The sequence below is a fragment of the Mercenaria mercenaria genome, unplaced genomic scaffold (assembly GCF_021730395.1).
Source record: "Mercenaria mercenaria strain notata unplaced genomic scaffold, MADL_Memer_1 contig_4490, whole genome shotgun sequence".
Classification (NCBI taxonomy): Eukaryota; Metazoa; Mollusca; class Bivalvia; order Venerida; family Veneridae; genus Mercenaria; species Mercenaria mercenaria.
Window position 1 is genome coordinate 1 of NW_026462722.1, and position 61,566 is coordinate 61,566.

Sequence of the window (61,566 nt, forward strand, 5' to 3'; positions counted from 1 at the left end):
CAACCCAATGTAAAATTATTGCATACTAAAAGCACAGAAGGGGAATTCATCAACTGAGCACAATGTGGAAATCTGTAACAAGTTTATCTTTTTACTATTGTTTACTAATGTTGAATAATAAAAGGGCAATAATTCAGTGAATAATCATTAGACATGAGCAAGTAGTTGTTGAGAAAACCCATACACACAAGACATGTGCATTTCCTCTTGGGTGTGAAGCTTCCTATGAAGTTTTGCTGAGTTCCAGCAGCTGGTTGCTGAAGTATAATCGGAACAAGAAATGGTGCTATAGAATACTAATGCTGAATAATCAAAGGGCAACAGCTCTGTGAAAGATCATCCAGCAATATGGGCATTTCCCACTAAATGTCTCCAAAGTCTCTGACACCAAAAGCTTAATAATGCTTAATGTGACATCATCTAATTTCAAGGCATGAAATTTCATTGTTAACTCTAACAATAACTGCGGGTACAATAACTTGTGTAAAACAAGGCAGTCTGAAAGACAGCTAAATCCCGCGCCACTGCTATGGATAGTGAAAGGGTAAACCCGTGACCTTTAGCTGTGACCTGGACCTTGAACTGACATGGCTGACTCATGAATTCTGTGCAACGTCTTGATGAGGTGATCATTTGACCCAAGTTTCATGAAAATTCTTCAAGGGGTTTAGGAGATACAGAGCTCAAACCTTTGACCTTGAGTTGTGACCTTGACCTTGAGTTGACATGGCTGAGTTCTTGATGAGGTGATCACCTGACCCAAGTTTGATGAAAATCCTTCAAGGGGTTTAGGAGATAGAGAGCAGACACGAAATGGAAGGCTAAAACCTTTGACCTTCAGTTGTGACCTTGACCTTGAGCCGGCATGGCCGACTCATGAGTTCTGCACATCGCTTGATGAGGTGATCATTTTACCCAAGTTTCATATGAATCCTTCAAGGGAATTAGGAGATACAGAGCAGAAACAAAATGGAAGGCTCAAACCTTTGACCTTCAGTTGTGACCTTGACCTTGAGCTGGCATGGCTGACTCATAAGTTCAGCACATCGCCTTGATGAGGTGATCATTTGAACCAAGTTTGATGAAAATCCTTCAAGGGGTTTAGGAGATATAGAGCGGACACAAATTAGAAGGCTCAAACCTTTCACCCTCAGCTGTGACCTTGACCTTGAGCCAGCATGGCTGACTCATGGGTTCTGCACATCGCCTTGATGAGGTGATCATTTGACCCAAGTTTTATAAAATTCCTTCAAGAGGTTTAGGAGATATAGAGCGGACACAAAATGGAAGGCTCAAACCTTTGACCTCGAGTTGTGACCTTGACCTTGAGCCTACAAGGCTGGCTCATGGGTTCTGCACATCGTCTTGATGAGGTGATCATTTGACCAAAGTTTCATGAAAATCCTTCAAGGGGTTTAGGAAATATGGAGCGGACACGAAAGTGTTACGAACAGACGGATGGAAGGACAGACGGAAGAACGGACGGAAGGATGGACGGAGACCATTCCTATAACCCCCCACCACTTGTGGTGGGGGATTAATAAAAGGAAGTTTCATTTGTTCATTCGGATTGAATTTTGCGGATTTGATACAACTACATAATCCATGTAAATCAACCCTCCCTCGAATATCTATGATTTTACAGTCACCTAGATCCATGTATTTGTAGTCTAAATGTACTGTCTCAAAGTATGGTTCAGGCTTTCTGTTAAAAAACTGATTTTTCACAAAATTACTATAGAAATTATATCTTGTTACCATTTCCTGAGTCTTGTGTGAGGTCAGGGTCACTTGAATCATACACTTTGTTCAGGCTCTCCCTCTGAGGAAAAGTCCAGAATATCACTGCCCTTTACTTTTACTGAAAAGAAAATTGTGACCACTTACAACCACGTTTAATGATTTACTGTGTCTTAAACAACAAGAAGACCATGATGGTCCTGAATTGCTCACCTGCCCCCACATGAACTGAGTATGACGTCGTTTTTTTCTATTATTTGACATGGTGACCTAGTTTTTGAGCTCATGTGACCTACTTCTGAACTTGACCTAGATATCATCAAGATAAGAATTCTGACCAATTTTCATGAAAATCCATTGAAAAATATGGCCTCTAGAGAGGTCAAAAGGTCTTTCTATGTCGAGACCTAGTGACCTAGTTTTTGACTGCAGTTGACCCAGTTTCAAACCTGACCTAGATATCATCAAGATGAACATTCAGACCAACTTTCATGCAGATCCCATGAAAACTATGGCCTCTATAGTGATCACAAGGTTTTTCTATTATTTGACCTACTGACCTAGTTTTTGACCGCATGCGACCCAGTTTAAAATCTGACCTAGATATTATCAAGATGAACATTCTGACCAATTTTCATGCAGATCCCGTGAAAAATATGGCCTCTACAGAGGCCACAAGGTTTTTCTATTATTTGACTTACTGACCTAGTTTTTGACCGCACGTGACCCAGTTTCAAACCTGACCCAGATATCATCAAGATGAACATTCTGACCAATTTTCATACAGATCCCATGAAAAATATGACCTCCAGGGAGGTCACAAGAATTTTCTATTTTTAGACCTACTGACCTAGTTTTGGACCGCAGTTGACCCAGTTTCGAACCTCACCTAGATATCATCAAGATGAACATTCAGGCCAACCTTCATGCAAATCCCATGAAAACTATGGCCTCTAGAGTGGTCACAAGGTTTTTCTATTATTTGACCTACTGACCTAGTTTTGGATCAGACGTGATCCAGTTTTAAACTTGTCCTAAATATCATCAAGATGAACATTCTGACCAATTTTCATGCAGATCCCATGAAAAATATGACCTCTAGAGAGGTCACAAGGATTTTCTATTATTTGACCTACTGACCTAGTTTTTGACCGCAGTTGACCCGGTTTCAAACTTGACCTAGATATCATCAAGATGAACATTCTGATCAATTTTCATGCAGATCCAATGAAAAATACGGCCTCTACAGAGGTCACAACGTTTTTCTATTATTTGACCTACTGACCTAGTTTTGGACCGGACGTGATCCAGTTTAGAACTTGATCTAGATATCAAGATGAACATTCTGACCAATTTTCATGCATATCCCATGAAAAATATGACCTCCAGAGAGGTCACAAGGATTTTCTATTATTTGACCTACTGACCTAGTTTTAGATGGCACGTGACCCAGTTTCGAACTTAGACCTAGATATCATCAAACTGAACATTCAGACCAACTTTCATGAAGATCTTGTGAAAAATATGGCCTCTAGAGAGGTCACAAGGTTTTTCTATTTTTAGACCTACTGACCTAGTTTTTGACCGCACGTGACCCAGATTCGAACTTATCCTAGATATCATCAAGGTGAACATTCTGACCAATTTTCATAAAGATCCCATGAAAAATGTGTCCTCTAGAGTGGTCACAAGCAAAAGTTTACGCACGCACAGACGACGGACACTGCGCGATCACAAAAGCTCACCTTGTCACTTTGTGACTTGTGAGCTAAAAACATACATATACTATTAAAACTTGAAGAGTGATTAATTGGTTGACAGATTCTCAAACATTCAACACACAGAAAATGTAAAAACAAAAGGGCCATGACGGCCCTACATCGCTCACCCTGAGTTACACAGCTTGCTTGAACAGTTTAGGTAGATGGTTATGCAAACAAAATGTCTGTGAATCATTCTGACAATAGTGCCAGTATTCTCACTGTTTGTTAGTTTTGGGGTTTAACACCATTTTCCTGTATTTCAGTTATGTGACATTGGGCAGTAAATCTAACCAGTGTTCTTGTTCTCTGTACCAGTACAAACCTATTCTCTGCAAGTAATGCCAACTTCCCAACATGAATCAGAGGTGAAGGCCAATGATTTAAGAAACAGTGTCTTTTATATAATGGTCATTGAGAACATACGCTCCACCAAAAGTTCAAATTCAAATTGAGCTAAGTTGATGGGCACACCAGTGTTTTCTAACCATAACACTGTAATATGTTTGTAGGAAATACAGTTGGGTAATGTGTGTGTGTTGGAGGTGGAGTGGGGGGTGATAAAGAAGTTGGGAAATGAAGACATTAATTTATACTCGGAGACAATATCAAGCAAGTAAATTACATATGAGCCGCGCCATGAGATCCAGACCAGCCTGCGCATCCATGCTGGTCGCTTTCAAAGCCTATTGCAACTAGAGATGCTTTTGAGAAAAGCGCATGTCTCCCACAACTGCCCCTTAGATGATGAAAAATGTTAGTTTCTCTAGATGTTTTAGACGAGTGGATCCAATTAGATGGTCTGGATGAGTGGATCCAATCAGTAATTCAAGGGCCATAAATGAAAAGTGCCTGGGCGGATATGGCTACTTATCGAACTTGGGTAAGGTCTTATGGCCAAACACATTTTGTTCAAGTTTGGTGAAGATCGGATGAGAAATGTTCGACTTAGAGAGCGGACAAGAGTAAACAGACGGATTTTTTCAGTAATTCAAGGGCAGTAACTCTAAAATGCCTGGACTGATTTAACTAGTTATCGAACTTGGCCGAGGTCTCATGGTCAAACACATTTTGTTCAAGTTTGGTGAAGATCGGATGAGAAATGTTCGACTTAGAGTGCGGACAAGAGTAAAAAGGCCGATTTTTCGATAATTCAAGGGCCGTAACTCCAAAATGCCTAAACCGATTTGCCTAGTTATCGAACTTGGCCGAGGTCTCATGGTCAAACACATTTTGTTCAAGTTTGGTGAAGATCGGATGAGAAATGTTCGATTCAGAGTGCGGACATGAGTAAAAAGGCCAATTTTTCGATAATTCAAGGGCCGTAACTCCAAAATGCCTGGACCGATTTGGCTAGTTATCGAACTTGGCCGAGGTCTCATGGTCAAACACGTTTTGTTTAAGTTTGGTGAAGATTGGATGAGAAATATTCAAATTAGAGTGCGGACAAGAGTAAAAAGACCGATTTTTGGTAATTCAAGGGCCATAACTCCAAGACGCCTGGACCGATTTGGCTAGTTATCGAACTTGGCCGAGGTCTTATGGTCAAACACATTTTGTTCAAGTTTGGTGAAAATCGGATGAGAAATGTTCGACTGCGGACAAGCTTTGTGACACACAGACAGACAGACTGGAGTAAATCAATATGTCTCCCACACCACTGTGTGGTGGGAGACATAATTAGAGAAACCGTTAGCAAACAGCATGGATCCTGACCAGACTGCAAGGATGCGCAGGCTGGTCTGGATCCATGCTGGTCACAAACGCACTATGTTGGTTTTCTGATGGCTCAGATATATATATATACACATTAGTGATGAAACGATGATCGAGTTAAATCGAATAATCGTCGCCGGCAGCCGCCGACTATCGATGTTGGAGTTCTGAAATCGATGTCGCTAGCGCTTTTCTCGCAATTGATCCCTTTCCGTTCATTCCATATATCCGTTATTTTCATACATTTCGTTAATTAAACCGCAAGGGACGTCACTCTCACAAGTTAAAATGGCAGAAAAAAGTGTCAATGCGGACGCCGAAATATTTCCCTTTCCAGGAAAAGTCCGGTTGACTGTGTGGGCTTATTTTGGCTTCGAAAAAACAAAACAAGGACCACCTATTAAAGAAAACCTCAACATGCAATCTGTTATTTGCAAACTCTGCCGAAAATCATATGTGAACAAAGGTATGTTTTCGTACCCAAACTATTCGAACCCTTCGTAATTTGTATGGACTTTGTGAATTATTAAACAATGATCCCGATGTACCTCTCTGTGTCTGTCAATTTGTCAACCTTATTTTGAAATAGTCTTGAACTGTCTTGTTTTATATTTATCTTATCAGGCCAACGAGATTGAGATTAAATAAATCAATTTTATACTTATAGAAATTTATAGTAAAAAGTAAAAATGCATTCCCTAAATACATTAAATGTATTCACCATGATCACTTGACACTTGTTATTGGTTTAATTTACTTATCAAGAAAAGTATTTACGAGTACAATTTTAATAAACATCCTTAGTCCCAAGTAATGATAAAAGCACAGTATATTTTTGTTTTATAGGAAACACTACAAATCTGCAACAACATCTTGACAAACATCACAGGCTCCAAAGAAGACTACTGTATTGTTACATAGAAGTGTTAACTGTTAATGTGCAAGTTTACTGAACTAATTTTTTCTTTGCTAGATGTTAAGATAATAGATGTACTTTGTACTTAAAAAGAACTAAGAATCTACCAATTAAAATTATTTTTTGGATTCTGTTGTAAACCTTCTTTCTTTAAAGGACTAACAAAACATGCATGAAATTATCTGAAATGTATTGCCTAAGTGGAATCTATAATAAGAGTATAATTATACGTAAGTCTGAATGCTTTTACTTCCGATTATATAATCGACTGTGAATCGAAATAGCTGTTCAGATTCGATTCGATTATCGATTTTGTTTTGAAACCGATTTTACAACACTAATATACATACATATTATATATATATATAGGTTCGCATATTCTGAAAATAGTTTTTAAATTTTCCATTAAATACATACAGGAACATAGGGTCACTGACCCTAAAGCGCTCACCTGTGACCAAGGCTTCAAGTGTGTTCTGTAAGTACAGAGTTACAGTTTTCTTCTATGTTTGCCTACATTATTACAAGTCACACACACTTCTGAACCTAGAACAATAACTTAGACAATTATGGCAGACATTACAAATCTGGTATCACACGCCAAATATCAAGGCTCTAGCTATTATTGATTCAGAGAAGAAAAGTGACCACGCCCTACTGGAACAATCTTGGTAGAGGGTCAAGCAGTTTCACACAAGAAGATTTTTAAAGTTTCCACTATATACATATAGGGAAAAGTGACCACGCCCTCTGGCAGACATGTTTTTTGACGAATCAAAATAATCTGAACAACCTTGGTAGGGGGTCACACAAGCACCATTTGTGTAGAATTATTCTAAAATTGGGCCAGCAGTATCACCCAAGAAGATTTTTAAAGTTTCCACTATATACATAGAGAGAAAAGCGACCACGCCCTCCAGCAGCCATGTTTTTAGACAAATCAGTATAATCTGAACAATCTTTGTAGAGGGTGACATAAGGACCATTTGTGTGAATTTATATCAAAATCAGACCATCAGTTTAGGAGATGTTGTTTGAACTTTTTTTCTATTTTTAGAGCTCTGGCAGCCCCTATGTGCAACCAAGCAGAACAGTTCGAACAAATTTGGTAGAGGACCACCCAAAGAACATCATGGCCAAGTTTCATCAAAATCCATTCATTGGTTCTGGAGGAGATGTCGTTTAAACACAAATGTTGACGACGGACAGAAGACTTGACGGTCCAATACCTTCGATTAGTGGGCCAAAAGCCAAGGACCCATTTTTTAAGGGGCCAACCCACTTTTTAAGGGGCCATCAATGTCCCCCCAATAACCTGCTGAGGCTCTCTGACTCATTTACAGCAAAGAAGAGGGCCATGATGGCCCTATATCGCTCACCTGTTATCATTGCACTTGAGGACAAGAAGGTCCTCAGAAAAAATAGTCCAAAGGACAGGAACAACAAAGCGAAGAAATTTAACCAAAAAGAAAAAAAAATTCTTACAAGGTATAGATATGTCAAAATACACCTAAAAATTGGAGGTACCATCCATGTTGTACCACAGAAAAGTGGTCTCGGTTTTTCACTACGGCCAATAATAATAATAATTTTACTAAAAATAAGCTAAAAATATATTGTAAGTGAACAAAAAATGGATCTGCCAAATAAATCTGTTGACATAAATGAAATTTCAGATCAGTATCTTCATTAGTTATGGAGATATACCAATTTTAATTTGAAATAAAGGGAGGTAATTTGACATAAAATCAGTCCATAGTTATCTACCCTGATTGTCTCAGTCCAACTAATAGCAATAATGAAATTTCAAGTAAGTCCTATAAGTACTTACTGATATAAATCCATTTTGATTACAATCAGGGGAGGTAATCAGATATAAAACAAGAGCGCCGCCAAGCGGGGCAATATACGCCCGAAGGCTTACGTCATAGGATGGGAGCAAAATTTTAAGAACTTGACTGTTGTAGCCCAAAGGACTGGAACAACAAAAGGAAAACTTCAATAAACAAATCTACATTTAAGTCCACAAAAAAATATTCAAAGTCTACAAAAAAATCCTTATCAGGTACAGGTATGTAAAAATAGACCTAAAAGTTGGAAGTACCATCCATATTGTACCACAGAAAAGTGGTCTCGGTTTTCCCCTACGGCCAATAATAAAAAAGTTTCAAAATAAGCTATTTATAGTAACATAAAAGGGAAGTAATTCAAAAAAAAAAATATTGTAAGTACAAAAAAGATATCTGCCAAATAAAAACAAGAGCACTGCAACGCAGAGCAATATACACAAAGCAAAGTCATATATGACCTCTGACCCTTAAGTGTGACCCTGACCTTGAAGGGAGTCATCTGGAACATGCGCTCTGCACATCGTCTCAGTGTGGTGAACATTTCTGCCAAGTTTCTTTGAAATCCTTCAAGCAGTTCATGAGTTACAGAGCGGACACAAAACAAACTGATAGGACTTTTGACCCCTAAGTGTGACCTTGACCTTGAAGCGAGTCGCCGGAACATGCGCTCTGCATGTCGTCTCGGTGCGGTGAACATTTGTGTCAAGTTTCTTTGAAATCCTTCAAGGGGTTCAAGAGTTACAGAGCGGACACGAAACAAACTGATGTGACCTTTGACTCCTAAGTATGACCTTGACATTGAAGCGAGACATCCAAAACATGTGCTCTGCACATCGTCTCGGTGTGGTGAACATTTGTGTCAAGTTTCCTTGAAATTCTTCAAGGGATTCAAGAGTTACAGAGCGGACACGAAATTGCTAACGGACAGACGGACACCAGCGTCATAACATAATACGTCCCTTCAGGCGTATAATAACTCTGGAACCTATGACTGGATCTGATTTGTCATGGAATCAAAGATTTATTGTTGTTGAAGATATTTTGGAAGTTTGTATCAAACAAGTGAATGAAGTATTGCCATGCAATACAAAGTCCCCTACTGGAAGGCACCTAATTTTCTCTACTGCAGTATAACATCATGAACTGATATCTGTCAATGATCTATAAACAATATTGTACTATTATATACAATATGTTATAACAACACACCTGGATTAAAATGTGCAAATATAAAAACCCAGTTGTTTTCATATTGAAATGTTTTTGCCAATTATAAAAAAGTTATCATATAAGTTATTTATAGTACCAACAAAGGGAAATTAATCTTAAAAAAAAAAAAAAAAAAAAAAAAAAAATCTATATAATATAAGTCCACAAGAAACTCTTTACCAGGTAGAGATAGGTCAAAATACACCTAAACAAGAGCTGTCTGATGACAGCGCGCTCGACTACTCGAGGAATTGATTGAAGAATGGAGTCAAAATATTTCCACGGATATTCAGACAAAAGAAATAAATAGATTAGACAAACAATGTTCCTGTGTTACTTTGATTTCGATAAGTCTTGCACTAAATGACAATATATGAGCAAATTTCAAAGTCCAAAAAGGGCCATAATTCAGTCAAAATAGTTATGTACTCTTGCCTACAGATGGAAATCATAATGATAAACAAGTGTTCAAAGTTTAAAAGCCATATGTCAAATAGTTTTGACAAAACATGGACTTGTATGAAAACAGAACCAATTTCAAAGTCCAAAAAGGGCCATAATTCAGCCAAAATAGATGACAGAGTTATGTTCTCTTTCCTACAGATAGAGACTATTATACTAAACAAGTGATAAAAGTTTCAAAGCCATATGTCAAACACTTTACAAAAAATATGAACTGGTACGAAAAACTTAACCAAGATTTCTAAGTCAAAAAAGGGCTATAATTCAGCCAAAATCCTTGATGGAGTTACATACTCTTGCCTATAACTGGACATGGTGATGTTAAACAGGTGTTAAAAGTTTCAAAGCTTTATCTCAAAAGACTTTGTCAAAATATGAACTGGTACGAAATATTAACCCAGATTTCTAAGTCAAAAAGGGCCATAATTCAGCCAAATTCCTTGATGGAGTTATGTACTCTTGCATATAACTGGACATGGTGATGGTCAACAAGTGTTGAAAGTTTCAAAGCTTTATCTCAAAAGACTCTGTCAAAATATGAACTGGTACGAAATATTAACCCAGATTTCTAAATCAAAAAGGGCCATAATTCAGCCAAATTCCTTGATGGAGTTATGTACTCTTGCATATAACTGGACATGGTGATGGTCAACAAGTGTTGAAAGTTTCAAAGCTTTATCTCAAAAGACTTTGTCTAAATATGAACTGGTTCGAAAAACTTAACCAAGATTTCTAAGTCGAAAGGGGCCATAATTCAGCCAAAATCCCTAATGGAGTAATGTACTCTTGCCTATAACTGGCCATGATGATGGTAAACAAGTGTTGAAAGTTTCAAAGCTTTATTTTAAAAGACTTTGTCAAAATATGAACTGGTACGAAAAATTTAACCATGATTTCTAAGTCAAAAGGGGCCATAATTCAGCCAAAATCCTTGATGAGTTATGTGCTCTTGCCTATAACTGGCCATGATGATGGTAAACAAGTGTTGAAAGTTTCAAAGCTTTATCTCAAAAGACTTTGTCAAAATGTGGACTGGTACGAAAAACTTAACCAAGGTGTGACGCCGACACCGACACCGACGCCAACGCCATGGTGAGTAGGATAGCTCTACTTATTCTTCGAATAGTCGAGCTAAAAATGGATGTAACATGCATGTTGTACCACAGAAAAGTGGTCTCGATTTTTCTCTACGGCCAATAATAAAAAAGTTACAATAAAATCTATTTATAGTAATAACAAAGGGACGTAATTCTAAAAACAAGGGTGCCTCATGGTGGTGAACATTTGGTCCAAGTTACATCAAAATCCCTCAATGCATGAAGAAGAAATGCTCCGGACAAAGTCATTCTTGAATTTGACCTTTGACCTCTAAATATGACCTTGACCTTAGACCTAGGGACCTGGTTTTTGCGCATGACAATCAGTCTTATGTTGGTGAACATTTGTGCCAAGTTACATCAAAATCCCTCCATGCATGAAGAAGAAATGCTCCAGACAAAGTCATTCTTGTGTCTGACCATTGGTCTCTAAGTGTGACCTTGACATTAGACCCTGGGCTTGGGTTTTGCGCATAACATGTTGTCTCATCCAGGGGAATATTTGTGCCAACTGATATCTAAATCCTGTTTTGCATGACAAAGTTTTAGACTGGACATGAAAAAAATCCTACTGACCTTTGATCTCAAAGTGTGACCTTGACCTTTAAGCTAGGGTACTGGGTGTTGCGCATGACATGTCATCTCATCATGGGGAACAATTATGCCAAGTGATATTGTAATCCCTTGATGGATGACAGAGTTCTGGATCGGACAGGAAAAAAAAAATTATTGACCTTTGACCTCCAATTGTGACCTTGACCTTTGAGCCAAGGGTCCGGGATTTGCGCACGACACGTCGTCTCATCATGGGGAAAATTTGTGCCAAATAATATTAAAATCCCTTAATGAATGTCAGAGTTATGGACCGGACATGAAACAGACCCTGTTCATCCTATGTTAACATTTGACTGCTAAGTGTGACCTTGACCTTTGAGCTAGGGGTCTGAAAGTTGTGCAAGACACATCGTCTTATTATGAGGTACATTTGTGCCAAGTAATATTGAAATTCCTTCATGGACGGCAGAGTTATGGACCGGACAGGAAAAAAGCCCTGTTGACCTTTGACCTCAAATTGTGACCTTGACCTTTAAGCTAGGTGTCTAGGTTTTGCGCATGACACGTCGTCTCATCATGGGGAACATTTGTGCCAAGTAATATTAAAATCCCTTCATGGATGGGAGAGTTATGGACCGGACAGGAAAAAAGCCCTGTTGACATTTGACCTCCAACTGTGACCTTGACCTTTGAGCTAGGGGTCCGGGTTTTGCGCATGACACGTCGTCTCATCATGGGGAACATTTGTGCCAATTAAAATCCCTTCATGGATGGGAGAGTTATGGACCGGACAGGAAAAAAGCCCCGTGGACCTTTGACTTCCAATTGTGACCTTGACCTTTGAGCTAGGGGTCCGGGTTTTGTGCATGACACGTTGTCTCATCATGGGGAACATTTGTGCCAAGTAATATTAAAATCCCTTCATGGATGACAGAGTTATGGACCGGACACGAAATTGCGGACGGACGGACAGACGGACGGACAGACAGACCGAATGACGGAAAAGCGCATTCCTATAGTCCCCGAAACTGGTTTTCAACCAGTAGGAGACTAATAAAACCATAAATGAAGTCTCTATATGGCTGCAAAAGCCAAAATAGCCAATTTTGGACCTTTAAGGGGCAATAACTCTGGAACCCATGATGGAATCTGGCCAGTTGAAGAAAGGAAGCAAGATCTTGTGGTGATACAAGTTGTGTGCAAGTCTGGTTAAAATCAAATCATAAATGAAGCTGCTATTGTGCAGACAAGGTCAAAATAGCTAATTTTGGCCCTTTCAGGGGCCATAACTCTGGAACCCATTATGGGATCTGGCCGGTTCAGAAAAGGAACCGAGATCTTATGGTGACACAAGTTTTGTGCAAGTTTGATTAAATTCAAATCATAAAACAAGCTGCTATTGTGCAGACAAGGTCAAAATAGCTAATTATGGCCCTTTCAGGGGCCATCACTCTAGAACCTATAATGGAATCTGGCCAGTTCAAGAAAGGAACCAAGATCTTATGGTGATTCAAGTTGTGTGCAAGTTTGGTTAAAATAAAATCATAAATGAAGCTGCTATTATGCAGACAAGGTCAAAATAGCTAATTCTGGCCCTTTCAGGGGCCATAACCCTGGAACCCACAATGGAATCTGGCCAGTTCAAGAAAGGAACCAAGATCTTATGGTGATACAAGTTGTGTGCCAGTTTGGTAAAAATCAAATCATAAATAAAGCTGATATTGTGCAGACAAGGTCAAAATAGCTAATTTTGGCCCTTTCAGGGGCCATAACTCTGGAACCCATAATGGGATCTGGCCAGTTCAAGAAAGGAACCGTGATCTTATGGTGATACAAGTTGTGTGCAAGTTTGGTTAAAATAAAATCATAAATGAAACCACTATCGTGCAGACATGAAATTGTTGACGCACGGACGGACGGACTGACGACGAAGGGTGATCACAAAAGCTCACCTTGTCACTATGTGACAGGTGAGCTAAAAACAAAGGGCCATGACCCCTTGTTTATGAACGGCCCCCTATCCACCTCTGGGCTTCTAAAATGGCCTGTAAACCTAGTTTTGCGGCACGTCAAGACAGACGCACAACGGACGCCGGACACAGTGTGATCACAATACCTCACCATGAGCACTTCATGCCCAGGTGAGCTGAAAAGTGGCCACTCCCTCTGGCAGCCAATTTTTTTTTTTTTGATGAGCCAATTTTTTATTTTTTTTGATGAATCAGAGTAATTTGAACAATCTTGGTAGAGGGTCACACAAGGACCATTTGTGTGAAATTATTCTTAAAATGGGGCTAGCAGTTTCATACAAGATCACTTTTAAGTTTCCACTATATACATATAAGACAGTAACCACATCCCATGGCAGCAGTGTTATTAGATGAATAGGAAAAATATGAACAATCTTGGCAGAGTGTCACACAAGGAATATTTGTGTGAATTTATACTAAAATCAGGCCAGCAGTTGTCCATTATACACATACAGGAAAAGTAACCATGCCCACTGGCAACTAGTTTTTTTCATGAATCGGAACAATCTGAACTTACACAGAAGAAAGCTACAATATTAAAGGACGATTTGACAATGTGTGAAGTTATTTTAAAATTGGACTTGCAGTTAATGAGATGTCGTTTGAAGATTTTTGCAACCAACCAAGCAGAACAGCTTGAACAATTTAGGAGGAAGACCATCAAGGGAACATCTAAGCCAAATTTCATCAACTTCTACCACACGGTTTCAGAGGAGATGTTATTTAAAGTAATCACTATAGCTCACCCTCAGTACTTTGTATTCAGGTGAGCTAAAAAAAACTGCAGTTACAAAATATGTAAGATACTCACATCAGGCTGCTGTTGTTGTTCCTCAGTATCACTGTATACAACCAACAGTTCCATCATTAATTAGTTCTTGGCATCACTTTCTTTATTGCAAGATCCTTCTCCTTTAACTATATATTCTGAAATACATATTGTAGCACTTACTATTAATAACCAAAAACATAAATCTTCATACTAGATGCCCATGGGCAACATGTCGAGCCCGCTAGCTGTCAAAAGGACTAGGAGTTGCATATGACACCCTGTCTCATTGAGGCAAACATTTACGCCAAATGAAAAATGACTGCAAAAAAATACAATATAGGTTATTTATAGTAACAACAAAGGAAAGTAAATCTTTAAACAAGAGGGCCATAATGGCCCTGTATCGCTCACCTGAGTACCACTGCTCAAAATGATATGATCAAGTTTTGACATACAGCACATAGGCATACACATTAAATATAATCAGGATAAACATTTTTTGTAACAGTCCCTTCTGACCTAGTCAGGGTCAATTTCCATACCATGTTTGAGGGTCCTAGGCTCAAATGCTGTATTTTTGTACTAATATGACTATTCCTTACCCTGGAAGGCTTAAATAACATTTAAAACCAATCTCATTAGATACTGCTGAGATATATTCGTTTACATAAAATAAAGGGAGGTAATTTTTCATAAATTCAGTCAAAAGTTATCTACCCTGATTGTACGTGTCCATCTCATGGCATAAATGACATTTCAAATCAGTATCTTCATTGGTTACTGAGATACACCCATTTTAATTTGAAATAAAGGGAGGTAATTTGACATAAAATCAGTCCATAGCTTTCTACCCTACTACTGCCTCAGTCCAACTAAAGACAATAATTAAATTTCAAATGAGTTCTATAAATATTTACCAAGATAAATCCATTTTTATTCAAATCAGGGGAGGTAATTATGCACTGGTATATGCATGTAGAAGATACAGAGTACAAGCCTATACAACAATATATTAGTAAAGTATTCATATCGATAAAAGATCAATCAAGAGTTATCTAATATGACTATTTCTTACCATGGAAGACATAAATAACGTTTCAAACCAATCTCATTAGAAGCTGCTTAGGTGTATTCATTTAGATAAAAAATATGGGGAGGTAATTTGTCATAAATTCAGTCAATATGACTTGTATCTTCCCTGATTGTCCAAGTCCATCTGTTGACATAAATGAAATTTCAGATCAGTATCTTCATTAGTTACGGAGATATACCTATTTTAATTTGAAATAAATGGAGGTAATCTGACATAAAATCAGTCCATAGTTATCTACCCTGATTGTCCCAGTCCAACTAATGAAAATAATGAAATTTCAAATAAGTCCTATAAGGACTTACTGACATAAATCCATTTTGATTACAATCAGGGGAGGTAATCAGATATATAAAAACTCTGGAACCTATGACTGGATCTGACAGATTCGTCTTGGAATCCAAGATTTATTGTTGTTGAAGATATTTTGGAAATTTGTATCAAATCAAAACATAAATGAAGTCTCTATATGGCTGCAAAAGCCAAAATAGCTAATTCTGGCCCTACTAGGGGTCATAACTCTGGAACCCATTAAGGAATCTGGCCAGTTCAAAAAAAGAACCAAGATCTTGTGGTGAAACAAGTTGTGTGCTAGTTTGGTTAAAATCAAATCATAAATGAAGCTGCTATTGTGCAGACAAGGTCAAAATAGCTAATTTTGGCCCTTTCAGGGGCCATAACTCGGGAACCCATTATGGAATCTGGCCAGTTCAGGAAAGAAACCAAGATCTTATGGTGATACAACTTGTGTGGAAGATTGCTTAAAATAAAGTTATAAATGAAGCTGCTATTGTGCAGACAAGGTCAAATTAGCTAATTTTGGCCCTTTCAGGGGCCATAACTCTGGAACCCATTAAGGAATCTAGCCAGTTCAAAAAAGTAACCAAGATCTTGTGGCAATACATGTTGTGTGCAAGTTTGGTAAAAATCAAATCATAAATAAAGCTGCTATTGTGTAGACAAGGTCAAATTAACTAATTCTGGCCCTTTCAGGGGCCGTAACTCTGGAATCTATAATGGGATCTGGCCAGTTCAACAAAGGAACCGAGATCTTATGGTGATACAAGTTGTGTGCAAGTTTGGTTATAATAAAATCATCAATGAAATCACTATCGTGCAGACAAGAAATTGTTGACAGACGCACGCACACACAGACGACGGACAAAGGGTGATCACAAAAGCTCACCTTGTCACTATGTGACAGGTGAGCTAAAAAAAAATCAAAGTCCACACAAAAATCCTTACTAGTAGAGTTGGTCAAAATACGTTTCATGATGGTGAACAATTGTGCCAAGTTATATCAAAATCCCTCCATGCATGAAAAAGAAATGCTCCGGACAAAGTCATTCTTGTATCTGACCTTTGACCTCTAAGTGTGACTTTGACCTTAGACCTAGGGTCCTGGTTCTTGCACACGACACTCGTCGCATGGTGGTGAACATTTGTGCTAAGTTACATCAAAATCCCTCCATGTATGAAGAAAATGCTCCAGACAGTCATTACTGAATTTAACCTTTGACCTCCAGGTGTGACCTTGACCTCTGAGATAGGAACCTGCAGTTTGCGCATAACACTCCTTCTCACTGGAAAATTCGTTGGGGGCGTCATAAAATGACCGCTGAACAGAGGTAACCACTGATCGGAGGTGACCGTTAGTACAGGTTAGACTGTATACCAAGTATCAAAAGCCTAGGCCTTGACCTTTCAGTCAAGAAGATTATTAAAAACTTTGTCCTATATGTCTATGTAAAACTTGGGACCCCCTGGGCAGGGCCTCTTTTTACCCCAGGGGCATAATTTGAATAATCTTTGTAGAGGACCACTAGGCAATGCAACATACAAAATATCAAAAGTCTAGACCTTGCAGTTTCAGACAAGAAGATTTTAAAAATATTCCTATGTAAGTCTAGTAAAACTTGGGACCCCTGGGGCAGGACCTCTTTTCACCCCATGGGCATAATTTGAACAATCATGTTAGAAGACCACAAGGCAATGCTACATACCAAACATTAAAGGCCTAGGTCTTGTGGTTTCAGACAAGAAGATTTTTAGAAGTTTTTTCCTATAGAAGTCTATGTAAAATTTGGGACCCCTAGGGCGTGGCACCGACCACAGAGCTATTTTTTAATGTTTCAAATTTCAAGACTAGCTCTCAAGATCAAAGTCAAGGTCAAATTTCATTTCGGTACAAAACACTGTGCATGTGGTCCAAATTTGAAAGTTGTGGCTTGAGAAATGTGAAAGTAGGTCACTAGATCAATTTCAAGGTCAAAGTTCATTTCGGTAGACAGAACTATGCATGTGCTTCAAATTCGGAGGCTGTAGCTTGAGAAATGTGAAAGTAGATACTAGATAAAAATCAATGTCAAATTTCAATTCAGAACACAAAAATATGCATGTAGTCCAAATTTAAAGCCTGTAGCTTCAGAAATGTCAAAGTAGGTCATTAGGTCAATCTCAAGATCAAAGTTCATTTCGGTACCCAAAGCTATGCATGTGGTCCAAATTTGAAGGCTGTAGCTTGAGAAATGTGAAAGTAGGTCACTAGGTCAAAATGAAGGTCAAGTTTTATTTCGGAACACAAAACTATGCATGTGGTACAAATTTGAAGCCTGTACCTTCAAAAATGTGAAAGTAGGTCACTAGGTCAATAACTAGGTCAAAGTTTGTTTCGGTACACAAACCTCTGCATGTGGTCACAATTTGAAGGCTGTAGCTACAGAAATGTGAAAGTAGGTCACTTGGTCAAGATCAAGGTCAACTCATGTCAAGGTTCATCTTGCCACTCTAAACTATACATGTGGTCCAAATCTGAATGATGTAGGTTATAGACATGAAGATTCTAAGTTTTTCCCTACATAAGTCTATACTGACTATGTGACCCCCGGGAAGGGGCTATATTTGACCCTAGAGGGATAATTTGAACAAACTTGTTAGAGAACCACAGGATGATGCTACATTACAAATATCAAAGCCCTAGTCTTTGTGGTTTGGACAAGAAGATTTTCAAAGTTTTTTCCTATATAAGTCTATATAAACCATGTGACCCCCGGGGTGAGGCCATTTTTCACCCCAGGGAAATAATCTGAACAATCTTGGTAGAGGACCACTAGATTTTGCTAAATACCAAATATCAAAGCCCTAGGCCCTGTGGTTTTGGACAAAAAGATCAGAAACTGTTTAACTGTTCCTGGCAAATGTGACCTTGACCTTTGACCTATGACCTCAACATCATTGAGGGTTATCTACTGGTCATGACCAACCTCACTATCAATTTTCTTGACAACAGGCCTAAGCGTTCTAGAGTTATTGCCCGGAAACCGTTTTACTGTCCAGGGTCACTGTGACCTTGACCTTTGACATACTGGCCTCAAAATCAATAGGGGTCATCTGCTGTGATGATCAACCTTCCTATCAACTTTCATGATCCTAGGCCCAAGCATTCTTGAGTTATCATCCGGAAACCGTTTTACTAATCAGGGTCACTGTGACCTTGACCTTTGACATACAAATATCAAAATCAATAGGGGTCATCTGCTGGTGATGATCAACCTCCCTATCAACTTTCATGATTCTAGGCCCAAGCGTTCTTGAGTTATCATCTGGAAACGGATTGGTCTACATACAGACCGACCGACAGACCGACCGACCAACCAACATCTGCAAAACAATATATCCCTCCTTCTTCGAAGGGGGGCATAATAACCCAGACAGAGTGAAGTGCATCAAAACTTTAACCTGAAATTCTAAGTAACAAGAGCTGTCTCCATAGGATGACACATGCCCCCGATGGCACTTTGAATGAATAGTTATGGCCGAAGTTAGAGTTTAGGACCTTTGACCTACGGACCTGGGTCTTGCGCGTGACACGTTGTCTAACTGTGGTACACATTCATCCCCAATAATTTTAAAATCCATGCATGAATGACAAAGATATGGACCGGACACGCCCATCAATGCACTATCATGAAATATGACCTTTAACGTCTAAGTGTGACCCTGACCTTTGAGCTACAGACCTGGGTCTTGCGCATGACACGTCGTCTTACTGTGCCACACATTTATGCGTAGTTACTTGAAAATCCATCCATGGATGACAAAGATATGGACCAGACATGCCCATCAATGCACTATCATGAAAAATGACCTTTAACGTCTAAGTGTGACCCTGACCTTTGAGTTAGGACCTGGGTCTTGCGCGCGACACGTCGTCTTACTGTGGTAAACATTCATGCCAAGCTATTTGAAAATCCATCCATGGATGACAAAGATATGGACCAGACACGAAAAAAGTCCCTTCGGGGGCATAAAAGGGGGGATAATTCATGACATACTGGTTCAAGAGTTAATATCTTCGTGCCACATGATGTTGGTGATGAGGAATAACTATTTTTAAGTTTGTAGTAAATCCAACCAGTAATTACAGAGATACAGAGAATGTACATCTAAACTTTAACCAGCAAGGTGCGGACAATGAAGGATGCGAATGCATGGAGTAGGATTATGAGCTCTTCATATACCTTATACAGCCAAGCTAAAAAGTGCCTTCCGTCCCGTCATACAATTAATTCTGGCACTACCCTAAGATAATCATATTTAGCAGATCAAACTTTAATTCAATTTTTAGCAATGATTATTCCGTTTGAAAAATTCACTTCCCTTTCCAAGCTTATAATGTACAGCTAAATCCCCTGCCAATGCTATGGATAGTGAAAGGGTAAACCTTTGACCTTTAGCTGTGACCTTGACCTTGAACTGACATGGCTGACTCATGAATTCTGCACAACATTTTGATGAGGTGATCATTTGACCCAAGTTTCAGGAAAATCCTTCAAGGGGTTTAGGAGATAAAGAGCTCAAACCTTTGACATTGAGTTGTGACCTTGACCTTGAGTTGACAAGGCTGACTCATGAGTTCTTGATGCGGTGATCATTTGACCCAAGTCTGATGAAAATCCTTCAAGGGGTTTAGAAGATAGAGTGGACACAAAATGGAAGGCTCAAACCTTTGACCTTCAGTTGTGACCTTGACCTTGAGCCAGCATGGCTGACCCATAAGTTTTGCATATTGCCTTCATGAGGTGATCATTTGACTCAAGTTTGATGAAAATCCTTCAAGCGGTTTAGGAGATACAGAGCGGACACAAATGGAAGGCTCAAATCTTTCACCCTAAGTTGTGACCTTGACCTTGAGCCGGCATGGCTGACTCATGGATTCTGCACATCGTCTTGATGAGGTGATCATTTGACCCAAGTTTTATAAAATTCCTTCAAGGGGTTTAGGAGATATAGAGCAGACACAAAATGGAAGGCTCAAACCTTTCACCCCAAGTTGTGACCTTGTCCTTGAGCTGACATGGCTGACTCATAGGTTTTGCATATCACATTGATGAGGTGATCATTTGACCCAAGTTTTATAAAATTCCTTCAAGGGGTTTAGGAGATATAGAGCAGACACAAAATGGAAGGATCAAACCTTTGATCTTGAGTTGTGACCTTGACCTTGAGCTGACAAGGCTGACTCATGGGTTCTGCACATCGTCTTGATGAGGTGATCATTTGACCCAAGTTTCATAAAAATCCTTCAACGGGTTTAGGAGATATGGAGCGGACACGAAAGTGTTATGGACAGACAGACGGAAGGACGGAATGATGGACGTTCCTACATCTGGATACTTATGTGGCTACTCTTTTGTTCTCTCTATTGTTCTTTTAGCCACGTAAGAGAAAAATAGTCACATAAAAGCCTTACGAAATGAATGACATCAAAGAACAAGAGGACCATGATGGTCCTGAATCGCTCACCTCTTCCCACATGACCCAGTTTTGAGTATGACGTCGTTTTTTTCTATTATTTGACATAGTGACCTAGTTTTTGAGCTCATGTGACCCAGTTTTGAACTTGACCTAGATATTATCAAGATAAAAGTTCTGATCAATTTTCATGAAGATCCATTGAAAAATATCGTCTCTAGAGAGGTCACAAGGTTTTTCTATTATTTGACCTATTGACCTAGTATTCGAAGGTACGTGACCCTGCTTTGAAATTTACCTAGATATCATCAAGCTGAACATTCTCACTAATTTTCATGAAGATCTCATGAAAAATATGGCCTCTAGAGAGGTCATAAGGTTTTTCTATTTTTATACCTACTGGCCTAGTTTTTGACTGTACGTGACCCAGTTTTCATGAAGATCCATAGAAAAATATGGCCTCTAGAGAGGTCAAAAGTTTTTTTCTAATTTTAGACCTACTGACCTAGTTTTTGACCGCAGTTGACCCAGTTTCAAACTTGACCTAGACATCATCAAGGTGAACATTCTGACCAATTTTCATGAAGATCCATTCAAGGGTATGGCTTCTAGAGAGGTCACAAGGTTTTTCTATTTCAAGACCTACTGACCTAGTTTTTGATTGCAGTTGACCCAGTTTCAAACTTGACCTATATATCATCAAGATAAACATTCAGACCAACTTTCATACAGATCCCATGAAAAATATGGCCTCTAGAGAGGTCACAACGTTTTTTCATTATTTGACCTACTGACCTACTTTTTGATGGCACATGACCCACTTTCGAACTTGACCTAAAGTCTGTCCCACCTATCTGGTTAACATCATTTTTAAAATTATGATATGCGTTATGATGCCCTAAAATATGTTTTTATATAGCGCAGATCCACATCTCTAGGCACTTTTTTCATTTTTCAAAAAAAATTTTTTTTGAAGTTGATATGTTCAATTTTGTACTTTTCTCCATAGACCGTAATGCTAAATGACATCGCGTCGCTTCTTGTAAATAAACAATATGGCGGCGCCCTGTAATACTTTTTTTAGGGGACAACTCAAAATTATCGACGTTTAAATGTATTAGAAAATAAAACTCGGGCCGAGTTCACTCTGTATTGCTAAAAAAGTCTCACTGTTGTTTTATGAATTCAAATAAATGTTATTAATAAAAGATGATACGGGGAACAATTGGCATGTTTAACTTCCAGTGTTACAGAGTAATTTAAACATATTTTTGATGTTTGAGTATTAATCGTTAGTAGATCAAAATGTTTTAAGAGCTTCCCAAAATTTGGGTCGATTTTAAGATTAATGTTACCCGTAAAGCAGAAAAAGGTAGAATATCTTACCCTTTCTCATGCCCAGCTTAATTTTCCCTCGTGCGTATCTGGGTCGCCAGCATTTACGTTATGAATTGTTTTTATTTTTTAAAAATACTTAAATATAACTTGCCTAGATCTACCTGCATATTAATAAAAAGACATATCTTAGATGATAGCGCTTTGAACATTCTCATGAACAGAATACGGACAAGATTCCCGATTTCCGGGATAAACCAACTGACATAGTGGAAGAAACACTGGTATTTATAGTTCCGAATTTAATAGCGGATATCAGTTACTTGATATTTTTATCATGAAGTTTGTCTTGATAACTTTGTCATTTAATCTTTTTTTTTTTATAAAATTCTAAAATAAATACTGAATACACAAATCGTCGGCCGGCGTCAAAAATCTCGTTTCTTAACTTTTAGGATATACAAAGCAATCCTTTTTTCATGACAACACGTGCTTTAAGTAAAAATAGCATTATCGGTTAGGCCTGTACTTAAATTATCGCACATATACGAGATTTTAGCATGACATAATCGTAATAAATTGGAATGTACGTGGAAACAACCCGATATCTTAACGTCTGTTTTGAATTAAGATTTAAAAATTGTCATTAGGCCCTACGACATTTTTGCAGAACTTTCATTAGCTATTTTTTTAGAAACTACGATAAACTGGCTTATTTTCGGGATGTAAGATATGGATATGTAAGTCAAGGTAGCCGGCTTTGATAAACTGTATTATAAAGGATCATTATTTTAGTTAAATAAATTACATTTCTTGTGATTAATTATTTAAGATCTTTTCGTGATTTACCTATTTATTTCGCTCATATCATATCGGCCGATATTGTGTTTAGTTGTCAACAAATGATCAGAGTGTCTTTATCGTCATCGGCATGTTTATAGCTTCCTAAAGTAAAGTCTTTAATAAAGTTTTGTAGTTTGTTACATGTTGAAAATCATTTTTGATAGAAGATGTCAATTATGGGCGGTCATTTAGAATTAGGTCTTTTGATATGTAACAAGAGCCATGTTAGACATGGCCAATCCCCCCGCCGGGCATATTATAATTGAAGGCTAAAGTTCCTGGCAAGTTAGTGTCTGAAAGTATTAATTTTGGGGAAAGCTTTGAAGAACCATTTAGTTGTGGTCCGCATCAGGGGTTTTAAAGATGTGGAAGAAAGAATAAGTCAGTGGTGAGGTGGTTTACTGCTAATTTTTATTAATTTTCATGAACAGTATAGCTATGATGTTTTTCTATATGGCTACTGTAAAAAGAAGGAATGGAAAGCTAACAGGGAACACGAGTGCCAGAATGTCACAATATATACCCGTCACGGCAAATTTCTTTACTCTAGCAGCTGTATTTGCAAATGGAATTTTAATTTTGTGGTTGTTTAGTAATCATTGTAAGTCTTTTGTTTTTCTAAGTCCACAAAAAATTCCTTACCAGGTAGAGATATCCTAAAATACACCTAAAATTGGAAAGTAACATCCATGTTGTACCACAGAAAAGTGGTTTTGTTTTTTCCCTTCGGTCACTTATAAAAATGTTACAATATAAGTTATTTATAGTAACAACTAAGGGAAGTTAATCTTAAAAAAAAAAAAAAAAAAAAAAATTGTAAGTCCACACAAAAATCTTTACCAGGTAGAGATTGGTCAAAATACACCTCAAAATTGGATGTAGCATGCATGTTGTACTACAGAAAAGTGGTCTCGATTTTTCTCTACGACTAGTAATGAAAAAGTTACAATAAAAGCTATTTAAAGTAACAACAAAGGGAGGTAATTCTAAAGAAGGGAAATGCGCATGACACTTCGTCTCATGATGGTGTATAATTGTGCCAATTTACATCAAAATCCCTCCATGCATGAAGAAGAAATGCTTCGGACAACGTCATTCTTGTATCTGACCTTTGGCCTCTAAGCGTGACCTTGACCTTAGACCTAGATACCTGGATCTCGCGCATGACATTCTGTCTCGTGGTGGTGAACATTTGTACCAAGTTATATCAAAATCCCTCTATGCATAAAGAAGAAATGCTCCGGACAATTTTTTTAAAGAAAATAGGATAAAGGGGAATAACTCAAAAAATAGGCAAGGTAGAGTTATTGTTCTTGAACAATGCACTTCCTCCCAATGTGTTCTATCAGTGTATGAAGTTTGAAGAAAATCCCTCCAGTACTTTTGGAGTTATGCTCCGGACAAATTTTTTTAAGAAAATAAGATAAAGGGGAATAACTCAAAAAATAGGTAAGGTAGAGTTATTGTTCTTGCACACTGCACTTCCTCCGAATGTGTTCTATCAGTGTATAAAGTTTGAAGAAAATCCCTCAAGTACTTTTGGAGTTATGCTCCGGACAAAATTTTTTAAGAAAATAAGATAAAGGGGAATAACTCAAAAAATAGGCAAGGTAGAGTTATTATTCTTGCACACTGCACTTCCTCCCAATGTGTTCTATCAGTGTATAAAGTTTGAAGAAAATCCCTCCAGTACTTTTGGAGTTATGCTCCGGACAAAATTTTTTAAGAAAATAAGATAAAGGGGAATAACTCAAAAAATAGGCAAGGTAGAGTTATTGTTCTTGCACACTGCACTTCCTCCCAATGTGTTCTATCAGTGTATGAAGTTTGAAGAAAATCCCTCCAGTACTTTTGGAGTTATGCTCCGGACAAAGATCGTTGCGGACGGACGCACGCACGCACGCACGCACGCACGGAGAGCATTTCTAATATCCCCTTCGCCTTTGGCGGGGGGATAATTATCTTACAATACAATTGCCTTAGAATAAAGAGTTCATCATTTTGTTCAAACAAACAATAAGAACCAATCAAGCTAAGATTATTGACTTATGTTCATGTATGATATGTATATATACCCTTACAGAAGCAAGCCTCTGTGGCGTACATGCTGCGTATTTGCTGTGTATATGCCGCGAACACAGTAGTACGCCAGAGGAGTACATTTTACATACACCGCATGCCGCGTACATGCCGCGTACTATTTCGACGAGTACACAGCATGTACGCAGGAGGTCACTAGTACACTTCAAGTACGCAGCACAGACTCTGAAAATTTAAGGAGTACACTGCATGTACGCAGGAGGGACTTGTACAAGAAAATAGTACACTGCATATACACCGCAGATACTTCGAAATTTATAACACTTATATTTAGTTGCATTAAAGTTGTTTCCCCTTGATGCAGTTACGCCATTTTGTTCAGATGTTTACCAAATTACATGCTACAAAAATTGATTTATTTCATTGAAAAGTGGATGAAGAAAAGCATACTAATTTATTTGATAACATCAATCTACATTATTTTGGTAAGGGTAAATACTTATTGATGCATGTCACTTATCTTTTTTCTGTTTTTTTCTGTCCAAATGATCAGCATTTGCATAAGAAAGTTGGTGGGGTAAGGAATTTACATTATCACAGCAGTTTTGCCACAAGAGTACACAGCATGTATGCAGCAGGAGTACACAGCATGTACGCCGCAGGACTCGGGCCAGGAGTACACAGAATGTACGCCGCAGGAGTACACAGCATGTACGCTGCAGGAGTACACAGCATGTACGCCGCAGGAGTACACAGCATGTACGCCGCAGGGGTAGTACACCGCAGGCTCATTTGCATGTGAAAAGTGTATGTGCCGCGTACATGCTGCGTACTATTTCCCGCATACTAAATTCCTCCAGCGTACATCCTGTGTACTATGTAGTCCACAGCATGTACGCAGCAAGTAGTACGCGGCAGAGCTCATTTGCATGTCAAAAGTGTACTACAAACGTACTATCGGTGTATGTGCGGTGTATATCCTGCGTACTATTTAAAGCCCTTGATTTCAGTACACATCATGTACGCATCATATACGCTGTATGTACACAGCAAGAGTACGCAGCAGGCCTTTTTCTTCTGTAAGGGTAGAGCTGGCTACCTAGACCTTTAGACTAAAGGTTCCGGTAGAACCGGCTACCTAGCCACTGCCAAATTGAAAACTGAGGATCTTTCATAGTATCAATAGAGGTCTGAAAGTTCATTATTATGATAGTAACTGTTATGCCTAAGTTCTTGCAAAAATATTACTCATTTGTGTTTTATAACTTGCTTTCCTTATATTATATAAAGATTGCCCTCTTTCTGAAATCATTGAGAGATAATAAAATCTGGAAAGTAGATCCCTCGGAAGCACCGAGAACAATGCAAACAGTGAAAATTGCAGACTCGGTTTGATTGAGTCTGTTCATGACCAGTAATGGAAAATGCAACACTGCCCACGCCCCCTAGTACCGGCTTAAGCAGTATTCAATCTTCAAATCTAAATGAGTTGAAATCAATGATCCCGAAGGACCAGAAAATATAACAACACTGAGATGAAGTCGGGGCGACTTTTAACACCGGCTGTTGTGAAGTAAATAAAACACGGATTACCACTGTATGTGTAATGCTGGTTCGTAAATGTGACTTTAGATACATATGTTTTATAGTTCTATTCAGTCTATAATTCATGAAGGTCGAAATATCTACCAAAAAAATTTCATATTAATGCATGTACAAAAATTATCCTTCATATTCAAAAGAACCCGATTACGTTCAACCTCGTAAACCTGTTTGCATGTGAATCAGGAAGGCGGTACACGATGTTGAAAGTTGAGACTTTGATGATGAAAAGCCGAACCTACAATGATGAAAAGTCCAAAATACAATGATGAAAAGTCGAATGTATGATGGTGAAAACTCGAATCTACGATGATGAAAACTCGAAACTAAGATGCTAAAAAGTCGAAACCGCGAAACCACGATGGTGAAAATATGAAATGATTTCGACTTTCAGCATCATAGTTTCGTGGTTTCGACTTTTAAACATCGTAGTCTCGTTGTGACGTTGCTTCGAGCTCACATACGTTATGAGGCGATGGCCCTACCGGAACACCGTGCGTAGACATTATGCGCGGATCCAGCCATTTTTCTCAAGTGGTGTTCCGACCGAACCCTTACCATGGCAAACATGTGTCTGTTTATATTTAATAGTTTGAGGTTATTTATGTGGATGTTTGCAGTTTACAAATAAAGAGTTGTCAATAAGTATTTGTTGAACAGGCTAAAAGAGGAAATAGCGGGGCATACTCCCCCTGAATATTTTGAAATTCAGCGTTTCATTTCCTGCATTCTGGGACGTTTTAGAAGCATTTAATAACATCTTTTCCACTGCCATTGTATATACAATATACCCCTTATTTTCACATTTTTATGAGCTCACCTGTTAAGTTAAAAGGTAGAATTATTCGTATCTTTGAGATAATTAACATAAATATGAATTAGCGCTCTACGTGAAGCAGCCCCATACACTTTGAATGCGGTCCCTAATGTTGCCTTTTCGAAAAATCATTATCTTTCCTTCTTCTCTTCTTTCCTTTTTTTAGGATTTTCCAAGGGATCCGGACTACCGGACCCTCCCCCTCTGGATCCGCGCATAGTTAAGCTTACCTTTTTTACCATAAAAAACAAAATTTCGGCTCCATTTACACAATTTTTTTTTCGAAATTGTGACTTTAGAGCGGTATTTACACAGGACAAAAATTTGACAATATTAAAACTATAGAATTATAAATTCTTTTCAACTTTCAAAACCCTTAGAGATGTTTAAATGATGTATATCTACATTCTAAATCGATCTGGCTCTATAGCATTTGACCCGCGATTCACGCTCTGAACATTACGGATTTATAGTTGGCAGGGGCGTAGCTGGCTTTTTCGTCCTGAACAAAATGTTGTGCATAAAAAATCTGAACCACGGGAAGACGCAGCCATATGCCTTTGCTTTTTTATCGTTAAATTTGTTTCATCAGTTGTCACAAGTTCAAACGAAGATGGAATGCAGACGGAGAGAACTTTGCTTTGCTTTAAGTCACGATCTAGTATGTCAGATGTGAAGCTGTTGATCCCATCTTATTTTTAAATACACTTCATGTGTGTGTGTATTTTTTGTTGTTGTTTTTTTTTCATCACGTTTCCTTAAAAACTCTTTCGATTTCGCTAATGCACGGGATCCCTCTCACATGCAGTCGACAAAATTTTGCCTCTTTGCCTCACAGGATCTCTCTTAACTCCCTTTACCCGGCACGGGAACCCTCTCTGACACAATTTTCTATCAGCACCATCGCCCTCTCAATTTCACTTCAATGTTAGAATTATGAGATTGTATTCATATTTTTTAAAAGTTGCACAATAATGCAGACTTACAAGTGTGGCTCCTCTTTGTATCAAATCAAATTATACAAATTCTAGTTTAAGTGATTTAAGGATCATTCTAATATTTTTAACATTTTCTTTTTATAAACATAGAAGGATTTTACCGTGTAGTGTTTTGCCGATTGAAACATGTTTCACAAAATGACCTACTTTTGGTAATGCGTCCATTTACACCTAAAAAGGATTCCAGACTGAAATCCCTTCAATGGAAATAGATTTTAGTTTTGCCTGCTTTGTGGGCAAATAAAACTTTTTTTCCGTTCATATGCGTCGTAATTAGGCCCTAATCATCTCTCTTATCTCACTGGTCAGGATAAGGCGGACCCGATGATGCCATTTTCAAATTTGGTGCCAAAATATTTAGTGCAGGGTTAAAAAGCGCTTATAAAAAGTTAACTACAAGCTGCAAGCAATGTCTATTTTCCGACATTAACAAAGTTGCAGGGCGATATTTTGCGGGGCCGTGGTATACGAGCGAGATAATAGTTAAACTACTGGTATCTGTTTTTATCAATCATGGAAATAAAATTAATAAGCTCTAATTACATGTTCAATACAGATTTTTAGATTATCATAAGCTCCTATAGCCTTACCCCGCTTACCATTCCATTTTTATTGCTTATTTAGCATTTTCATTTTCTCGGATATCTGCAGGCCCAGGCCTGCCGTGCCTTAAAGAAGCGTACGCCACTGATCAGATGAACAGTACTTAAGGCAAGTCTACTGTGATGTCATTCAGTTTTGTGTCATTTGTGATGTCACTTTCAAATCGGACGCGATAGAAAAGTGTAGTGTGTTTTTCAAAGCAGTAGTTTTATGGAAATTAATTTTGGAAAGGGTAATATATCGAGGATAATTCTTTGAAATACATTCAATGGGAAGGAAGGATTTTTAAATTGTAGAATACAGGTTATTTTTTGAGCCATGCGTATGAAAAATGGTGTAATCAACGCATTGTTTCATATGTATGGTGCAACTGGTGCCTGAATATCATCTAGAGTGCCGGAGCCACTTACTGAGTGTAGTTGTTCGACATAGAACAAAAATGAAGTTGTATTCCGATTGACGGTAGAAAAATAAATTGGGAATTGATAATTTGTAGACTCTAAATCGGACCTTGGGATACAGCATACAGTTAACTTGGAATTTGAAAGTTGCATGTGAGTAAATTTGTCTTCCTTGCATTTGAAATTTGTTTTGAATATACGAACTGTTCAATCTGTTGAGCTTTCAAGGTATTTCAGTACAAAACGACGATTATTCATTTTTAAATCCATTTTGAGCGGCTCCCCAAGTAATTCACGTGAACATTCATGTTCTCCTCCTTTTTAGAGAGTAAACGCCAATGGCGGCCGATTTTTTACAACAGTGAGCTGCCGTTGGAAAAATATATGTGGCATTCATTTACAATTCGAGTAGTTAGAGAAAAATCCTTGAAATTCTCGAGGGTGACTTTTTTGTAGTTTAACTAACACTATTTACTTTACCGATAGCTGCTCCAGTTTTGTCACCGTGCATCCAAGTTGATGTTAACCGATGGGATGGGACAGACTTTAGATATCATCAAGGTGAACATTCTGACCAATTTTTATGGAGATCCATTCACAAGTATGGCCTCTAGAGAGGTCACAAGGTTTTTCTATTTTTAGACCTACTGACCTAGTTTTTGACCGCACATGACCCTGTTTTGAACTTGACCTAGATATCATCAAGATGAACATTCAGACCAACTTTCATACAGATCCCATGAAAAATATGGCCTTTAGAGAGGTCACAAGGTTTTTCTATTATTTGATCTACTGACCTAGTTTTTGACGGCATGTGACCCACTTTCGAACTTGACCTAGATATCATCAAGACAAACATTCAGACCAACCTTCATACAGATCCCATGAAGAATATGGCCTCTAGAGAGGTCACAAGGTTTTTCTATTATTTGACCTACTGACCTAGTTTTTGAAGGCATGTGACCCATTTTCCAACTTGACCTAGATATCATCAAGATGAACATTCTGACCAATTTTCATGAAGATCTCATGAAATATACGGCCTCTAGAGAGGTCACAAGGTTTTTCTATTTTTAAACCTACTGACCTAGTTTTTGACCGCACGTGACCCAGTTTCGAATCTGACCTAGATATCATCAAGATAAACATTCAGACCAACTTTCATACAGATCCCATGAAAAATATGGCCTTTAGAGAGGTCACAAGGTTTTTCTATTATTTGACCTACTGACCTAGTTTTTGAAGGCAAGTGACCCAGTTTCGAATTTGACCTAGATATCATCAAGGTGAATGTTCTGACCAATTTTCATGAAGATTTTGTGAAATATATGGCCTCTAGAGAGGTCACAAGATTTTTCTATTTTTAGACCTACTGACCTAGTTTTTGATGGCACGTGACCCACTTTTAAACTTGACCTAGATATCCTCAAGGTGAACATTCTGACCAATTTTCATGAAGATCTTGTGAAATATATGGCCTCTAGAGAGGTCACAAGGTTTTTCTATTTTTAGACCTACTGACCTAGTTTTTGACAGCACGTGACCCAGTTTCGAAACTGCCCTAGATATCATCAAGATGAACATTCTGACCAACTTTCATAAAGATCCCACGAAAAATGTGACCTCTAGAGTGGTCACAAGCAAAAGTTTACGGACGCACGGACGACGGACGCTGCGTGATCACAAAAGCTCACCTTGTCACTATGTGACAGGTGAGCTAAAAAGTACAGTTATCTATTGTTCCTATAGCCACCTAAGTATGCAAATGTGAGCTCGAAAGGACAGAAGGACGGACGGAGACCATTCCTATACCCCCCGCCCCCCACCACTTGTGGCGGGGGATTAAAAATTACAAATTAATCATAAACCTACCTTTATCACTTTCAATGACAGCAATAAGGATTGGATACTTTGTGGATCTCTATGTAGTAGCAAAAAAATCAGGAATCTCTCATTTTCTACAAAGGGGATGCTGTGTTCTGGTCTGAAAACAAAATATTTTTGAATAACACTCATATATATTATCTTAACAAACAAGATGGTCCTATATCACTCACCTGAGTGATATTTGTGTCAGTGGAAGTATATCATATGACATACATATAAACATGTGAATGAAGTATTGCCATGCATTGAATAGAAAGTCCCCTACTTGAAGGCTCCTAATTTTCTCTACTGTTATTTATATTAACAACTAAGGGAAGTTAATCCTTAAAAAAAATCTATATAATATTAGTCCACACATAACTCATTACCAGTTAAGAGTCAAAATACACCTAACAAGAGAGCCATGAAGGCCCTGTATTGCTCACCTGACCTATTGACCTAAAGATCATCAAGATTAACATTCTGACCAAGTTTCATTAAAATATGGTCATAAATGTGGCCTCTAAAGTGTTAACTAGCTTTTCCTTTGATCTGACCCAGTGACCTAGTTTCTGACCCGACATTACCCAGATTCAAACTTGACCTAAAGATCATCAAGTTTAACATTCTAAGTTTCATGAAGATACGTCATAAATGTGGCCTCTAGAGTTTTAACAAGCTTTTCCTTTGATTTGACCTAGTGACCTAGTTTTTAACCCCACCTGACCCAGATTTGAACTTGACCTATAGATCATCAAGATTAACATTCTGACCAAGTTTCATTAAAATATGGTCATAAATGTGGCCTCTAAGGTGTTAACTAGCTTTTCCTTTGATTTGACTAGATGACCTAGTTTTTGACCCGAGATGACCTAGATTCGAACTTGACCTAAAGATCATCATGTTTAACATTCTGACTAAGTTTCATGAAGATACAGTCATAAATGTGGCCTCTAGTGTTAACAAGCTTTTCCTTTGATTTGACCTAGTGACCTAGTTTCTGACCCCATCTGACCAAGATTTGAACTTGACCTTTAGATCATCAAGATTAACATTCTGACCAAATTTCATAAAGATACGGTCACAAATGTTGCCTCTAAAGTGTTAATAGCTTTTCCTTTAATTTGACCGGGTGACCTAGTTCTTGACCCAACATGACCCAGATTTGAACATGACCTAAAGATCATTAAGTTTAACATTCTGACTAAGTTTCATGAAGAAACAGTCATAAATGTGGCCTCTAGAGTTTTAACAAGCTTTTCCTCTGATTTGACCTAGTGACCAGTTTTTGACCCCACCTGACCCAGATTTGAACTTGACCTATAGATCATCAAGATTAACATTTTGACCAAGTTTCATTAAGATATGGTCATAAATGTGGCCTCTACAGTGTAAACTAGCTTTTCCTTTGATTTGACTGGGTGACCTAGTTTTTGATCCAACATGACCCAGATACAAAACGGAAATTGAGATCATCAAGATTAACACTCTGACCAAGTTTCATGAAGATACAGTCATAAATGTGGCCTCTGCAGTGTTAACAAGCTTTTCCTTTGACTTGACCTGGTGACCTAGTTTTTCATCCCAGATGACCCAATATCGAACTCGTCCAAGACTTTATTGAGGATAACACTCTGACCAAGTTTCATTAAGATTGGGCCAAAATTGTGACATCTAGAGTGTTAGCAAGTTTTTCCTTTGATTTGACCTGGTGACCTAGTTTTTGACCCCAGATGACCCTATATCGAACTGGTCCAAGATTTTACTGACCAAATTTTATTAAGATTGGGCCAAAATTGTGACTTCTAGAGTGTTAACAAGCTTTTCCTTTGATTTGACCTGATGACCTCGTTTTTGACCCCAGATGACCCAATATCAAACTCATCCAAGATTTTATTGAGGGTAACATTCTGACCAATTTCATTAAGATTGGGCCAAAAATGTGACCTATAGAGTGTTAACAGTCAAATTGTTGACGACGGACGACGGACACAGGGCGATCACAAAAACTCACCTTTAAGCACTTCGAGCTCAGGTGAGCTAAAAATTAGATATAACATGCATGTTGTACCACAAAAAAGTGGTCTTGATTTTTCCCTACAGACAGTAATAAAATAAGCTACAATATAAGCTTTTTATAGCAATAACAAAGAGAAGTAATTCTAAGAACAAGGGTGCCTCAGGGTGGTGAATATTTGTGCCAAATTGCATCAAAGTCTCTCCATGCATGAAGAAGAAATGTTCCGGACAAAGTCATTCTTCACTTTCAACCTTTGACCTCTAACTATGACCTTGACCTTAGACCAAGTGACCTGGTTCTTGCACATGACACTCCATCTCATGGTGGGGAACATTTGTGCCAAGTAATATTAAAATCCCTTAAAGGATTGTTGATCCTTAAAGGACTGGACAGGAAACAAGAGGGTCATGATGACCCTGGATCGCTCACCTGAGTAATATGAGCTACATGTTTCAAATGTCAAACTGACGGTAAAATATTAAGAAAGTCAGTACGTCACATTCATGGTCAATGAAATTCAGTTTTACAATTTGTGTGCAAAACTGTGTATGTCATCAAAATTTCAAGGCTGTATCTTAAAAAACAAGAAAGTAGGTCAGTAGGTCAAGGTCACAGTCAAGTGACATCATATAACTTGGGGTCATCAGGTAATTATAATTAAACAGTCTTGGAAATAGGATCAGATTATTTTTTAAGTACTTTTCCTATATAACTCATATAATAACTAAGTGACCCCAGGGCGGGGCCTCTATTAACCCCAGGGGCATAACTTGAAAAATTTTGGTAGAGGACTACTAGACAATGCATCATACCAAATATCAAAAGCCTAGGTTGTATGGTTTCAGACAAGAAGATTTTTAAAGCTTTTTCCTATATAACCCTATATAAAACTTGGAACCCCTAGGGCAGGGCCTCTTTTCACCTAAGGGGTACAATTTGAACAATTTTGGTTGAGAACCATAAGACAATGCTACAAACCAGATATCAAAGCCTTAGGCCCTGTGGTTTGGAGACAATTTCTAAAGTTCTGAGTTCTGCATGGAATTCAATTCTTTGAACAATTTTTAAAGGGGGCCACCCAAGGATCATTCCTGTGAAGTTTGGTGTAATTCTGCCCAATGGTTTTCAAGAAGAAGATTTTTTTAGAAATTGCTGATGGACAATGCACAACTGACGACGCACGATAGACATCAGGCGGTCACAATAGATCACCTTGTCACTTCCTAACAGGTGAGCTAAAAAGCCCTTTGCTTTGACTTTTTACTATGATCTTGACCTATCAGCTATGGGCCTGGGTTTTGCGCACGACACATTTCATCCAGGGTAATATTTGTGTCAACTAATATCTAAATCCTATTTTGCATGGCAAAGTTATAGACTAGACAAAGTTATAGACTAGACAAAACAAGAGCTGTCTCCATAGGATGACACATGCCCCAGATGGCACTTTGAATGAATAGTTATGGCCGATGTTAGAGTTTAGGACCTTTGACCTACGGAACTGGGTCTTGCGCGTGACACGTTGTCTTACTGTGCCACACATTCATGTGTAGTTTTTTTAAAATCCATGCATGAATGACAAAGATATGGACCGGACACGCCCATCATTGCACTATCATGAAGTATGACCTTTAACGTCTAAGTGTGACCTTGACTTTTGAGCTACGGACCTGGGTCTTGCGCGCGACACGTCGTCTTACTGTGGTACACATTCATGCCCAATAATTTTAAAATCCATGCATGAATGACAAAGATATGGACCGGACACGCCCATCAATGCACTATCATGAAATATGACCTTTAACGTCTAAGTGTGACCTTGACCTTTGAGCTACAGACCTGGGTCTTGCACGTGACACGTCGTCTTACTGTGCCACACATTTATGCGTAGTTACTTGAAAATCCATCCATGGATGACAAAGATATGGACCGGACATGCCCATCAATGCACTATCATGAAAAATGACCTTTAACGTCAAAGTGTGACCTTGACCTTTGAGCTACGGACCCGGGTCTTGCGCGCGACACATCGTCTTACTGTGGTACACATTCATGCCACCTTATTTTAAAATCCATCCATGGATGACAAAGATATGGACCGGACACGAAAATTGCGGACAGACCGACAGACGGTTCAAAAACTATATGCCTCCCTTCGGGGGCATAAAAACTCCTATTGACATGTGTTTTCCAAGGGTGACCTTGACCTTAAAACTAGTGTTCTGGGTGTTGCATATGACAGGTCATCTCATCATGGGGAACATTTAAGCAAAGTAATATTGTAATCCCTTGATGGATGGCAGGGTTATGGACTGGACAAGAAAAAAAAAACCTGTTGACCTTTGACCTCCAATTGTGACACAAAACAGACCCTGTTCATGCCATGTAAACACCTGACTGCCAAGTGTGACCTTGACCTTTGAGCTAGGGGTCTGAAAATTGTGCACAACACCAGTTTGTCTGGACATGCTAATTACGAGTGTCACCACAACATTTTACTAGTTTAAAAACCAAGTGTGAATTTGAAAACAATTATCATCGTTCTGCACTGTATACAAATTTACAGTATACAGATTAACATTGATGAAAACGAATTTAGATTTAATTCATTTTTACTGTACACTTATGCATGTTTATTTGCGTGCCTGGTCGATTTCATTACGAATACCATTAGGCCGCGAACTGTTTATTTTAGCGCTGATTATACTGCGCTAATACAACTACATGCTAATAAGTCATACCTACTCAATTTAAGGCATTTACGCTAAAATTAAGCTGCGCTAATATAAGTACACTTACAGTAGAACTCATCTGAGGTATTATGCTTATACAAATTTCTGTATAAATATGATTTGGACTGATGAAGGAATGAAGGTGTTATAGTGTAAACAAGGCAAAATATAGGGATTTTTGCAAAATCAAGGGCCTGTAACTCTGGTCCTACTTGGCCGATATTGTTCAAAATTGAAGTCATCCAAGATCTTATGGCAATACATATACTATGTAAATAGTTTTGGACTGGGGAAGAAATGAAGGTGCTAGAGTAAATCAAGGAAATATAATTATGGTCCTACCAGCCCAATTTTGCTCAAAGTCAAACTCATCCAAGATCTCGACATCATGCAGATTTTATGTAAATATGATTAGGATTGGTGAAGAAATGAAGATGCTAGAGTGTAAACAAAGTGAAATATAGCAAATTTTGTCAATCAACAGCACATAACTCTGGACATACTGATCCGATCAAGCCCATAAAATCAAACTCATCTGAGGTCTTGTGACCTAAAACATTGTGACCAAGTTTGATTAAGATTACTTCAAAATTCTAGATGTTAGAGTGTAAACAAATTAAATGTGAACAGACGGACAATGGATGGAAGACAAGACATTCATGGATCCTAAAAGCTCACCAATAGCCCATGGCTCAGGTGAGCTAAAAATACTCTTAACAAGAATTGCAGGACCAACTGACGAAACAAAGACTAATATATGCTTCACCTTTTCCGGGAGCGTTGAAATCACAACATTTGTACAAACTAGAGCTATCACTAAAGGTGATGAATGTACCCCCCGCATGCACTGACCCAATACATTGCAATTTGACGCACACAAGTTTGCATAATTATGTGGACTGTATGTATATAGACTGTATGTATACAGTATAGTAACAAAAAACAAAGTCCCATAACTATGCAGAATATTTATCCAAAAGAATGTAACATGCACCATGCACAACTAGGGTTGGTACTGATCACTTGTGTGAAGTTTCATTAAATTGTGTGCAAAGATTTGGTAGATTAGGCACGCACAAGATTGCATATGCAGACTGTATGTACATAGTATGTTAACAAGAAACAAAGTCCCATAACTCTGCAATTTTTGTCGCTGAAAGAACCTAACATGCCCATGCACAACTACTTTGTTACTGATCACTTGTGAGAAGTTTCATTAAATTGTGTCAAGGGGATGAGGAGAGATGGTGCGCACAAGATTGTGTCTATGTATATAGTATAGTAACAAAAAAACAAAGTCCCATAACTCTGCAAATTTTTTTCCTGAAAGAACCTAACATGCCCCATGCACAACTACTGTTGTTACTGATCACTTGTGTGAAGTTTCATTAAACTGTGTCAAGGGGATGAGGAGAGATGGTGCGCACAATATTGTGTCTATGTATATAGTATAGTAACAAAAAAACAAAGTCCCATAACTCTGCAAATTTTTTTTCTAAAAGAACCTGACATGCCCCATGCACAACTACTGTTGCTACTGATCACTTGTGTGAAGTTTCATTAAATTGTGTCAAGGGGATGAGGAGAGATGGTGCGCACAAGATTGTGTCTATGTATATAGTATAGTAACAAAAAAACAAAGTCCCATAACTCTGCAAATTTTTTTTCTAAAAGAACCTAACATGCCCCATGCACAACTACAGTAACTGTTGGTACTAATCACTTGTGTGAAGTTTCATTAAATTCTGTCAAGGGGATAAGGAGAGATGGTGTGCACAAGATTGCGTCTACGGACAGACGGCCAGACGGAAGGACAGACAGACGGACAGACAGACAGACAACCTGAAACCAGTATACCCCCCCCCACTTACAACTTTGTTGTCGGGGGGTACAACAAGAAAATGACAAACGGAAGAGTTATTTCAAACCTAAAATGTGGATCAATCATGATATAACTGATATACCTATAAAAAGTCTTTCACATATATACACTGATAAGTACTAACTAGAGCTGTATCTGAAGGCAATTAATACCACAAAACACAATTTAGATACTGGGATGATAAGTGCCGTGCATTTTATTTTGATGTGGTAAACAGATGAATAATGCATACATGAAAAAATGCTGGACCTTCTTACAGTCAAGTTTGACTACAATGAAGTCCCTATATATGAAATCACTGTGTAATAAAAAGTCTTTGTTCCCATGAAAGGACCTTAAAACACTTACTCAATATGATTATATATCCAGTCACCTGCAAGTGAGTCCCTGGAACAACTAAGGTACCCTAGCAATCATCAGGGCCTTTCGGTCTTTGGCCTCCTCCCTTTGTCTTCTTCCAGTATGGTTTCCTGTGTGGCCCGATGTATTTCCTGAGATATAATAGCATCACTCGTAGTCTTCCACAATCTGCAACATATAAACTATGATGTTAGTTTCAACTCTTCTTAAATTTCTATTGTAATCAAATACAAGAGCTGTCACAGGAGACAGTGCGCTCCACTATTTCGATGCTGGATAGTGAAACTGGACACATTTGTTGAAGGTGGAGCTGTCACTGGAGAGTTTAATGACTCCAACATGGATGAAATATTGGATAACAGCTCTAGTCTGTGTCAAAAGTATTAAGTAATAAGAGAGATAAGGATCAAGTATATCAAAATATTAAATATTTCATATAATTCTTAACAAAAAGGGGGCCTAATTCATGAAATATTGGTGCAACAGTGATGCACCTCGTGTCATGTTGAATCAAATCCATTTTGTAATAGCTTGAGGTATAGTGAAAATGCATCAAAATTAACCTTTAATTCTAAGTAAAAGGGGGATATTCATGAAATAATGGCGCAAGAGTTATGGCCCTTGTGTTATATGATGTGAGTGATGATGTTGAACAACTATTTTAAGTTTGAATCAAATCCATTTAGTTATAATTGAGATAAAGTGAAAGTGCACCAAAACTTTAACCTTAAATTCTAAGTAAAAATGGGGGATAATTCTATCAAGTAATTACAAAGATAAAGTGCATCAAAACTTTAACCAAAGTGCGGACATGGAAGGACACCGATGCCGATGCTGGGTCGAGTAGGATAGCTCTCAATATTTCGTAAAGTCAAGCTAAAAATTAAACATGAAAAATAACTGTGCACAGTTTGTTTGTTTTTCCTTGGGTTTAAGGCCATTTTCAACTGACTGAGTATTTCAGTCATGTAACTGCGGGCAGTTAACCTAACCAGTGTTCCTGGATTCCGTACCAGTACAAACCTGTTCTCCGCATGTAACTGCCAACTTCCCCACATGAACCAGAGGTGAAGGACGAATGATTTCAGACACAATGTCTTTTATCAAATAATCACGGAGAACAAAACACCCAGCCCGAGGATCAAACTCATGACCCTGTGATCCATAGACTGACGCTCTCCCTATTGAGCTAAAGTGGGCGGGTAATAGCCTGGGAATCCAGTCTGACAATTTCTAACCTTTTATTTACCTGCAAATTGACAGCCTGGGGAAACCTGTTTTCCGATCGCAGCACCACCTACATTACACCCGAAATATGCGGGTGTTTAAAAAAGAACGATAACTTCTGAAAGCAATAATCCATGGCTAAAAATAGAAACAGAATTCTCATGGAAAAGACAGATTGAATCGTGTACTTCCGAAGGTTTCCGAACATTTCCGGGCTAGAGAAAAATTCCAGTTTGTACTTCCCATAGCTTTTCCAGTAAGTTGTAACAACTTTAAAATATGTAAGTTTAAACTTAAATTTGCGTCATAGCTTTCAAGATGTTATATTAATGCAGACCTAGTAATCTACGAAAATTGCCGAAATCGTAGCCTCATTTTCGTTTCAAACAAGTGCAAATATGATCACATGTTAATTAGGCTAATTATAAAAAATCGATAATCAGTAGTGACATGGAAACTCCTTCAGATTTCCCCAGGCGTTGATAATGTCAGAAACTCGATGAATGCCAATTAACACTAATTAGTGCAAATAGTGGCATCTTTAATGCATAAATATTAGGTATGATTTCTTCTGACAAAGCACAAATATTATCAACGGCGTCCCAGGCTAGGCGGGTAATTGTGCACAGGGTAACTATTCTCACGAATTCTGTTATTATGTCAATCCAAAAAATTTGATTAACCCTAACCCTGTTAAATTTCTATAATGAATTTGTCCAACTTTCAATTTGGACAGTATCATTCACTGTCACAAAGGGTGCTTATGAAAAAAGATACTGACTGAATAGCGAACAGTGCAGATCATGATCAGACTGCATGGATGTGCAGGCTGATAATGATTTACACTGTTCGCAAAGGCAAAATCAGTCATTTCTAGCATGATAAGGGTTACAATGGAACACTTTCCCATATTTCATTTCCTGAATTTTGAAACCTGCAAATTCACATTTAACATCCCTAGGAATTATAAGGCCTTTATGGTCATTTTTTCTTTGTACCTTATGTGAGACGCTACAATGCATGCATCATTGACTGTATACAGAGATGCACATTCTAACTCAGCAAATATCCCTTCATTTGTTTCCTCAGTGAAAATACAAAACTAAAACAACTTTTTTCCAGTTGAAGACTGATACTGATCTCTCATCCATTTTGCAACAATCTATTGTATTCAGATAAGGTTGTACAGCTGAGCAATCTTCAATCCATTAAGGTTCCACTATATTTCCAATCAGACAATTCAATCTTACGTGGTTGTTGTTCAATATTCTCATTTTTTGAGCTGTAATTTGTTTTGTTTCAATACTGAGAGCTGATTCCCTTTATTCATAAGAATGATCTGATTAGCTCTAATCTGGTTGGAACAGCTCATGTGCATGTCCAACAAAAGAATGTAATTTATGTGAATCAATAACTAGATGTATCCATGCAGTGATTTATTCCTAACTAGACCTGCATTACCTTTCAGATTCCATAGCTGTCTGTAACTCTGCAGGAACTGTGTCAACTTTTTAACCTGGCAGCTTTCACATCTGATGTAGGAGAAAAAACAAAGATGTCTCCTAAAAGTACAATGAAAATATAAGCATACCATTGTGAGTTTATATTGTAATTCACAATGCAATTAGGGCAATACGCATATTATAATAAGCCCTCTGAAACCACTCCTCGGTTAAATTTTTGTTTTAATTTTTTTACGCCACATATACCTTGGTTTATCATAAAGAATACACCAAACTGTTCATAATAAGTAGAAAAAAACTTTCAAGACAGGTTATTCTTAATTGAACAGCACATTTTTTCCTATATTACATGAACTTTGCCTGTTTACATTCTATTTTGTAGAAGACATTTTGTTGTTACTTTTATGATTATTGTATGTCTAACATATTTCTCCAGGTAGTCCGGGAGTTGAAAGTGTTACAATGTACATTTAAACAAGACGGTCATTGACCCTATAGCGCTCACCTGTGTACAAGGCTTCAAGTGTGTTTGTATTCATACAGAGTTAGGTTTCTTCTCTGTTATACTATATTATATACTGTGAAATCATTTAAATTTGTGGGCATGAAATTTCGTGGTTTTGGTCAAAACGGTAATTTCGTGGAGACATGAATTCGTGGATTTCAACTTTTGAACACAAAATGAATGGGAATTTTACTTGTTCGTTGGGATTAAATTCCGTGGATTGACTTAACCACGAAATCCACGAAACTTAGTCCCCCACGAATATTAATGATTTCACAGTACATGTCACACACACTTTTGAACCTAGGGCAATAATTTGAACAATTATGGTAGACATTACAAATTTAATATCACACACCATATATCAAGGCTCTATTATTGGTTCAGAGAAGAAGATATACAAAAGCCTATAGTGAGTAAATGTCAGATACAGGGGCCTGGCCAATTTTTTTTTTCCCTTAGGGAAATAATTTGGACAACTTCAAGTATAGTATACATAAAGGGAAAAGTGACCACACCCCCTGGCAGCCGTTTTTTGACATTATAGGACTTAAGGTAAGTTAGAGTGGCTCCTCGACAGAGAGAAAATGGACTATTTGTGTACTATATATTATGTTAATAATTGCAAAGAGCCTAAAATTCTGTCTTCCTATACTAATCTCAACAAGAGCCTAGAAGGCCCAAGGTCACTCACATGTGTAACACACCATAACAGTGTAAACATGTTTTACCTAGTGATCACATGGAAACAAATATTCTGACCAATTTTCAGTAAGATTGGACCAAACAACGTGGCATCTTGAGTGTAAACAAATATTTTCTTTGATTTGACCTAGTGATCTAGTTTTTTACCTCACATGACCCAGATAAGAACTTGTCCAATACTTCATGTTAATATTCTGATCAAAATTTACGAAGATAGAATAAACAAGAGCCGTCACTACTGGTGACAAATGCCCCCGAAGCGTGCCCAAGAATGCTACAGCTGTATGCGTAAACAAATCACACATCATTTCGTGACCTTGACCTTGAACTAAGAGGCCCGGGTTATAAGCGTGAAACACTCTCTCAATATGGATAACATTGTTTAAAATTATTTTCAAATCTCCTGATAAATGGCAGAGTTATGAACCAGACAAGAAAAGCCTTAGACTTCTCAGTGTGACCTTGACCTTGGAGCTAGGGGTCTGAGTCTTGTGTACGACACCTCATCTCCTTATAGGAAACATGTATGCCAAGTAATTTCAAAATCCCTCCATCAATGGTAGAGTTATGGACTGTACAAGAAACAGACCCTGTTAACCTTTAACCTCTAAGTGTGACCTTGACCTTAGAGCTATGGGTCTGGATCTTGCACATGACACATTGTCTCATTATGAGGAACATTAATGACAAGTAATTTCAAAATCCCTTGACGAATGGCACAGTTATGGACCAGACACGAAACAGACCCTGTTAACCTTTGACTTCTAAGTGTGACCTTGACCATGGAGGTAGGGGTCTGGGTCTTGCGCATGACATGTCACCTCATTATGGTGAACATTTATGCCAGGTTATTTGAAAATCCCTTCATGGATGGCAGAGTTATGGACCAGACACGAAACAGACCATGATAACCATTGACCTCTAAGTGTGACCTTGACCTTGGAGGCAGGGATCTGGGTCTTGTGTATGACACGTCATCTTATTATGGTGAACATTTATGCCAAGTGATTCCAAAATCCCTTGATGGATGAAAGAGTTACAGCCCGGACAAAAAGTAACCGGACACACACACAGATCGACGGACTGGCGGACGGACGGACAGACAGGGCAAAAACAATATGTCTCCCCCAAAGTGGGGTAGACATAAATACAGCCTCTATGGCAAACACGTTTTTCTTTGATTTGACCTAGTGACCTAGTTTTTGATCCAAGATGACCCACGTTCGATCTCTGTCTAGATTTCATCAAGGCAATCATTCTGACCAAATTTCATGAAGATCAGTTGAACAAGAGGGTCATGATGACCCTGGATCGCTCACCTGGGTAATATGAGCTACATGTTTCAAATGTCAAACTGATAATTTTTAGAATTTTTTTGGAAGATTTTCCGATGTACAATCAAGTAACCCCTGGGGCGGGGCCAATTTTACCCAGAGGGTCATGAACAAAGTTTGCAGAAGTCTACTAGGCAATGTTACATATCAAATATCTAAGATATATGCCTTCTGGTTTATTTTTAGCAAATTTATGAAGATTTCCCTATGTACAATCAAGTAACCCCTGGGGATGGGTCAATTTGACCCTGGGGGGTCACTATTTGGTCCACTAGGCAATGCTACATGTCAAATATCTAATCTCTAGGCCTTCTGGGTTTGTTTTTTTAAGAAAATTTTGAAGATTTTTCTATGTACAATCAAGTTACCCCATGGGGCGGGGTCAATTTGATCCTGGGGGTCATGACTTGAACAAATTTTGTAGAAGTCTAATAGGCAATGCCACATGTCAAATATCTAAGATCTAGGCCTTCTGGTTTATTTTTAGAAAAAAATTTAAGATTTTCCTATGTAAAATCAAGTGACCCCTGGGGCGGGGTCAATTTTGATCCCGGGGGTCATGATTTGAACAAATTTTGTAGAGGTCCACTAGGCAATGCTACATGTGAAATATCTAAGCTCTAGGCCTTCTGGGTTTTTTTTAGAAATTTTTTGAAGATTTTCCTATGTAAAATCATGTGACCACTGCGGCGGGGTCAATTTTGACCCCGGGGGTCATGATTTGAACAAATTTTGTAGAGGTCCACTAGGCAATGCTACACGTCAAATATCTAAGCTCTAGGCCTTCTGGTTTATTTTTAGAAAATTTTGAAGATTTTTCTATGTACAATCAAGTAACCCATGGGGCGGGGTCAATTTGACCCCGGGGGTCAAGATTTGAATAAATTTTGTAGAAGTCTACTAGGCAATGCTACAAGTCAAATATCTAAGATCTAGGCCTTCTGGTTTATTTTTAGAAAATTTTTGAAGATTTTCCTATGTAAAAACAAGTGACGCCATGGGGCGGGGTTAATTCTGACCCCGGGGTCATGATTTGAACAAATTTTGTAGAGGTCTACTAGGCAATGCTACATGTGAAATATCTAAGCTCTAGGCCTTCAGGTTTATTTTTAGAAAATTTTTGAAGATTTTCTTATGTAAAATCAAGTGACCCCTGGGCTGACCCCCAGGGGTCATGATTTAAACAAATTTTGTAGAGGTCCACTAGGTAATGCTACAGGTCAAATATCTAAGCTCTAGGCCTTCTGGTTTATTTTTAGAAAATTTTTGAAGATTTTCCTATGTAAAATCAAGTGACCCCTGGGGCGGGGTTAATTTTGACCCCGGGGTCATGATTTGAACAAATTTTGTAGAGGTCTACTAGGCAATGCATCACGTGAAATATCTAAGCTCTAGGCCTTCAGGTTTATTTTTAGAAAATTTTTGAAGATTTTCCTATGTAAAATAAAGTGACCCCTGGGGTGACCCCCGGGGGTCATGATTAAACAAATTTTGTAGAGGTCCACTAGGCAATGCTACAGGTCAAATATCTAAGCTCTAGGCCTTCTGGTTTATTTTTAGAAAATTTTTGAAGATTTTCCTATGTAAAATCAAGTGACCCCTGGGGCGGGGTCAATTTTGACCCCGGGGTCATGATTTGAACAATTTTAGTAGAGGTCCATTAGGCAATGCTACATGTCAAATATCTTAGCTCTAGGGCTTCTGGTTTTTGAGAAGAAGATTTTTTAAGATTTTCCTATGTAAAATCAAGTGACCCCTGAGGCAGGGTCAATTTTGACCCCGGGGTCATGGTTTGAACAAATTTGGTAGAGGTCCACTAGGCAGTGCTTCACACCAAATATCTAAGCTCTAGGGCTTCTGGTTTTAGAGAAGAAGATTTTTAAAGTTTTTCGTTTCCGTTGCCATGGCAATCAGAGTTCTGTACGGAATTCAATTCTTTGAATAATTTTTGTAGAGCTTCACCCAAGGAACATTCCTGTGAAGTTTGGATGAAATTGGCCTAGCGGTTTATGAGGAGATGTCATTTAAAGTAAAAGTTTACGGACGGACGACAGATGCCAGACGGTGACTGATCCTAATAGCTGACCCTGAGCCTTTGGCTCTGGTGAGCTAAAAATACAGCCTATATCCAGACACAAGGTTTTTCTTTGATTTGACCAAGTGGCCTAGTTTTTGACCCAGGATGACCCATATTCAAACTCGACCTAAATTCCATTAAGGCAATCATTCTGACCAAATTTCATGAAGATCAACTGAAAAGTACAGCCTCTATCGCATACACAAGGTTTTTCTTTTATTTGACCTAGTGACCTACTTTTTGACCCAAGATGAACCATTTTCGAACTTGGCCTAGATTCATCAAGACAATCATTCTGACCAAATTATATGAAGATCAATTGAAAAATACAGCCTCTATCGCATACACAAGGTTTTTCTTTGATTTGACCTTGTGACCTAGTTCCTGACCCAAGATGACCCATTTTCGAACTTAGCCTAGACTTCATCAACATAATCATTTTAACAAAATTTCATGAAGATCAGTTGAAAAATACAGTCTCTATCATATACTCGAAGGTTTTTCTTTGACCTAGTTTTTGACCCCAGATGACCCATTTTTGAACTTGGTCTAGATTTCATCAAGGATATCATTCTGACAAAATTTCATGAAGATCAGTTGAAAAATACAGTCTCTTTCGCATACACAAGCTAAATGCTGATGGACAGACAGACGACAGACGACGGACATCGAGCGATCACAAAAACTCACCTGAGCACTAGCATTGCTAAGGTGAGCTAATAAAAATACTATTCCTTTTAGACAGATTAAAACAAAAACACTAGGAAGTTTATAAAACAAATTAAATGTAATCAGACACTCTTAATATAGCAATTTGGTTTTGCACACTGTACTGCTTCTAAAACCATGAAGAAATCTTGAATAACATGCTTCCTTAACACATGGATTAAAACATGCAGTATACCTGCAAGTGCACTTGGTGCCAACTGAAACATCTCTTCAAATGATGTATCCATCGTCATGGACAGTGGTCCCTCCTGCTCGAGATTCACGTGCATGAGGGGTATCTCAACATCTCGGATTGTCTCCTTGACATTCTGCAAGATGTCACTACCAGAGAACCATTCCTTATAGTTCCTGTCTGGTACAGAGGCTGGCGATGGCTTCATCTGAATAAACAAAATATTTAAACTGCTTATAAAGATATTCTCATGTTAAACTGATAAAAATGCAAAACAAACACAGGAACGCCTTCAGCTATTCCGCATCTTTTTTGTTAAACAAGGGCCGTAACTTGGCAAAATTTATGTAACTGATTTATTTTACTACAACTATTAGCAAATTTAAATTTCATAATATATTATAGTAATGATAACAACTTGCATGTAAAACTAAACTAAATTTTCTAAGTCAAAACAGGGCCATAATCTGAATAAAATTCAACCAAGAGTTATCTTACTTGGATATTTCAGCAGGTCTGATGACCACAAAGCATTGTATGAAGTTTCAATCAAATACATGTAGTTGTTACTGCGATAAAGCTTGATAGCTTGTTGCACACAAAATTTTAACTAAACTTTCCAACTCGAAAAAATGGCCATAATTTGAATACAATTCAAACTCAAGTTATCTAACTTGGTTATTTCAGCAGGTTTGATGACTAGGAAGCCTAGAATAAAGTTCCAGTGCAACACATGCAATGGTTATTGAGATACAAATTTGTGCACAATACTTTAACCAAGGAGTGACACTAACACCATTGCCATGAGCAAAATAGCTCTACTCTCCAAACAGCCATGCTAGAAAATGTGTTTTGTTTAAGCTGCCTTAAGTATAAACTTACTAACATAGTTCCTCTAAATTTGAGAACATTTACATTGTAAATAAGTAAAACAATCTAAAAGAGGGTCATCAATTATTCATCTCCACTTCCTGTCTTAAGTAACTTTCAAACAAAATATCATGGTAAAGTATGTAAACTAACCCTTCTATTACTGCCTGGGTTGGGCACAGTGATGGCCAGCTCCAACAGATGTATGGCATAGTAACAAACACTCACTGGTATGGTAGCATCTTTCAGTGCCTGAAAGTTTAAATAACACACATTTAGATATATGAACATGATGAAATGAAACCAAAGTGAAACAAATTTCCCAATATTTTTTAAATACCACTTTTTAGTGGAACCTATATTTTTTTTTGTGAATGTGACTAAGTATGAAACATGGCTTAAATTTGTTAAACTTATGAAACTAAAAGTTTTAGTAATCTTGTAATGTAGTTAACTTTGACTTTTATACTCAGATGACTACTACTTGTGTCAAACTTGCATAACAACCTAAATCAATCAAAATCATAAAATTGTATGAAATTGTTTGTTGTTCGTCTTGGGTTTAGTTCAGTTTTTTAACAGTATTTCAGTTATGTAATGGCAGGCAATTGACCTAACCAGTGTTTCTGGACTCTGTACCACTACTATCCTGTTCTCCACAAGTCACTGCCAACTTCCCCACATGAACTGAAAAATATACACATTTGCTTAAAAAGCATTAAGCTATTTGCATTTGCCTAAAAAGAGTTTTTCAACGGTACTAACATTTGTTTTCTATCAAGGTAACTTTTTTATCATAAAACATAATTATGTGTGTTTGTAAGATTTCATGTCACACACATATGATGACTTTTTCAGATGAAGTGGTACAGGAATGTCCAATGTGCCTATATGGGCATTACATCAGACACCGTCTGGGGTGATAAAGAAGGGGGGAGGGGGTGCAATCACTACCCTTATCCAAACCAGCTCGATGGAGCCTTGCTCATACGCAGCAATAACAAGCGATTCTGTCAGAAACTTAAAATCACTCTGCTTTGGTGGCCTTTTCCTACATTAAACATACATGTATGTCTCCTTTACAAAGTAATTTGTTTCAGGGAGAACCTTTATCCAATTGGTGGACGGAAATCATAATCGTACCCTGATAAAACAATGCTCACTCAGTTATTTCTTTAGGCCCGCTTACCTTTTGTAAGACTATAAACAGAAGAGAATGCAGTGTCTTGCAGTGAAGTATTCTCTACATGGCTTTGTAACATTTGAGAACATCCCCAGGTGGTTTGAAAGGTGGCCAAGGCTGACTCTTTCCCTTGAAGTTCCTCTTCTTCCTTAAACTGCAAGTAACATATAAACTTACACAACAAGGTTCAATTAATCTTCCTCCACACTTGAATTTCTTTCTACTCTACATACTCTTGAAATTCCCAAACAAGACAGAGGTGAAGGCAGAAGATGCTTTGTCTTTAGTAGATCAGCCACTGATAAAGGATTTCCTAACAAGATACATGAAAATACAATTGCATATACAAGTGCTTACTTCAGGCACCAAGGCATAAGCCAGATGTACCATTTTCTCACAGACAAAATTCTTTGAAGTTTTGTTGATGTGTTTTTCGTTTTCCATTACCTCTCATGCACAGACTCAGTAACATCAAGACTTTATTAGTGTACTATTATTTTGCTAAGCTGGATTCTATGCTTTCAAAGGATCTTCATAAGGACATTTTTTAACTTAAATCAGCGACAAAGAAAGTAAGTGTATCTCAAAAACCCTATTCTTTTAAGCAATGGAAGCACTCAACTCCTACTTACAATTCAGTGTATCTATCTATCCATTGCTGACTGGAAGTCACTCTTATAGACAGCTCTCAGCAACACATGTACTGGATCAAACTCCTCTTCCCATAATTCATCTGAAATTACCAGATTCTAAAGTAGATGAACATTCCAATTACCTGACTGGAATTTCTCAACTATAGATTCAAATTCTAAAATGTTCTTAGAAGAAAGAAAGAGCTAAGAAAATGATACAGCTCCCTTTAAATCAATCTGACTTTTCCTATTCTCAGTGAACTGTATGCAAGATATTTTACAGATATATAGAAAAGTTCCCATCACCAATGTATAGGTCTCAAATCTCTAACCAATGCTCCTGCTTTTATAAGAAAATTCTACACCTAGTGATATTTATACCTGTATTACAATGCTCTCAAACCACTTACATTAAATGCTAGCATTAGCTCATTACTGATAGCAATTTTTCTGAAAAAGCTTAGACTGACATTGTCTATTTGAAAATTGTAACAAACATAACAAATCTTACAAAATTGCTATATAACATAATTTAAGCTTTGAGCAAGACTAACCAAGTCTTATATACAAAGATCTGTCATGTCTTTTTGCCATATTTCAATTAACAATGTCCACAGAAAATGAAAGCTAGTATATTTTGGGAATTAGTATATTTTTAATTTATTAAAGTGATAGTCAATCTTTAAAAGGGAATTTCTTTCACCTTTAGGTTGGTACGTTCCTTGCTGGAGGCCACCTCCAGGTTCAAAATTTGGTGCCTTGTAATTTGCCACATCTTTCAGTGTGGGTTCAAAAAGATCCTTGCCGTGGCCTGTCATCCCCGACTTCTCTGGCATCAAGTCCATCAACTGACTGTGTTGACGATCATTCACAAACAGTAACGTGGCCATCTCGAGTCGTGTTAGTTCTTTATCTGACATGCCTAGATAGATAAAAACATGTTTACATTTCAGCATACTAGTGCAGCTGTCCTATCTCAAATTTTAACACAGTAGATATTTTGAATATTAAAACTAAATAGAATAATTTCAAAAATGTTTACCTTTCATCATTTGATTTCAAATATTTTCTAATTCTAACGAAATTTTCTTCAGGAAAACCAAAATAACTGTTTCAAAAAGATGTAAGAATTTCTCCTCTAAACTAGCACTGCCATCATTCCCCTCAAAACAAAGTCATTAAAATCAACCAGATTTCAAGTTAACAATGTGATGAATACCTTAAATCTCCATCTAAATTTTAACAGGAGTATTATTTATCCCCTTCACCTTATTAATAAAAAGTCACCCTGACATACCAAGATATGTACGAACATGCAGTAACATAGTAAAGAATTGTAGCGCTCCTTCAACCATGGACAGTTCCTGTTCTTTCTCCATCTTGCAGCTCCTTGGACCGGGAATGGATTAAATGACATCCAGTCACTGATGTGGTACCTGAAATTCACTTAAGTATATATATATGCAGGCCCAACCAAAAGTTTGGCAGTTGTAGCACTGTTCACATAAATAGGTGTGGTGAGCCATTAAGGTAAGTTAATATGATGGCAAAATGTAAATCAAGGTATCTCTTTTGGCTTAAAGACACACCAACACAAACATAGGTCAATTAGGACCACCTGAAACATCCTTGAAAAATTAAATAGTAAAATTATAAATTAAATAAATTTATAAGGCTTTCACAGGATGATTCCACTAAAATTCCAAATCCTAACCGTATTTAGAAAACTAAATGACATGGTAGTATCTATACCTGTAGTAAAAATCAAAATAATTTCTTATATCTGGTACCAATGTTAAAAAGACAGAACGTAAGTTTAACTTAACCCTTTACCACACAAAACAGAAGCTAATATAACCTCCTTTACATAACACTGATAAGGGATAATCAATAATCAATAATCGGTATATGGCTGATAAGCCTGACAGTCTTATCTGAACAGAGGTGATGGCATTATTTTGTGATTACACACACTTATGTTACAACTAGAACTGTCACAGGAGTGACTCATACCCCCACCATACCGTCTTGTCACAGAAGAATGGCAACGGTTGAACCATAAGTAATCTTAACAAGAGGGCCATGATGGCCCTATATCGCTCACCTGTTATCAATGCACTTGAGGACAAGAAGGTCCTCAGTAAAATATCAAAGTCCAAAGGACAGGAACAACAAAGGGAAGAACTTTAACCAAAAAGAAAAAAAATTCTTACAAGGTATAGATATGTCAAAATACACCTAAAAATTGGAGGTACCATCCATGTTGTACCACAGAAAAGTGGTCTCGGTTTTTCCCTATGGCCAATAATAAAAAAGTTACTAAAAATAAGCTATGTATAGTAACGTAAAAGGGAAGTAATTAAAAAATAAATATTGTAAGTGAACAAAAGAAGGATCTGCCAAATAAATCTGTTGACATAAATGAAATTTCAGATCAGTATCTTCATTAGTTATGGAGATATACCCATTTTAATTTGAAATAAAGGGAGGTAATTTGACATAAAACCAGTCCATAGTTATCTACCCTGATTGTCTCTGTCCAACTGATAACAATAATGAAATTTCAAATAAGTCCTATAAGTACTTACTGATATAAATCCATTTTGATTACAATCAGGGGAGGTAATCAGATATAAAATAACTCTGGAACCTACGATTGGATCTGATTTGTCATGGAATCCAAGATTTATTGTTGTTGAAGATATTTTGGAAGTTTGTATCAAATAAAACCATAAATGATGTCTCTATATGGCTGCAAAAGCCAAAATAGCCAATTTTGGACCTTTAAAGGGCCATAACTCTGGAACCCATGATGGAATCTGGCCAGTTGAAGAAAGGAAGCAAGATCTCGTGGTGATACAAGCTGTGTGCAAGTTTGGTTAAAATCAAATCATTAATGAAGCTGCTATTGTGCAGACAAGGTCAAAATAGCTAATTTTGGACCTTTCAGGGGCCATAACTCTGGAACCCATTGTGGGATCTGGCCGGATCAAGAAAGGAACCGAGATCTTATGGTGACACAAGTTCTGTGCAAGTTTGATTAAATTCAAATCATAAATGAAGCTGCTATTGTGCAGACAAGGTCAAAATAGCTAATTTTGGCCCTTTCAGGGGCCATCACTCTGGAACCCATAATGGAATCTCGCCAGTTCAAGAAAGGAACCAAGATTTTATGGTGATACAAGTTGTGTGCAAGTCTGGTTAAATTCAAATCATAAATGAAGCTGCTATTGTGCAGACAAGGTCAAAATAGCTAATTCTGGCCCTTTAAGGGGCCATAACTCTGGAACCCATAACGGAATCCAGCCAGTTCAAGAAAGGAATCAAGATCTCGTGGTGATACAAGTTGTGTGCCAGTTTGGTAAAAATCAAATAATAAATAAAGCTGCTATTGTGCAGACAATGTCAAAATAGCTAATTTTGGCCCTTTCAGGGGCCATAACTCTGGAACCCATAATGGGATCTGGCCAGTTCAAGAAAGGAACCGTGACCTTATGGTGATACAAGTTGTGTGCAAGTCTGGTTAAAATAAAATCATAAATGAAACCACTATCGTACAGACAAGGAATTGTTGACACACGGACGGACTGACGACGGACGACGGACGAAGGGTGATCACAAAAGCTCACCTTGTCACTATGTGACAGGTGAGCTAAAAATACTTAGAATAATATAAAAATGTCAAAAAAGCTTAATACTTAAAAAGAAGTTTACTTGTCTTTGGAGTACTTCATCCTGGGCTTCCACATATAAGTAATACTAGTATAATTATGTGCCCTGGATGAGAGATGAGGTAAATATAAAAAAATTCTAATATTAGAGATACACTAAAAGTGAATACAAAAAAAGTGTCTTACCGACCCATGTTACCACAGAAAAATGTGTTTACTTTTTACATAGGACTGATAATAAAAAAAGTTAGAAAAATACCAAAAATATTGAAAATCTAAAAATAGGATTTCTAAAAATAGACTAATTCCTGGAATTTAAGGGAAAGAAATTCAGTACAAAAGTTAAAAAAAGGTTACTTCCCTTTGGCTCTAAGCCAATCAGAATGAGATATAGTGAAAATACATCAAAATTAACCTTAAATTCTAAGTAAAAGGGGACATAATTCAAGAAAAATTGGTGTCAGTTATGCACCTTGTGTCACATGATGTGGGTGATGAGGTGGAACATCTATTTTAAGTTTAAATCAAATCCATTTAGTAGTAACTGAGATACAGTGAATATACATCAAAATTCACCTTAAATTCTAAGTAAAAAGGGGCATAATTCATGAAAAATTGGTGTCAGAGTTATGCACCTTGTGTCACATGATGTGGGTGATGAGGTGGAACATCTATTTTAAGTTTGAATCAAATCCATTTTGTAATAACTGAGATATAGTGAAAATACATCAAAATCAACCTTAAATTTAAAGTAAAAAGGGGACATAATTCATAAAAAATTGATGTCAGAGTTAAGTACCTTATGTCACATGATGTGGGTGATAAGGTGGAACAACTATTTTAAGTTTGAATCGAACCCATTTAGTAATAAACGTCCGCTTTGAGTGCGGGAGATCGTGGGTTCAATCCCCAGCCGCGTCATACCAAAGACGTAAAAAATGGTACTAGCAGCTTCCTCGCTTGGCACTCAGCATTAAGGGGATAGTGTTAGGACTGGTCAGCCCGGTGTCAGTATAATGTGACTGGGTGGGGTATCATGCCAGGTGTCTATGGCGTGATATTCCAGTGAGGCAGCACTATAAAGTTGGGCATTGTGCTCACTGCTACAAGTAGACACCGTCGTTTAAATGACTGAAAAATTGTTGAAAAAGACGTTAAACCCGAACACACACACACATTTAGTTATAACTGAGATATAGTGAAAATACAACAAAATTAACCTTAAATTCTAAGTAAAAGGGGACATAATTCATGAAAACTTGGTGTCAGAGTTATGCACCTTGTGTCACATGATGTGGGTGATAAGGCGGAACCTCTTTTTTAAGTTTGAATCAAATCCATTTAGTAATAACTGAGATAACAGATTTCGGGACGCGACGCGACAAAACTTGAGTCCTATATACCCACCTCCAAACATGTTTGGTGGGGGTATAAATATGATTATTTTAATATTTTCTGTAAGTTTGACATTATTTTAGTCAACGTAAAGATTTTAGTAAATTAAATTCTCTTTCAAATGATACAAAACTCACGATAGTTTCTCTTTTTGTTTTGAAGATATAAAGTGCTAAAGTAAGTGAAATATATTTTTAGGTATAAATTTCTGTTTTGGACTGGTTTCAAACTGAAATTCATATAGTTTGATTTTGTCTGAGAGTACAATTTATAGACTCGTCTGGCGAATAGGGAAAATCGGCATGTTTTACCTTGTCTTATTTACATAAAAAACGACTATCATTCTGAATAACACTTCTTAAATAACGGACCGTTCCATTATTAAAAGTACAAAAACATTGCTGGCCTCAAAACCAAACAAAACTTGGGCTAAATATTAAAACATTTTTTGATAATATGTAATTTTTTGCTGATCAATCATTGGCACATCACGGGTTACTTCCACTGCAATTTCTCTTGGGGTGTCATAAAATATTTGGAAGCTGTGGTCCTTCTGTTTTGATTAACACTTCCCATTATATAAGGCCATAAATTGCAAGCCATCGTATAAACAAACTGTTGTTTAGGGGAAATCTGCATAAATCACGTGACCTTCATGACCATACACATTTAAATATATTTAGGTGTTTAATGGTTGTTATTTTTACAAAGAGGAAAGTCCCGCACACTGGCCAGAAATGCAAGTAGTTTTTGTAGCAATTTTCCATGACGTAGTGTCATGCATAGGTAGGAAAAACCCCAGTGTTTTTGGTTGCAAATTACTCAATAAATTTTAATAGTAACCATATGATGTTTTACACAATTATTGATGACGAAATCCCATACTTTGCATTAGAAAACATCCAGAATTCGTTTCTTCAGGAAAAGGATAAAAATTAAGCAACTGATTATAAGACACGTGGATATACATTTTTGTTCAAATGGGTAACCAACAGACACGGGTCAATTCGTATCTCTTTGGTAATCGATAGATACGTGGATAAACGTATCAGTGTGGTAAAGGGTTAAACATCCTTACAAGTTCGCAAACTATGTTGTAGCATACACATAATGTTGGTAACCATGGTGACCTGTGACTGGAAAACAAGACACTTACCTATCAAGAACAGTCTGTACAAAATAATCTGGATCCAGTCTACTTGCACACACCTACAAGTTGATTAGACAATTAACACCCACAATCAGTATTTCCCTACATACAAGCTTTGGATAAGCTGTCCAATTTTGTAAGAAAACTTATGTTTACAGCATAATCTGAATATGTTACAAAGTTAATTTCAAATAATATAATTATCAAAGACAAAACTGCATTTAACTAATCCTGCCCTGTATCGGAAGATATAGAGTCACTGAAGCTTTCTTTCTCCCTGAACAGTTATAATACTTTTAGGATTTTATGACAACATAAACATCATCCTACTGATTCAATTCACTGATTTCTTTCTGAATATTAGATTTCTTTCTCAAATCCCATCCCTTCCATCAATACTGATACAATGACAATTTTTCTCTTTGATCCCCATCTTTATACATATTTGGTTTCACTGATCATAACAGATGGGGCAGTTTGTCTACAAGTCCTACTTCTAATCAAAGTTGTACAACAGAGTTTGCAGGCAAGTAAGATAATGAAACACTACCATTGGTCAATATCAAGAATAGGCTTAAAATCAACCAATCAGATAATGAAACTTCAGTACTGGTCACAAAGATCTCTTTCGTAACCACTGACTCTGGCTCTATTGTGAATGTCTCTCCTCAGTCCTTGAGTGTTAATTATGTGTAGAATTTATGTATGTCATTTTAAGAAGTGTGTTATATATTCTGACCCACACAATAACTTGTGAATATCAATGGAACATTCTGGGTATTTTGTTGTTGTTGTTGGGTTTATGATAATGCTGACTCATTACCGTTCATCAGGCATCTTTCTATAGTGGTAGGAGACCCCCAAGTGCTTCTCCAGGCATTATTTTAGGCACAGGCAGGCACCTAGGTAAACCCACCAACCTTCTGCAAACCAGCTGCATGGCTTCCTCACATGAAAGAATTCTACACCCCAAGCATGGTTGAAAGTCTATAGTCACTGTGGTGAAAGGCAAGTGAACTGAAGTCATCTCACCTACCTGCATCAGATATATGTCAGCATCTACCATGGAGTAACAGAAGTGACACTGTACATAGGTCATTGCTTGTCCCTTAATCTGTAGACCATTTCTAACCCACATGTTGCAGTATACTTCTGTTGTGGCAACCTTAAACACAAATATTAACATTTTAACAAAAAGTTGAACAAGTTCTTTATCTGTTCGTGTATAGCTTCAGTGATCACAGTTTAAATAAATGTTCCCAGAATTCTTCTCAAAATCGTTTTGTTTTGCAAGAAATCTAGAAAAAAATTATCCCCTTTATAAGACTCAGCCAATTCCAACTGACAGACAGATATAATCTGATATTGTGTCAAGAACTGCACAGTTGAATAGTAATATTTACAGGCCAGAACTTTTCTTCAGATTTTTTCCAGAGGTTCAAAAGTGGTCAGACCTTAGTGCATAATGACACTAACAAAGCAAAAATATTCTCAATTTAAAGTCATCCCTAGTTACAACTGTTACATGAAGACAGATACCCCCTAGTTACAACTGTTACATGAAGACAGATACCCCCTAGTTACAACTGTTACATGAAGACAGATACCCCCTAGTTACAACTGTTACATGAAGACAGATACCCCCTAGTTACAACTGTTACATGTAGACAGATACCTGTATCTGTAAAAGGTGAGTTAACAAACTTTTCAACATCCTCTCTGGTGGTACGACAGATGTAAGATCTTGTTTCTGATGCTGCACAGCTTGTACCATAAAAGTAGCAAGGTAACGATGTAACGGAAGGTGGAAAGTCAGCTGTAGTGGGTTTGGCTGCAAAGGAAATGTGTGCATGAAAAATTTTGTTTATTTGTTTAGTCTTGGGTTTAGCGCCATTGTTCAACAGTACTTCAGTTATGTAAAGACAGGCAGTTAACCTAACCATCGTTCCTGGATTCTGAACCAGTAAAAACCTTTTCTTCAGAAGTAACTGCCAACTTCTCCACATGAATCAGAGGTAGAGGACAAATGATTTCAGATACAATGTTTTATTTATTCCAAATCGACATAAAGAACATTATGCCTTGCCCTACCATGTGCTTACCCAACTGAGCTAAGAGGTCTGGCAAATAAAATTTTTTTAAATTAATGACAGACATAAATGAAATGTTTAAACTTTTAAATTTAAATTATGAAACTGCTTTATTTTCTTACTGATTTGAAAACATTACCACTGAAAACTTTCTATATTTTTTATAGTTTTCTTTTTGATTGGGACATTCATTTTACTTACTGGTACATGCATAAATTAACATTTACAACCAATTTACATGTTATACATTCAGCTCTACTTGCTTGGGATTTTACCTAAATTGTGTAAAACTATTTCAGTCAATAAAGTTCAGTGATGTAATGGCAGTCAGTTAATATAAACAAGGTAGGATTACAGAACACCTAGTTTTAAACAACTTCCTAGCATGACAAAAAGGTGGAGGCAAAATTGAAAACAGAAGCTTCTTTCATGCCATTCTTGCAACTAAATTCACACATAACAGGTATGTGGTATAAACCTCTCCCAATCCAGCCAGATTGACATTTGTTTTATTTCAATCTGTGCTCCAGCTTTTTCGCTGATTTCAAACACATTTTATTGAGAATGGTTCTGTTGCAAATAGAAACAACAGCTCAGTCGCTATCCACCTGACTATGACTCTTTGACCTTGAATAAAGCCAGAGTGTGTAGCTCTAACAAGATTTTTCTGACCTGATCTAGTTACCAGTGCATAGTTTTTGACCCCAGGTGATTAGTTTCAAATATGACCTAAATTAAATGAAGATAAACATTCTGACCAGGTTTCATAAAGATCTTGGTAGCATTTTTCGTTTGGTTTATGGTCACAACAACTTAATCCTAGACAAACAGCAATTTTTTCCTGCTTTTTCATGGTGATGGATGAACTGAGGTGCCCCTTCAAGCATTATTTCAGGCAGAGGTGGGTCCCAAAGCAGAACCACTGACATTTTACAAGTAAGATGGATGGCTTCCTCAAATGGAAGAATTCTACTCTCAAAGCAAGGCTTAAAGGTGAAAATTATGACCTCTTGGGTGTTAAGGTTTTCCTATGATCTGACCCAGCAACGTAACTTTTAGATCCAGATGACCCAGTTTCAAACTCTTCCAAGATTTCATTATTTAAAGACAAACATTCTGATCAAGTTTAATAAAGATTGGTCCAAAATTGTGACCTCTCAATTGTTAACGAACCAAATGCAGACACTAGACAATCCTACTTGTACCCTGGTTCAGGTGAGCTAAAAGATATACATCTGTATTTCACAACTGGAGCATTTTTTTTTTGGTTGGGTTTTACGTTGCTCCAACACATATGGCAACTTTCCAGCTCTGATGGTGGAGGAAGAACCCAGGTTCCCCTCCATGCATTATTTCATCATAGGCGGGCACCTGGGTAGAACCACCATCCTTCCGTAAGCCAGCTTGAGCAAATCAACAAAATATGAAGGATAAGATGAAAAGCAGACAAATTTTAATTTTCACAAGGCAAGGTTTGATTTTACCTGAAGCAACTGAAAACTGGGCAAATATAGCAAACATGCTTCTTGATAGATTGGGGAAGAATATCATTCCATGATTAATGCATAGAAGCAGCAACTAACAGATCATTATTTGAGCCGCGCCTTGAGAAAACCAACATAGTGCATTTGCGACCGGCATGGATCCAGACCAGCCTGTGCATCCACGCAGTCTGGTCAGGATCCATGCTGTTCACTTTCAAAGCCTATTGCAATTAAAGAAACTGTTAGTGACCAGCATGGATTCTGACCAGATTGTGCGGATGGGCAGGCTGGTCTGGATCCATGCTGGTCACAAATCCACTATGTTGGTTTTCTCATGGCGCGGCTCATTTAAAGGTTATCCTCTGCTAAATGAATTAGAGTACCCCAAGCCCTGAATTTTCAAAACACTGGGATGAAAATTTCGGAACCACATTTGAAGTTAATCATCTATTTTATTGGGTTTTGAGCCATAATGACATAATTATGATCATAAAATATGGCAACTTTTCCAGCTTCTGTTGGTTAAGGTAGACCCAAGATGCCTATTCAGACATTATCTTAGGCATGGGTTGGCACCTGGTAAGCCAGCTAGATGGAAAAGAATTATCATGCAGTAATAACTTAACAAACCTTTTCCTCTCCCTGATAAAGTAAGATGATGTTAGAATTTACTGCACGCTTTTTCAGTGAATAATCAAATATCTTTCATTCTTAAACATAAGACTTCACAAATTCATCAGTCACTTAGTAAAAAATATTTGAAACTAGAAATGTGTCACAGACACGGATGCCCCTGTAACATGAGAAAGGTCACAGGCACGGTACTGCTCACAAACTAAAAGAAGGACCCTTGGCCCTATTTATTTACAAAATAAATATTGTAGGAAAACCAGAAAATTTAGTAATCTGTATATGTAGTGAAAATTGGCTATCATGCTTATCATTTGTGCTAACTTATTTTGAAATCAGACCCTGCATGTCAATGTTATGGCCACATTATCCGTATATATGTAGTAAAAATTGGCTAAGTTAAACCAAGGACTGTGACCTTGACCTTTGAGCTAGTGAAATGGTTTTTGCGCATGACACGTCATCTATCCATGCTCATCATTTGTGTCAAATTATTCTGAAATCGGACCATGCATGTCAGAGTTATGGCCTGGACATGAAGACCACTTATGTAGTGAAAATTGGCTAAGTTCAACCAAGGTGTGTGACCTTAACCTTTGAGCCAGTGAAATGGCTTTGCGCATGACACATCATCTATCCATGCTTATCATTTGTGTCAAACTATTCTGAAATCGGACCATGCATGTCAAAGTTATGGCCCGGACACTAACACCACCCTTTCCCGAAGACACAAACACACACAAACAAACAAACACACATACGGACAGGGTAACACTATATGCCTCCCCCACTCTCCCCCCATTTTATGGCGGGGGCATAACAAAAAACTCACGACAGTCTTAATTTCCAATCTGCTTCATCATAACAACTCAATTTATATGGAGCCTTAATAAATTATTTATGAAGTTAACTTACAATATCTAATCAGACTTTTGCTACCCATGATTTAAAAGCAGTGCCATTGATTGCATTGAGGAAATGTTGAGGAAGTTATTTTCAGTTTGGAACAGATCTGAATAAACATTGGGTTTAACATTGCATTGACACAATTACAAGTCATTATATTGCTACTAGTACTTTCCAGCTTTTATGGTTATGAACCCAGGTACCGGTCTGGACACCTAAGCAAAACCATCAGCCTTTCATAAGCTAGCTAAATGGCTTTCATACATGATGGAATTCTATACCTGAAGCCAGGTGTCAAACCCACAGCAGCGAGGGCAAAGTGATTCAGTCAGCGACCTCAACCACTCAACCATGTGTTCCCCCTGTATACACGCTTGTTTAAACAATTTAACATCCAATTTTGCCAAATTTTTCAAAACTTATAAAAAACGCTAAATGGCAACTTCTTTGACATTTAACTGGTACCTGCACCTTGGTTAGGCACTGTGGACACTGCAGACAGTCTCCTCTCACCTGGATTCAAACCTGTGACCTCCTGATCACTACTCAAGACCCAGCACAGCAAAGATTTCCATGCATTTTCACAAAATATTTTTACATTTTACAGAAATCAGATTTGAGCCGCACCATGAGAAAACCAACATAGTGCATTTGCGACCAGCATGGATCAGATCAGTCTGCATATACGCAGTCTGGTCAGGATCTTTGCTGTTTGCTAACAGTTTCTCTAATTGCAACAGGCTTTGAAAGTGAACAGCATGGATCCTGACCAGACTGCGCAGGCTGGTCTGGATCCATGCTGGTAGCAAATGCACTATGTTGGTTTTCTCATGGTGTGGCTCATTTATGTCTAAATTCCATTACTACACAGGATACTGGGGATGCGAAAGATT

The 61,566-nt window shown here is 37.7% G+C and overlaps 1 protein-coding gene and 2 long non-coding RNA genes across 3 annotated transcripts; all 3 read right to left on the bottom strand.

Moving 5' to 3' along the window:
- Positions 1-1,767: 1,767 nt before the first annotated feature.
- On the bottom strand, positions 1,768-31,577 carry LOC128553913 (uncharacterized). The gene is made up of 3 exons (XR_008369466.1): positions 31,463-31,577; positions 14,147-14,262; positions 1,768-1,861 (listed from the first exon to the last, which is right to left on the bottom strand). It is a non-coding gene; the product is annotated as an uncharacterized LOC128553913 (long non-coding RNA).
- A 15,091-nt stretch (positions 31,578-46,668) lies between these two features.
- On the bottom strand, positions 46,669-50,282 carry LOC128553914 (uncharacterized). The gene is made up of 5 exons (XR_008369467.1): positions 50,051-50,282; positions 49,348-49,448; positions 48,722-48,869; positions 47,686-47,784; positions 46,669-46,870 (listed from the first exon to the last, which is right to left on the bottom strand). It is a non-coding gene; the product is annotated as an uncharacterized LOC128553914 (long non-coding RNA).
- A 329-nt stretch (positions 50,283-50,611) lies between these two features.
- LOC128553912 (E3 ubiquitin-protein ligase UBR3-like) lies at positions 50,612-57,431 on the bottom strand. Its single transcript, XM_053535113.1, has 4 exons — positions 57,239-57,431; positions 56,600-56,728; positions 55,570-55,622; positions 50,612-50,783 (listed from the first exon to the last, which is right to left on the bottom strand). Exons 1-4 carry the CDS (start codon positions 57,413-57,415, stop codon positions 50,612-50,614), a joined length of 531 nt encoding a protein of 176 aa, XP_053391088.1. The 5' UTR covers positions 57,416-57,431.
- Positions 57,432-61,566: the final 4,135 nt, after the last annotated feature.

What these genes read in the sequence shown, in the direction of transcription:
- LOC128553912 (XM_053535113.1), bottom strand. Translation starts at nt 57,415, where the DNA reads ATGCACACATTTCCTTTGCAGCCAAACCCACTACAGCTGACTTTCCAC. An exon ending in CTCACCTTTTACAGATACAG is followed by an intron (nt 56,729 to 57,238) that starts GTATCTGTCTAC and finishes TTTGTGTTTAAG; the next exon opens with GTTGCCACAACAGAAGTATA. An exon ending in GTACAGACTGTTCTTGATAG is followed by an intron (nt 50,784 to 55,569) that starts GTAAGTGTCTTG and finishes AGTGAATTTCAG; the next exon opens with GTACCACATCAGTGACTGGA.